This window comes from Conger conger, chromosome 11, assembly GCF_963514075.1.
Source record: "Conger conger chromosome 11, fConCon1.1, whole genome shotgun sequence".
Lineage (NCBI taxonomy): Eukaryota > Metazoa > Chordata > Actinopteri > Anguilliformes > Congridae > Conger > Conger conger.
In genome coordinates, this window is record NC_083770.1 from 36,715,540 (window position 1) to 36,774,723 (window position 59,184).

The 59,184-nt window shown below is 45.2% G+C and overlaps 2 protein-coding genes across 6 annotated transcripts; one reads left to right on the top strand and one right to left on the bottom strand.

Annotated features, from left to right (window-relative positions):
- Positions 1-9,164: 9,164 nt before the first annotated feature.
- nf2a (NF2, moesin-ezrin-radixin like (MERLIN) tumor suppressor a) lies at positions 9,165-45,547 on the bottom strand. Of its 3 annotated transcripts, XM_061260243.1 has the most exons (16): positions 44,134-45,538; positions 35,206-35,331; positions 34,277-34,399; positions 28,786-28,869; positions 25,087-25,155; positions 24,765-24,847; positions 23,405-23,480; positions 22,667-22,801; positions 22,484-22,558; positions 21,245-21,358; positions 19,537-19,659; positions 18,495-18,712; positions 16,892-16,997; positions 15,925-16,052; positions 14,772-14,931; positions 9,165-10,022 (listed from the first exon to the last, which is right to left on the bottom strand). In XM_061260243.1, the coding sequence occupies exons 1-16, from the start codon at positions 44,245-44,247 to the stop codon at positions 9,972-9,974; spliced, it is 1,785 nt and encodes a 594-aa protein (XP_061116227.1). In that variant the 5' UTR covers positions 44,248-45,538; the 3' UTR covers positions 9,165-9,971. The 3 variants fall into 3 exon arrangements, with proteins under 3 accessions (XP_061116227.1, XP_061116228.1, XP_061116229.1); XM_061260244.1 differs by lacking the exon at positions 9,165-10,022 and having other exon boundaries at positions 14,793-14,931; positions 16,860-16,997; positions 44,134-45,545; XM_061260245.1 differs by lacking the exons at positions 9,165-10,022; positions 14,772-14,931 and adding an exon at positions 15,035-15,055 and having other exon boundaries at positions 16,860-16,997; positions 44,134-45,547.
- Positions 45,548-45,777: 230 nt separating this feature from the next.
- Positions 45,778-57,011, top strand: fbxo21 (F-box protein 21). Of its 3 annotated transcripts, none has more exons than XM_061261889.1 (12): positions 45,778-46,186; positions 47,087-47,222; positions 48,349-48,458; positions 48,846-48,967; positions 49,416-49,562; positions 49,646-49,782; positions 50,174-50,310; positions 51,165-51,344; positions 51,703-51,829; positions 52,221-52,411; positions 54,015-54,172; positions 56,534-57,011. In XM_061261889.1, the coding sequence occupies exons 1-12, from the start codon at positions 45,963-45,965 to the stop codon at positions 56,767-56,769; spliced, it is 1,905 nt and encodes a 634-aa protein (XP_061117873.1). In that variant the 5' UTR covers positions 45,778-45,962; the 3' UTR covers positions 56,770-57,011. The 3 variants fall into 3 exon arrangements, with proteins under 3 accessions (XP_061117873.1, XP_061117876.1, XP_061117874.1); XM_061261892.1 differs by having other exon boundaries at positions 45,779-46,186; positions 48,364-48,458; XM_061261890.1 differs by having other exon boundaries at positions 45,780-46,186; positions 51,706-51,829.
- Positions 57,012-59,184: the final 2,173 nt, after the last annotated feature.

Consider the following 59,184-nt stretch of genomic DNA (forward strand, 5'->3'; position numbering starts at 1 on the left):
TTATTATTACAAAGACATGGGATTGGTTCTTTGTGAGCCACTGTGGTATTCAGTATCCATGGCTTCATTCAAGCTTGAATCAGGAATAATGTTTCTGTTCCCATCTGTCCGTGACGGTGCTTCACACAACAATTAATGCATGAAAGGAGCATCTGCAGAAGGTCTGGGCCCACAGTCGACCCCCTCAACGGCAGGTTGTAACCCGGGGATATTTCACAGCGCAGAATAAAAAGGCCAGTAAATGCTAGCCTGCTGCTATAAAAGCTCATCATGCCGGACAAAAAGACAGTTATTAGCAAATAGAGAAGCCAGGTAGTGTGTCCCTCCCACGGAATATTAACTCCGATAAAAACTCTCCTTAATATTCAACGGCAAAGCTCCGGAAGCAGATATAATATTGCAAAACATGCTTTGCTTCAGGGCCCTTTTCCAGTGGGGCTGTCATGTTATGACAGGAATACTCCCAAACAAACAAGCCAGGCAGTAATTAGAGAAGCACTGTAGGCTGGCCCGCTAGATCCGGGCTGGGGATAGGAATGCCTCATGGCCAACATTAAAATGAATTTGGAGGTGTGAGATTGTTCAACTTTTGTGTGCGCGTGTGTATGGCTGTGTGGTGTGTATCTGTGCAAGTGTGTGTGTGTGCATGTGTGTGTGTGTGTGTATGTATGGGGGTGTGGTGAATGTGGTTGTGTGTGTGTGTGTGTGTCTGTGTGAGTGTTTAGCTCTGCTAAATTAATACGCAATATAATGTAATCTAAGCATCTTTCTTATTGTACTGTACCTGACAACCAAATTAAAGATTCTACTCATCGGTGATGTCTGACAGGGGAGTCAGCTGAGCTCTCGAAGTCTTCAGCAGACCCCATTTCACCTCTCAAACAACTCCACCTCCACATATGCCAAAAAGGAAAGATCATGATAATATGCAGAAACTTTCAGAGCTTGTTGAGCAGTACATCAGAGTGAGGAATGGCACATTCCCCCAAACCAGTACCAAGTTTCCCCCAAGGGCTACCTAGCAGCGGGGCACTGCCAGCACACACATCTGTCCGGGTGGAAAGGCAAGGATGTATTTCCCAATTAAGCTGCTGGATGATTAGATTTCCAGATTGAGCCAGGAGGAGGCCAGGACACCGGGGATCGCCATTAATATTTATGATGATTCCCTGGGAATCTGAAATGACTACTGTGAGACAGGACCTCTGTTTCAACAGTGGACTCTCCTGAAGATGGCATCAACTACAGGTGTCAAATTCGGCCTCCTGAGCCACTGCTTTGTGATCTGGTTCGGATAGAGACCTGTCCTTTCCGTAGCCGTGAAGTCTTTGAACAGCAATCTCGATTTCCGCGGTTTCCGGTGAGAGCCATCAGGCTCTCCTCTTTGTAGATTCTGCCGCTCAACAAGACAAGGCTACACAGTGTTATCTTCCTCGTACACTCACTGCCAAAAGGCATCTATGCCTTGTTAAAATTAAGGTCTATTTGTACCGAGAGCACCATCCTTTCCCGTATTTCTTGGCATCTCTCCACGCACTTTGAACAGGTACGTGTATGGATGTATACTGAGAAGTGCCCTGTGAGTTCTTAAAGAATGAAATACTATCCCTAGTTCTATAGTCTTCAACAAATCAAGTATCTTGGGGTCGAGCAAAGTGGTGTGCACCTCAAAACAAAATTCAACAAAGAGCTTTCTCTGGGTTTCATCATCTGCGACTTGAGAATACTGATAATTGTGAGGTTAATTTTATTTATTTAATTTATTCCTGAATTGAACAGCCCTAGTCCAATCTTTCTTCCAACAAAATGGAGGATGGGACTGATTGACTGTAAGAGCAGGGCCTGACTGCTACCTGCGTGACTCTTCAAGCACCATGTGACAGGATACAATTCATCTATCAGTGTTACGTAATCTCATTTGCTTTTATGCGCTAATTAAATTTTAACCAGAAAAAAATGTTTTTTAATGAACAGAAACAGACCTCTAAGTAATAAGCCAGGGACCCAGTTCTTGCATCTGTTAGGGTAAGTGCTGTTTGAAACTGCACTTAGTATTCCGCACACTCCAATCTGTCTCAACACTCTACAGGGACCCTAAAGAGGAAGAGAAGAAAAAAATAAAAAAATAAAAAATAAATACAGGGCGCTATGCTACCTTTGCATTTGGAGGCTCTTCCGAAACGATCTACGGGCAGACGAGGTGAATGGGCGGATCAGCCGCAGCTGAATGAATGACATCGGCCGACGGCCCCGCCATGGTAAACTGAGAGACGAGTTAATGAACTCCCTCTGGCATCAGCGAGCTGTCAGCCAGGCAGGAAGAGTGCTCTACAGGGCCTCCCTCTCCATGGCATCACGTGGAGGAGAACCGGAGAACCTTCTACCTTCTAGGAAACTGGCCTAGGAGACTGAACCGGGCGGTGAAAGCAGGCCAGATAAGGTAGAGGAAGAGAGGGAAGAAGAGAGGGGAGATGCGTAGAGCTCTTCCTTTTTTTCTCTGTGGATGAAAGCATGTGTGCACAGTGTGACAGCTTTTTATCTCCTAAAAATAGTCAGGAGGAGAAAATGAAAGGGGACGGGCTAAATCCGATCCCTTCTTCCGTTGGGTGGCTGAAGGAAAGAAAGGCACCCGGCACAGAGGTGTGTGTGGACTGAAGGTTGGGCAGGGGGTGGAGGGTGTGTGTGTGTGTGTGTGTGTGGGGGGGGGGGGGTTATTGGGCTATAATCCTAAGAGGGACAGTATTTCACGGTCAGCATGCTGCAGTCAGAACTTCCTTATCAACAGATGAGGTTAGCTGCCCTCAGAGGAGGCTGTTGCTGGTGTGCAGTGCATTTCTATGACTGTGAAGATCTGGCAACCCCCACCCCCACCCCCAACTCCTGCACAGCCCACAGAAGATCTGTGAAGATCTGGCAACCCCCAACACAGCCCACAAAGCTCTGCCCCCTAACGACCATGCAGGCCCGAGAGCCGACGGCATTTCAAAATGGCTGCTTCACGCTGAAAAGCAATGGAAGCCTAACGGAGCTGGTTACTGTAAACAGAGAAACACCCCACACCATTAGAGGGTCTGCCTACAGTGTTACGCTCACACACAGAAGGGACCTGTAACAGTGAGGTGCTTTCAGGAGTCCCATGGCGGCCGCTGACAGCGTATCGCCATTGGAGACAGGCTGAAGGGGCACTCCTGACAACACGTTCTTCTCCTCTGCTCACCTCCCCAACCAGCACCACTCACACCTTTCTGCCCTGACTGCCTTCTGAACGATCGATAGCCAGAGCTGCACACCACTCAGTCCCCACACAGAAGATTACCTCTCCAGATCCCACTCTCACCGTGTCATGTATTCATCGACCGAACCCATTGTTTATTTCCAGGTGGTACGCTATGCTGGCCCTACTTAACTGTTTGGCATATTCTGCGCTACCTTGGCAACTGAGGAACCAAATGTGAATGAACCCCCCTCCCCCAAACCTCACGTGTCCGCCATTCCTCTCCCTCCTCTCAATGACTTCTGACTTCTGCAGTAGGTGAGGAACAATAAATTGGGTCACGCAAAAAAAACCGCAGAGAAAACATTCTCTTTTCGAGATCTAATGAATTCCCCAGCACCAAGTTTGAGAGATTCGCAATTTCAATTACTGGGTTAAAACACAGCGGAAAAAACGAGAATCTCCCAGCCGCCACCTGCAGAGTCGTTAGTCTGGCAGGCAGACGTCGTAAAAACAGAGCCAATTTATCACCCCCGTGCCGGGAAGATTACTGTAAGAGAGGCCCTGGGAAACTAATCTCCCTCTACGAGGTAGACGCAAATATGTGACGGGTGGTGGGAAGGGTGTATCTGGGGGGCGGGGGGGGAGCGATAGAAATTATTTGCAACAGGCGGTGGCATGGAAAGAGAGAGAGTGGGAGATTAATATGGCAAATCCGAGAAAAGAGCGGAATTTTCATGAGGAGCTTTCCTAATGGTTTCGATTCATCAAACTGCGCCTGATCGCTGGTCGAGTGATACATCATCCCCCCTCTCATTACCTCAAACAATGTCAGGGCATAATTAACAAGGCCACATGCTGTGCATACCCACACAGATAAACATGGGACGTTGACATTGGTAAGCGTCAGGCTAGGGTGCTGTGGAAGAGCATTTGGTCTTAAAGGTCCGCTGCTCTTTTGTGACAGGAGGAAAACAACGACCACTGGTAGATATATCACAAGTGGGAACTATATAATAGTGTTCGATGTGGAGATGTGGGGCACGGCTATGCCATCCTTCCTCAGTGGTTTGAGAGAAGGAGCGTGAGAGGGGGGAGCGATGGGCACTCTGAAAATTGGTATTCTGGGGCAGCACTGCCCCCCCCTTCAATACAGAGGCCTCACACTCCATTCCTGGGATTGCAGTTTGAAACAGAATGGCAGAATGAGGCGTAGAACGCAATTAGAGGGGGGAAAAAACGAAATAAGAAAAACAACACTCTTGGCAAGGCTTGGCAGGGAGAGGGAGGTGAAGGTGGGGGGGGAAGAGATGCCTGCCAGTGTCTTCAGACAGACGGAAAAGAGAGGGAAAGGGAGCAAGAACTCACGTGTGTTAGACACACACACACACACACACACACACAGACACACACACATACACACGTGTCTGAGCCGGTGGTGTGGGTTTCATCCCTTTAGCAACGCCCCTTATACTTAATATGACAGATGCAGTGTAACATCACAAAAATACCCCAGCAACTCCCAGCTCGGGTTCAGGGGAGCATCGTAATGAACACGACTCTTTCCGGAGCCTTCTTGGACATTTTTTCTCAGCTCCTTGACATCTGCGTACACTTCCACGAAAGTACACACCCTAATTAGTCTGCGCCCCGCGCGCGGATTCACCTGAAACTCCGGACGGAGAGGACTGCACGCGCAAGTCGTGTCGAGCCTCCCGCAGCACGTCACGCTAATAAAAGGTGTCTCCGTTGACAGGTGAAAGGAATAATTGGCTTGTGGGGATTTCAATAAGCTTTGAGGAGGATCCCCCGGGAGGATTCTGCCCGATGCTTTTCCATTACCAAACCACAGGCGATTCTGAGCGCCGGCAAACCAGTATGTCAGAGGTGCTTCTGTCCTGTAGGGCTTCAGCCAGGAAGCTGAGATAAGTACAAACAATGACACAGCAGACACACTCTGATGCCGCACGGCAGATTACATTTCGGTGCAGTTCTGCGGGTGAAAATGTTGCTTATAAAAAGTTTATCAGCCAGACAATGGACTGACCCATTTTGCAGCTTGAATTGATAGCTGTACTGTACTGCACTAATAGCTGTTGCAGAGGTTTTCAGAATTATGTTTTTCTCTGGTTATCTCTAGCAAGGGGAGTGAGAAAATTGGAGCCCACTCTCCTTCCTGAATGTTCCCTGCAGGGGGGTGGCATATTGATGAGTGATTTCCTTTATAAAGGCTGCGATTAAAATAAAAAGGCCATCGGCACGTTGCCGTTTGCCGAAGGGGAAATAGCATGGGAACATCCCCTTAGTGGGGATGTTACCCATCCCTAATTACCTCTGCACTCTGCAGTAGAGGTGTCTGTCGTCATCACGGCAGGACAGCCAAATATCATCTCCATCATTCACGACCTGGGACACTGCACGCGGCTTAGCCGCGAGTCAGAGGCATCATGGGTAACGGCAGGGTTCCGTCTGGGAACCTGAAGACATACTTCTCATCTGTCAGTCCCCTGCCCCTCCCCCCATCTGTCCTCCTTTGCTGTGATTGGCCAGAAAGAGACAGGCTTCCACTGCAGTGCTGTTGCACAGGCGAGGCAGACGCTAAAACTGGTCGATTCACTTTTTTTACCCGCAAAGCAGAGACAATGTCAGGGCGACAACGGTTCTGGTGGAAATCTGGTGAAACGCCAGACCACCATCACCTCTCCAATGAACGTGCTCAAACTCGCCCCTTCTAGAGACATTTCCTCACACCAAAACTGAAGGGCTAAGTAAAATCAGAAGGCTTTTAAACTTTTCCATGGGTGAGATGACATACAACACCAGGTCTGAACTCACTCATCAATCTTCGGTTGAGTTTGACCATTCATTTAAACAAGTCTCCAGCACCGTTTGTTTTCCACACACCCAGATTCTAGGATTGTGTTTTTACAGCCAGTCCACAGCGGGCTAAAAGGTCCATGCTGATGGATGGCATCCAATCACAGGCACATAAAACACGCCCTTTGAGTGCCGTGCCTTCCGGTCTGTTTCCTGTAGACCTCAGCACACCAGAGCTTGCTGTAGGCCGTACCCCACTGGCAGGGCAGACTACCAGCTATGGCGTCACTCAGGGAGCAAGGGGCTATCCCATCATGCTGCACTCCACGGGCCCCCCCAGCACCCACTGCGCGTGGAGAGCGAGGTACTCCTCCAGCAGCCCAGCCCGCGTGGGTCAGCTGGTGCACCGCAGGCTGAGGAGAAGTGCTGGTGGGGTATGCTTTGGCAGTCTCCCCTCTCTGGATGGAGGATGCTGCATTGCCGGGACGGGCCTTGAAATACAAGCATTAGCTCCACATTGAAAGCCCTGGATAAATAGGAGTTACTGTTGTCTGTTTTTTGTTTGTGGGATACAATTTAGTTGAGGCTAGGCCCTCTTACATTTCACATGCACCTGGGGATTGTATTTGTCTCACACACTAGTTTACTGGCAGCTGCCACCCACTGTATTTTTGTTTTATGCCTTTTAGTGTAGGTGGCTGATTTATTTCAGTCATAAAGTAGTTAGTATTCTATATTTTGTTAGCCGTGTTTTTGTTTTGCCATTTTCTTTTCTCTGGCAGTGTCTTAGCGACCTTTTTGTTCCCCCTCCCCGGTGTGTGTGGTGTGTGCAAAAAAGAAATATATACACACTTGCAAACAGTTCTGTTTCCCTGGTTATTTCTTCCCTGCTCTATTCCTCTAAATCCAGCCGATCGTCATCTGGACGTAACAATAGGGGATAAAATCAGGTTAAGGATGCACTCTTTGTCTGTCTAGTTCTCGGTCCTATCCCATTCCTTCTGACCGCACGGGCGTGAACACAACTCAGCCAGAGGGTGCACTGAATTTAACACATTTATGCCACTGCATTACGGTCCTTTTTGGGGCTGGCGATACAGAGAAAAAGAACAAAAGCAATAAAAACGTACAGAGTGCGATAAGCACAAGTCATGAGAAATATGAAGAGATGTGGTGTGAACGCTGCAGGTTCCTCGCAAGCCACCACTGCGGTCTGGGTATCCATCTTAGCTCTATCTTCCCAAAATGTCAGAACAAAACACTTCCTTTGCTAGAAATGCTCAGATTTGGCATTGGCCTGCCCTTGTTGATAACTCCTAGAGTATCCCCTAAAAAATGCCTTCTGGCAATGACATCCAACTTCTTTGTGAAAGTATATTCCTCCCCTGACACCACCTCCAGCAGGCATCACTATATTCACCCCTCATCTCCACACAGAGATGATTGGACGAGTCCCAAACCAATCTGCAATTGGACGATTCCCAAGTCAATCTGCAACCGGTTTCACGGCATGAAAGGCTGCATCTGTCTTCTCTTGGTTTTTAGCAGTGCCTACGTTTGCCCAACACATCTAATTCTTCCCATGTAAAGAAAAACTAACAAATATAAACAAATAAATGATTTTTTTTTTTAAAACCATCGCTGATTGACTTGCGCTATAAGGCACTAATTTCCCCATTCAAACTTTCGCCGATTTTACAAGAGATGTGTTCAAACACTGTTCCGCGTCTCAGGGAAACAATAATTGTGTATAAAGGGTCGTTATGACTGGCAATTCAACAGACGTTAACCCACCTGTGGCCAGGACAGGTTGCCCAGGAGAACCTTCTGCCCTATGGGGCCGTCAATCAGAGCGCATCGTTATGGCAACTCCACCAGTCAGGCACCCCCCCCCAAATCCTGCCTACTCCACCGTCACCCCCTCAGACAGTTCTACGGGCGGTCAAAGAAAAGCTAAATCCAGCAGCATACCGCTGTAATCGTTACAATCATTTACCTTTATTGAAATTCCACTCTCACTTTATGCTGACAGAATGCTGTTCGATCGGAGCTTTTGTAAAAATCTGTGCAGTAAGAGCCTGAAATTACAGTGAAATAGCCAGTCAATCCTGAGGGTTTTTTTGTCACCATTGTTTCAGATTGGAAAAAAGGGAAAAGGAAGGCTGTCGTATTAAGACAGAAGAAAAGCTCTTTCTGGCTAAAAGAAGTGAAGAATTCTATTCAGTGAAAGATGTAGTGGCTGAATGCGTTTGGCAGGGCAGGGTTCTCATTATGGGGCAGAGAGAGAGAGAGAGAGAGGCTCTACACAGGGCTACCCTGCTCAACAGCCATAGATTAATGAAGCCACAGCCCCAGCCAAACAGAGTCACTGGGGCTCACAGCCTGAGAAAACAGAGGAAAGGCAGTGTCACTTCCACAGGCGCCCAGGATAGGGCGGAGAAGGCCCGGATGGAGCCTCACTGTGTGCCGTCCGGGAGACGCAGTCCAGCCGCATCAGTGTGCAGTGGCTCTGTTTACCTCATTCTAAGTGTTCGCTGAGAGTGGTTCAGACTCTTCACACGCACAAAAACACACTTGCTCTCAGTGTCAAGAAAGGGTTTGTTTTGAGGGGGGGAAAAAGATATGACTCACCCTGCAGCTAATAAGTTCTCTAATATTATATTGTAATGTATTTTAATAGCAACATATTCTTATATGTCACGAGGAGCCCTCTTGAAAATACATATTATACATAAATACACACAGCCTGTATCTATTAGAGTGTAATAAACCTGATGGTTATGTTGGTGCCTTTGATCAACTGAAATAATTCCTTTCCTTGTCTGTTCAGTACCTTTCATGGGTTCTGGCAGTCCTGAGAGATTAAAGCCCTTCCTAAAACCAGCCTTGTTTGAGTATTCGCTTAGAATTTTTAATGCGCCAGTACTGTAATTTCCCCCAACAATGAAATGGATAGTAATGAACCCAACACAGGAGTCCATCAGCATTTCATATGGCAGGTTAAATTGCGCCCCCTATTGGTTTCACAAATCGAAAAACATTTGTGAATTTATTAGTGACAGTAAATGTAATGTATTCTGAATGTCTTCATGTCTTAGTCAATGGGAACTTCAATTAAAAACAACAAATAATAATCTTTTGACTATTTAATGCAAACATCAAGGCAATTTATTTCTGAATACTCTTCACATTGATCACTTTCAAAGAAAAAGATAGACAAGTTCAGTAAACCTTCACATCACCAGAAATAAAAAATAACTGCATTTTTAATAATAATAATAATAAAACGTTGTTTCACCCACAGCAGCCTAACGAAAGACGCAGTGCAGGAAAGTAAAAACTGCTCCTTCATGTCAGTACCGGTCCAGAGACCCACTCTCAGTCCTGAAGGGCTTAATGCACTGCCTGTTTGTAGCAGAATGTTACACTCCATTGCTAAAAGAGTTGAACACCTTTTAAGGGTAGCACTCCAGAAATCTTGAGAGATTGTAACAGGGTCCTTCAATCTGAATGTAAACTTTACACTTGACAGCGTTCACCTCCAGTGGCGAGTGTCCATATTTTCCCAGAAGACCAGTAGAGTTCAGTCCAGGCTTCTTGTAAGCAATGTTCTTCAGTCAGTCATACACAAATGTGCACACTCACTCACTCACTCACACGCACGCATGCACATACACAGACAGACAGACAGACAGAGAGACAGACAGACAGACACTCGCACGCTCGCTCTCTCTCACACACACACACTATCTTTCTTGTTCTCTCTCTCTCACACACACACACACACTATCTTTCTTGCTCTCTCTTTCTCTCTCTCTCTCTCTCTCTCTCACACACACACACACACACACACACACACTCGTGCTCACTCTCACACACACACACACACCCACGCTCACACACACACACACACACACACACACACGTCTCTTTCAGGTGTTCACAGCTCCTCGAAGAAAGCCACCCTGGATTTGGCGCTCTGTAGGGTCAGCTGTGAAAACAAACAAACAAACAAACAAACAAACAAACAAATAAAAAAGGTATTGGACATGAAAACCCAAGAGGAGACAGCCCTATAACAAGCCCCCCTGGAAACACAAAGCGCCAGAGGCACCAGCCCAGAACAGGCTAAACGCTCCCTCCCACAGTGTGGATATCCCCCCTCCATCTCAGCTCCTCACTAGCCTTGTTTTAAAAGAGTATTTGCTGTGGAAGGCTGATAAAATATTGACAGTCGTCTCCTTTTCATCCACTGACAGCAGAAACTTCCGGAAGGGTAGAGCAGGATCTGCTGACTTTGAGCACAAATTAGCAAAGGGTTATTCTCCCTGTACCTGTCAGCCCGAAAAAGAGGTCTCGCATCGCTGATGAAAGCTGTCTTTTGATCTGTTACACAGCTACCTGGGGATTAATAAACAGCGATGTTAGGAGGGCCATCCCATTTTCTCTAAGCTGCAACATCAATATTGAACAGAACGACTCAATCGGCTTTGATTCAGGGGAACCCCACACCCGGCATGCCCACCGCTTGGTGTTCAATAACCCCGGCCGGATTCGACTGGCTGTCTGATGGTCGAAATGGGAGTTATGTGAGGCGGAGGGGAAGAGTCCAGGTTTTTTACTGAATGACAAAGATACTACTTTGGTTTTGGGCGAGAAAGGTGTGGGTTGTATCTCGGTCCTCCGTGCCGGTGGGCACTTCCACGCGGCTAAGGCGCGTGCCGTCTCTCCGTCGTGGGAAAACCTGATAACTTTCTGAAAACGCGCTCGCGGAAAAGGGAAAACGGGCCGGCGGCGCGGTGAAAAAAAAATGGAAGAGCAAACAAAGAAAAATGGAAAACAAAATTATTTGCAGTAAATCAATTGCGAGCTTCGCAGGGCTGAGAGCCCCAGGGCTAATCAAAACACCCCGTGCAGGGGGAGAGGGAGAGATGGGATCTCTGAAGCTGCTGTTCACCAATCTTCTTCAATTTCATGCTCGACAGGAAGCCAGAACCTGGGTGTGCAGGGCGTGGGGCGTGGGGTGGGGGGGGGGGGGGGGGTAGTGGAGGTTTGGGGGGTGTATGTAGGGGGGCTCAGGGGGTTGCTGTAGTGATACCCACCCTAGGAGCAGAAACTGGGTTCCCAGGCACTTACAGATAATCGCCTGCAGTTCTGCAGTTCACCAAACTGACAGGTATCACAGGTTTTTGTTTCTATGTTCAGTTTTTCACCAAATCCCTTTATTGGTTAAAGAAGAGAACAAACATGTCCGGTGGATCAATCAGTAGCCAGAAAATCAGCTCTGTGGACAGTGTGCCATCCTCAGACAGAGGAGGAAATTTAAAGTCCTAACATTTGCTGTGGGTCTCTCAGCAATCCACACCATTTCACTTTCAATTTAGTGAGACAAACACAGCAACCTGGGCAGAACTCTCCCCTTTGCTGGCCGAGCCCATGGCAAACAGCGCCAGGCATGGATGGGCTTTCCTCAGCAGTCCTTGGTAGACTCTCCGTTAGGGAAGTGAGTTAGGAGCCAAAAGGGCAGGTAAATATGTAGCTTTCTTCAGTCCTATCCTCTTATGTTTACAATTATGTTATTGTATTTGTATTATCTGCAATCTCTGCTACGCGTCTGAGTGAACCCCACTGCTGATTCAGGAGTGCCGACCTCATCGGTTCACCTCCAGGCCGGCTGCCTGGTCACACCTCAAGACTACATCTACAGGAGGAGGGCCTTTCCTACACAGCTTTCACACGTAGTCCATGGGTGCGCCATCGACCAACGGCGACTGCTGAAGAGCTATGAAGCAAGGATGCCAAACAGACCGGAGCCTCTCATTCCCTGGGCGACAAAACCCCAATTACACATTTCCCCATGGAGCTGCCAGCCAGGCTGGATTCCCAATCGAAGGAAAACTGTGGAGCTCATCCACGCTCCACAGCGTGGTGCCTTAATCCAATCAGCTACCCAGCAGCCCCCTGGTTTATCCTACTTATTCACCATTTTACCACTAAAGCTCCATTCCACTGCCAGCACACACGAGGTGTGTGAGGGGGAGGGGGAGGGTAGGTTTGGGCAGGGACATGTTGGTGGTGTAGGTGTAGTTGGGGGAGTGATGTGGGTGTAGGTATGGGGGTGGGTGTGGGCATAAGTGGGTGTAGGTACGAGTGTTGGTGTGGTTGTGCGTGTAGGTTTGGGTTGGTGAAGGTGTGTTGATGCGGGTTTGGGTGGGCGTAGGTGCCTTGGTGTGGGTGTGGGTTTGGGGTGGGTGTCGTTGTGAGTGTAGGTGTGGGTGTGAGTTTAAGAATTAAAGTCTTTGACATGGTTCCTCCCCGCTCTGTAAGGGAAAGTCTTTGACATGGTTCCTCCCGGCTCTGTAAGGGAAAGTCTATCAGGCTGAAGGACCCCTGGCTTACTGCTCAAGCACCAGTGGACTCCTGCACTCCTGCCATTAATCTTCCCTGAGGCATGGCCTGAGAAGCCACAATTACCTTTCCAGCCCCCCGGCTCCCCCCCCCTTATGGACACAGCTGGCCCCGAAACGCCCCGTCTGACAGGTGAGGGGCGGAGCTCCCGTCCTGTTCTCCTCTGACAGCCAATCAATCGTCCCGCCCACACCCCTCCCTCTTCCCCTTCCGTCCAATTAAACAAACACATTTACTCGGCCTGCCCGAAGACGTTTAAGCGCTCCTATCCATTCAAATGACGAATGTCTGGATGAAATCAATTAGCGCTATTCCAACAAGGGCATTTCACACACGGTGGAGGCGCTGACATGATTTATGCAGCGCCGCCATTGGGCGGAGATTTACAAAAGCCTTCCGTTTATGACATGAGTAAAACGGGCCGGTTGTGGTGGGGCGAGAGCACGGGAAGGAGAGTAAAATTAGCTAATTTGTCTGGAGAAAAACAAAAGGAAAATAAACTATGCTGCCTCGTCGACTGGAACCAATCGATCTGCGAATGTTAAACAAAGACCTGTGGAGCCTTCGGCTTTCCACCGGCTCTGTGGGATCCTCACATTCTTCAGCTCACCCTGCGATTTGACTTCTTTTGATAAATATTCAAAATACTTTTTCCAAGTTTACACGGCTGCCATTTTGTTTTAAAGCGACACTCATTTTGATTGTACAATTTGACCTTTCTCAACACCGTTCAGTCAAAACAATGACAACCATCCCATTTGAATGGCTTGAGATTCATGTTGAGAAGGATTCATTACCGAGCGCTGCATTAATTACATGTCCGTGACCTACGGCGATTCACTGCTCTGCATTCATCCATTGTCTGCCATCGATATCGGCATTAGCATACATGCGCCTGGGCTGTGTGCTAATGTTTCAGCAAACAGACCACCTCGAGTTCGGCTGTATGGTCGACTTGACTTAACAAGCAGAGAACAGGAAATCAAAGCAGGGCTCCACCTTGACAAACAGTCATTCTGCTCGTTGCGTGTACTCTTGGTAAAGTGAGTGTACGCTACTGTCGTCTGCTCGGACTGGAATAGAGTTACACAGGGGGAGGAGACGCGCAGAGCCGCTGCCTCGCTGCCACCAGCGCTTCCTCCAGGATTCGTCTCGGCCGAGTCGCCGGTCCCCTCCGCGTCTGCGCTCGTAAGAGGGGCCACCGCCGCCGCCCGCGGTCTGGTCGCGCGAGCTCCAACAGAAGCTCTCGAAGGCAGCCGTTTAACTTCATAAAGCTCCCTGAGCCTGTGGCTATACAGCAATGCTCTACAGGCTGCCATTAGGAGAAAAAAAAACATATCTAGCCAAAGATGAGAAAGGCAGCTGGAGGACTATAGAGCCAAGGCCTGATCATTAGGAGTTTCACAGGGATAAGATGGAGGGATGAGAGAAAAGCACCCAATGTACCGTGCTGGGGACAATTTCTGCTGTTGGACAACAACACATAAGCCAAGGGGGGGGACAACAGCGTGTCCCATGAACAAAGCCAAGGTAGCTGTAAACCGTCAGTGTACAGGTATAGATAATCTAAATCCTCTGGTTTTAGCCCAGGAAATAATCTACTTTTGGAAAACAAGCCGAAAAGACTGGTATGTGTAATTGAGAGAAACATCATTACTATTTGACATTTTGAATATAAATACAGAGAGATCGACCCCCTCCATTAGACATTGACATTTAACAGATTATCTACAACCCAATATTAGCACAATAGAATCGGAGATACTGAGAAACCTCAGAATAATAGCCAGGCCAGTTACCTGAACGGGTATGAAATCAGAGCTAATATGTATAATTATGCCCAATCAAGCTTTCATTTTCACTTATGTGCAAATTAGAGTGTTAAATAATAATGAGTAACACCATGGAAAAAATAAAATAAAATGCAGTGAAAGTTAAAGAAAGAGGCCTGGCTTAGAAAACAGTGAAGTGGGTATCAGGTTCAAGAGAACAAAACGGATTTGCAGAAATCAAAGATAGCCGGTCACTGAAAAAGAGATGTATTTTTCAAAAAGCATTTAAAAATTAGGCTGCTCTAATTCTCCTGCTATAATCCTTCATTTTAAAATATAAGGTACCCATGACACAATAAAGCATTCCAGTAAATAAAGGATTTTAAAATGTGGATTTTCGTGTCTCTTTGAAAGCTGCAAACATTTCACATTTCTGAGCAGCCTCCATTTGGAGTGTTTGTGCAGCATAAACAAACGCACAACGCGCGTCAGTGTCACTCTCGGTTACACTTCTGTGATCTCATAACCCAGAGCATTCTGGGTGAAAAAAGCCGGGGCACCTTTTTGAAGTTGCTCTGCTTGCTGGTGCCCTTCTCCGTGTTCTCGTTGTGCAGGACGTCCAGAGGCGTCTCGCGCTCCCGCAGTTTGAGTGACTCGATCTCCGTCTTCAGCTCGTTCAGCTGCTCCTGCAGGTGCTTACTCTTCTCCATGTACTCCACTCTGTGCAGGCGAGAGGCCCCCACGGTCAGAACCACAGAACAAGAACTACTACAACGCTTCCTACTTTCTAAAGACAACAGCCTACAGTTAGCATGGGCAAGGCCTCTTCTCCATGTACTCCACTCTGTGCAGGCGAGAGGCCCCACACGGTCAGAACCACAGAACAAGAACTACTACAACGCTTCCTACTTTCTAAAGACAACAGCCTACAATTAGCATGGGCAAGGTGGCCATATAAATGGGAACGAAAACGTGGTCAATCCATTATATGACTGTAATATGTCGGTCAGAACCACATAACAAGAACTACTACAACAGTTCCTACATGATAAACACAATGTACTCCACTATGTGCACGTAAGAGACCACAACACGGGCAGAACCAGAGAAGAAGAATTACAACGGAAGTGGGAATGAATCGACAAGAAATTTAAAATGGAGGCAGTTGTGCACCCATGCACTACTTTCAGGTCTGGAATAAACCATTCCTGTGCCAATATAAACAGTTAAATCAAAGGAGTTCTTGTAGAGGGGAAGCATTGTAGAGTGCACTATCATTCAAGAATAGAGTATCTTGGAATCTAATCTCCAAATTCTTGATCTTACTCTGAATGTCAAATGTAATTCTTTATTTTACTCTGAATGTCAAATGTAGTACTTTATCTTACTCTGAATCTCAAATGTAATTCTTTATCCGCTGTTAACTGTACACAGATTCCTGACAGCAAGGCAGAGTCTTTTTTCCTTGAGAACGACCTCCATAGGTCTACTATATTTTGTCAATAATAAAAGCCGCCTCCCCTAAGCAATATGAAAACATGCTGTCCTTCCCCGACTCTCACTCAGAACTTGAGGGAATAGTATATTGCAGGTCCTTCACCTCATATGCCAGACTGTGTGGTGGGTCGAGAAACCAGAGGATTCAATCATTTACGTGTTGGCTTTCTACCGAGAGGACTAAACCCTGGAGCTAAAGGCTCTCCCGAAACGTACTTCTCTTTCTCGATCTCCATGGAGAGCCTCTTCATGTCCGTGTCTTTGAAGTCGAAGGAGAGGTTCTCCGTACTGAAGCTGAAGTTGGGCACGTCGGGGGGCATGGCATTGGCTGATAAATTTGTCGGCTGTCGAAACAACGGGACACAAACCGTTTGGAATCAGTGCTGAGGGTTGCCAGCAGAAGGGGAACAAAATGGCCTCCTTCCAAAAGTCCTACCAGGCTGTGCGTTTCTACGGAAGCTAGCGCATTAAATCAAGCCAACTGCAACCCTGCCTGAAATAAGTTCTCTTGAAACACATTTTCAAATTACTTCTTGCAGCTTCAACCTTACATTACCTCAATTAGTATTAGTTTAGACACCGAAAGATGCTTTGTCTCGCCATGGTATAATACACATTTACAGAAACTTTATTTTCCCCCATCCTTGTTTTTATTCTGAGTGTCCTTATTTTGATTTATTTATGGTACAAAAACATGGTCATAAAGCTGTACAACAGCGTGCTGTCATGATTTGCAGCGTGTCTAGGTATTGATATCCACATTTTTATCTGCTTTTATTAATCTTCAGAAAGATCCCTTTCTTTGCGTTGAGTCAACCAGTGGAGCTAGCCAGGTCTTACGTAGCTCACAGCACAGAGACCACGCCTGAGGTCACAATAATAATAATAATAATAAAAATAAAAATAAAAATAAAAATAAAAATAAAAATAAAAATAAAAATAAAAATAAAAATAAAAATAATAATAATAAATAACGATTATAATAATTTGTTATTTGGCTGACGCTTTTATCCAAAGCAACTTACAGTTGGTTAGGCTAAGCAGGGGACAATGCCCCCTTGAGCTAAGGGCCCAACAGCTGTGTGGATCGTATCGTGGCTACCCCGGGGCTTGAACCACCAACCTTCCGGATCCCAGTCATGTACCTGTACCTGCTGCCCCTGTACGTGGTCGCCATGGTTACCGTGTAGGCGGACTTGCTGGTGATCTCCAGGAGCTTGCTCTTGGCCCGGCGCTCCGACTCTCGTGCCTCCTGCAGGTCCTGCTTCAGCTGCTCCGCCTCCTTCGCCCTGCAGAGAAACACAGCGTGACATCATCAGCCAGGGGGAGGGGCCTCGCTGCCGGAGGAAGAAGTTTGGGATGACTCACGGAAGCCCACAGAGGAAAAACCGTCGGCCATTTTCCCCTCCTTCCCTGCATGGTGCTGGCTAACCACACTGCTTCTCCAGGCATGTAAACATGAGGTACAAAAGCTTCACACACGAGTTTCCAGTACAATAATTATTCATTTTAAAAACAAAAACAAAAGCAATTCCATTGCTAGAAAATAGTTATATTCCATATCAGGACCCTTAGGGTAAGCTGAAGTTTATGAAACACACGTGCGCACGCACACACAGAAATAAACCAGTAAAATGTCCCAGTAAAATGTTACTATACCTATTCATTTCATCTAATTTCACCGACATGTTTTCACATCACAATATTTGCCAAACATTACTGGTATTATATATTCTTGATTTATAATGAAAATACTCTTTTTGTCACGGTTAATTGATGCAATTATCAATAAACGTCTATAAGTTAAAAGCTTTACTTAAGAACTGCTTGATATAAGCTACTGACATGCAAAGCGATGCATAAATCCTGCGTCTTAATTGGCTAGCCATTTCTGATACTCTGCAGGGGGAGAATAAAGAGGCAATTGGGTAAATGCAGTTGAGACCCCATTGTGGGGTAATTACTCAACACTAAATTAATTAAGATTCAAATTCACCCGATCCCGTCAGACAATGCAGTCTGTTGTCTGATAGCAATATTCAAAAAGGCTAATGCCATTAAAAACATAAATAATGCAGTAGGATAGACAGTAGGATTAGCTTTCATTTGCATGTTCCTATTGCCTGGCTTTATTCTAAGACAAGGCTGAGAAAGATTTAATTGGTTGTAATATGGCTTACTCATTGAAATTCTTCCCTGACTTGTCGTCTATGTATCATATTAGAATGCACCAGAAAAACATAACATCGCACTATTTACAGAGAGAAATAGTTCACCGGGGGTTTGTGTTTTACACTGCGTAAGCATACTGCTGAATATTAGCAGAGGCAGAGAGGACATTTTGGCTCAAGTACCTTGGCTCACAGTATGATAGTAGAACCCTCATCCACCCCATACTGAGATTGAAGCCTACAACCTTCTGACGTAGGATGTTGAAAAATTATAGCTTTCATTGACAAACAGCAGGAGGCTGGAGCATTCTTTACACTCAGCAGATACTGAGATCTAAGTATACATTGGCCTGTATACTTAAGTTTAGTATCCCTATGGCTGATACCAATGGCTGATCAAAATATTCCAATTGCCCAGTATTTAAGGGACGAGACCAAATGCAATACAACAGACGTTCTGCACAGCAGCATAGCACCAGGACGGAGGTGAGTTAAGAAGCAGAGAGGAAGGATGAAAGACAGAGGTGAGTATCTTGAGCAGAGGAAGGATGAAAGACAGAGGTGAGTATCTTGAGCAGCTACAGTATCTGCAGCGGAAGGCCTCCTTCCCGCTACCTCCTCTCGGACTCCTCGGCCATCTTGAGGGCCAGCATCTCGGCTTCCAGAACCTTCTGCTCCATCAGCCGCCTCTCCTCCTCGCTGCGGATGGCGGTGACCTTGATGCGCTGCATCTCCTGCTCCGCCTCCGCTGCCTTCTGGGCCAGGAGCTTGGCCTCCTCCTCGGCGATCTGGGCCTTCTCCGCCAACAGGTCGGCCGTCTCCTCCGAGCGCATCTGTGTGTGTGTGTGTGTGTGTGTGTGTGTGTGTGTGTGTGTGTGTGTGTGTGTGTGTGTGTGTGTGTGGTGGGGGGCGGGTCAAGGGACATATTTATTTTAGCAGCCGGGTCAAAGGTCAAAAGCATAGCACGTGACGGAGCCTCACTCCCGAGAAAACATAGGGATGATAATATTTAACGAAACACAGGGAGTACAGCCACGTCCAAAAACACTCACAGGTGCTGAACTGAAAAACAGACTGAGTAAAGACTAAGTCCACACACTATTAATGCCCCCAAATAATATTTACCAAAAGTTACAGACCATACAGACCCCTACACCCCTGCCTCATCCAGCGGCCAATACCAAATACCCGGTTGTCCCTCCTGATGGCAGCCGTTTCCTATCATGGACTTCTAACTGGTCTTCCAAAATGCTACACTGAATGGCTACCACAAACATTGGACAAGAAATGCTGACATTCATTACTGAAATGTTGAAGTTTGTTTAAAATATGTTTTCCTATTTTTTCTTGCCAATTGCAGCCTGTGTTTATGGAGTCACAGTTGTGCTGCCAGCAGCCACCACAGGGGGCAGTGTAGCTGGAGGGTGTATGCACTCCAGAAACACCTGCGAGCTGGTGCTTTTACGCTCAACCAGCCTCACAAGACTGCAGAGGAGAGGGGTTCAGTTTTTTGTCATGGCGGCACACATTAGCCGGTAACAGCAGGGCAGGTAACAGTAGGGCAGGTAACAGCAGGGCAGGTAACAGCAGGGCAGGTAACAGGGAAAGGGGGCAGGTAACAGCAGGGCAGGTAACAGGGAAAGGGGGCAGGGCTGACCAGGGCATCGTTGGCCATCTGAGCCTCATCCTGCAGCTGCATCAACCTCCTCTCCAGCTCATCCCTCGCTCTCTCTGCATCCTCACGCAGGTGCTTCTCCCGTACCAAACGCTGCCTCTCCACCTGAGAAAGGGAGGGGGGAGAGAGAGGGAGAGATTGAGATAGCAGAGGGAGAGCGAGAGAGAGGGAGGGAGGGAAAGAGAGAAAAATTGAAAGATAGAGAGAATAGGACAGAGAGGACACAGAGGAAGACAGACAGAGAGAGGGTAATTTGAGAGACATCAAGAGAAAGAGAGGTTAGAGAAAGACAAATGGAGGGTAATTGAGAGAGACACCAACAGAAAGAGGACAGAGAAAGACAGACGGAGGGTAATTGAGAGAGACACCAACAGGCAGAGAGGAGGAGAAAGACAAAAAGATGGTGGGAGAAGATTGAGAGGATTGAGAGAGACGGACAGTGAAAGTGAAAAGTACAGAGCGAAAGGGAGATAAACAGAGAGATAGATAAACAGAGAGAGGCAGGTCAAGGAAATAAGGGCTTCAGCTCAGCTTCAGATGTGACTTCTGAACATTCACTTCCTCCCCGTCTGCCAAATACCCCCCGAAAAACAAGCCTGCAGTAGAATATTTCTCACTGTCTGCAAATCACTGTCACCGCACTGTTGAGACGCTCACAACACAAAGAATATAGAGCCATCCCTTCCCCAGACTGTCTGGGAAAAAAAAGAGCTTCACACAGCCCCGGCAAGACTGCAGGTGATAAATGTGTAGGTGTTTGTCACCTCCAATTCTGTCTTCCAGAGGTCAATAACGGAAAGGGAAGCCAGGATGATTGTCACATACTCCGTGTTCCCACCAGAGTTAACAAAACAAAATGTGGGTTATCAAGTTTTTCAAGGACACCGCTCGTTTCACACAGCTCTCCCTTCCAGCTTCAGACCAATAAAGTTTATTTTTCAATAAAGTTTATATGATAAAAGTGGCAAATAAAATTCATAAATGTCCTGTGATGATGGATGACTGGTATATTGTAAATAAACACATGGAACACAGCAGTTGTGTTCCATGTGGAGTGTACCATGCTCAAGGGTGTAGTGTAGCTTGCTCAAGGGCATAACAGCGACCCGGCTAGGAATTCAACCCGCAACCTTCCAGCTGAAAGCACTGACATTCCCCCAGAAGCTTGCAAGCTCCAGTGGTTACCGGAGGTATTGCATCTTATTACGCCTCTGGAGCAAAACATTTCCCCACTGAAGTCCACTCAAAATCTTTACTCTGGCGAAATTATGCTCTTTGGACAGCATTTCTAAATTCAAGTACTTTTAAGCTATTTAAATTTTCAGACTGAACTAATGACTCTCCAGGGGCCGATTTCTTTTCTGACCCACACTGAATAGGATTTTTTTTCATTCCTATTTGTTACTTCCCATTTAGATATCCAGTGTATATACTCTAGGGCCAAAAACAGCCCCTGTGTACATACTCTAGGGCCAAAAACAGCTCCAGTGTGCATGCTCTAGGGCCAAAAACAGCCCCATAGTCAAACATGGCAGCCTCCATGAACTGGCTTCTCGTACCATTGGGCAGCTCCCATAGATGCTGGTAAGCAGAAGCTGTCTCCATGGTTCTCCAGTGCTGGCAGCACAGTCCCCAGGCCGCTATGCGGCTGGGCCCCGTCCCCTTAGCGGCTGGGCCCCGTCCCCCTCACCTGCTTGCGGGCCTTCTCCTCACGGGCCTGGGACTTCATCTGCTGCACCTCCAGGGAGTCCACCCTGCGCCTCCTCATGAATAGGTCATGGTTCCCGATGCACAGCTGGAGAATCTGCAGGAGAGCGGGGAAGAGGCTTGGGGTGTCAATGTGGGGGGGCACACGCACATACAGACATGTACACACACACGCACGCGCGCACGCACACACACACGCGCACACGCGCACACACACACACACACACACACACACACACACACACACACACACACACACACTCTCTCCCTCACACATGCACATAGACATGTACACACACACACACACATGCATAGATACATATATGCACGCATGAAAGCGTGGACATACATGTACACACACACGCTCACAGACATACACCGACATGTACACATGCACTCTCACACAAACACACATTCTCTCTCACTCAGACACACACACGCACACACACACGTTCACACCCACACTCTCGCTCACACATGCAAACAGACACGTACACACTCTCTCCCTCACACACACTCTCTCTCACACACACACACACACACACACACACACACACACACACACACACACACTCCATCACACACTCTCTCTTTGCTGCCACAGATAGCTGCACCGGCCCTCTCCGGTTTACTGAATTTAATTACCCAGCATTCTGCACTAGCCCGGTGGCGAGCCGTCTGTGGTGCCTGTGACAAAGCGCAGTGTTCACGGGGCTCAGACTCCATTCACACCGTCCACAAGAACGCTCCATTATTAACTCGAAATATTTGTCAACGAGTCCATTAAGCCAGTGGTCTCCTCCCCAAGCCCAGTTCTGGGGCTGCAGTCCAGCCTGTGTTTGAGTTTGGCTTTTCACCGCCTGACATTCTTGGCCAGCACTCCCGTGTAATTATCACTTTTAATTACACACTAAACTCGCGTACTGTGTATTCATAAAGTGTTTCAAAGTAGAAGCGCTGATTTAAGACCCTGCTGCCCTTGTCCCTATCCACTGCTACAATCTAAAAGGCAAAAGCTTTTGCAAAGCGGCTCAAAGTACGAGAGCTGATCCAGGATCTGGATTCCACTACTCATGTCCTAATCTTATCCATTATGAGCTGAAAGCAATAAGCTGATCCTAGATCAGTGGTCAGAGACACTACGAATATGGACTTTGACCTCTTCTCCTTCATTGAACTGTATCTTCTAACCAGGCACACTATGAGGCAACACTATACTCACCAGCTTGTTGACTCTTAGTTTTGAGGAGTTAAACTTGAAAACATCTGTCTTTTTGTCCAGTGGCTTGATGGCAAACTGTCAGGGGAGCAAAAAATGTATGGACCAATCAGTGTTGGCGTTCTGCTGACTGACAGACCAAATCAGCAGGATATTTGGGGGTGCTCGGACACGTTGCAGGCGTACCTCTTTGTCACTGTAGGAGATGTTGCGGATTTCGTTCCAGGGGAAGGAGATTTTGGGGGTGAGCCTGTTCTCAGGCTCGTATATGTGCAGGCCCAAGGCATCCACCCCGAGCAGGAGGTCCGTCCCTTTTTTGTTCTGGGCGGGAATAATTGAGTGACAGGTGAGATGACAGTTAGTCTACGACATGGGAGAGGCCAGGAAACTGCCACAGCTTTGAGCCCGGCATGCTTTCTGCTTGCCAAAACAATTCATTGTGTGCACTTAACAAGAGAACTGGCAACTCAGCCTTCACCACAGAAGGCAGAGCAGTACATTTAGCACCTGCCAAGTTACATCAACACAATATAAATCATAAAAGTAATCTAATCTCTGGTACTTTAATGCACAATAAAAATACATCACCGCGATAGCTTCCTTTATGCATATGCCGTACTCGGTATTAAACCAAAAACGGCATCAGCTGACACGGTAGCTGACTTAAGTTATAGGCTTAGGAGATATAATAAAGCAATGTCGCCTGGAAGGAGGGAGACAGCATGAAGGACACGGACATTTTAGCAAGCAGCAAAACTGGCTTTTAGTGAGAGTAATGGTGCAGTGTGGCGCATTAACATGACATTTCTCCCACGGTGGCCGTTTCTAGAGAAATGTCCCAGCCTCCCCTTTCCCATAACTCCATCCAGACAGTGATGAGAAATCCCGCTCTGCTTTCGCCTGGGCCTAGCACTAGTCCCTTACCCGAATGAAAAAGTAGTTAATGCCATACATCTCCAGGTCCTGGGCTATCTTTAAGTACTCCGTCTCCGCCTCGTCCCTGATAAGAAAGGAGAGTTAAACGGAGAGAGAAAGAGGGAGAAGGGGCTGTGAGTAAGGTTTCACCCTCACTTAACGGCTCATTTGCAAACAATTGAATTTCGCACGTAGCAGAGCTTGACGCTCTCCGCGGCGCGTTAAATTCCTGCCGACGTAACTTTCACAGGTCAAGCGCTTAACAACGGTAGAAAACAGATTTGGACTGTTAAATTCCACCGACAGAAAAACACTTTCCTCATCGCTGAGGCTAATCAAGTGCGCTAATGTTCCCCTCGAAGCGAGCGTTCTCTGGCATTAAGTATGGAGGTCATGAAAGTTAAGAGACGTGTATTAAACAAAAGTCTTGCCTACTTGTTTTCCCTCTCACACTGCCACTTTGACGCAAAGAGGCCGATGGATAAGATGTGGGCTGCTTTCAAATGAAATATTAACGGTTATTTGTTGCTTCATTGCCAAACTCGCTCCCGAAACTCCCCGAGCTCACATTAAACTTTAAAAAAGGAAAAACAAACACGATAAAGTCAAACTGCTCATCCGTGATCGCAGAATCTAGTCTGCTGTTTGTAAAACAAGACCATCGCTATCGATTGTTGCTTTGGACTTCACCGCTGCTAGGAGCTCTAGATAACGGACACAGATTTTCAGTCTGATATCAGTGAGGCTACTTGGACAGGCCCTGTCGCTTTGTCTTACGCTGCACAGCCTGCAGAAGGTCCTTATCGGCGTGGACGTCCATCTCATGTCTGAGGTTATCACGGCAGAGAAGTTAAGCGCTTTCTCTCCGAGAACTGAACCGCAGAGCCTCAGGCCATTAACTCAGTGCGTCCCTGTCAACTGGGGGTCAACCGAGATTAAACTAAAATGGCCACAGGATGTGGCATGGCTATTTTTCATTTAAAATGGCCATACATCTATGCATACATCCATGAGTAAAACTTTCATTTTCAACATTTCAAAATGCAAGGTGCTTAACCCTTTAAAAGTGTAAGGACATAAATATGTGATTATACTGTTCTGACTGTAATTGAACATTCTAATGCAGATGCAGCCATCACTATTGATAAGTCGGTATAGAACAGCCCGCTTCACATTGGGTGTCCAGGTTTGCCATTGTGTCGAATCTTAATAATATTAAAGGCATAGTGAGGGCATGAAAACGCCATTGTACACATCACCCATGATGCCTTGCTCTCCCACCTCGGGAGGGGGCAGAGTCAAACGCGTAGGTTCTTTAAACTGTGACCTGCTGTCGCCATGGCAGCACAGAGTAGTAGGAGGCCTCTACCTCATCCTCCCCCTGTGTTCTGCGTAGCAGGCTGTTATTCTCTCCTCCCACATCTCCGCAGTCATCTGGTACAGGTGTATCACCTGCAAACAGACACACACTGCCGTCATCCCAGACCAATGAGCCAGGACCAGCACTACGCCTTCTCCCTGCTGCACCTTTCAGCACTCACCGGCTGAGAAAGAAACACACCTTACTGGGGCGAACTAAACAGGATGCGGTTCAGCTATCTCAGGATGAAAATAGATCTTCTACTTCAGCCAAAGAAGACCTATTGACTCCAGTAGTTTTTGAAAGGAGGAATACTGCAAGGATCACTCACTCTCTTCGGTAGCAGTTCCTCCTGAGCCAGAAAGCCTGGCTTATGGACATTGTGGTCATAGTCTCCATACTGCAAAAGAAGAAACAGGAAATGGAAAATGAGTCAGCTTGGAAGTTTGCCTTACATGATACATGAATTTTGGAGCAGCTAGGAGTGCCATCAGGAGCGTAAAGTACCAATAAAAAAATATTTATTTGGGGTTTGAAAGATTTAGTTTTTCAGGACAAAACCAATAAGCGTTTAAAGATTAACCCCACACAACCATCTGAACAAATAACATATCTGTATTCTATTCTTTCAGAGATCCCCTAAGTAGCTAGCAGTGTATTAGGACGGGTGATCAATTATTCCACATTGGTTTGGCCTTAAAATGGGGTGGAAACCACAATTTAATATGTTGGGTCTGACCTTTAAAATCATTGGTATTCATAATTCTGACTTACGTTTCCGGAATCAAACCAGATATTTCAGGACAAAGCTCTGTCCTCAATCTACCCATGACTCCTGCAGGCAAAACTGTACCTTTTTAATGTTCAATAAATCATCTGGATGACTATCCTTAGATTCTGTGCCTAATCTCAGATGTCAGTCCATCCACATGCAATATGGATCGGTGGACGAGCACACGTCCTTTCCCAGAAAGAGAGAACATATGTTTCAGTTCTGGAGCAGTGGCTTCAGTTCAGATAGAATGAGAGAAGGTAAGCCACGTGCTGAGAAAAGGGTAACAGAAAACGTATGCAATGCCATGTTTTTCTGTTCAGTTCTCCGTAAAGATGAATGTGAAATGTGTTTCTAATTTTTTCATTTTTTTTTGTAGTCACAACAACAGTTCTTCTTTCTTTCATGTTCAAAAATCTGCAAAAATGTTCAGACAAAAACAGCAACGGCATCGTAAAGTCAGTAAAATAAGTATTACACATTAATAATCATGTAGAGGAAAGGTTTGTTTATTGATTTAATCCAAGATGAGCCCATGGTATCTGATAATGTGGATCCATCTAGGTCAGGGGTGTCAAACTCCAGTCCTGGAGGGCCGCAATGTCTGCTGGTTTTTAATAAAAGTTTCAATTCTGAACTCTTGTCTCGTGTGCATTTTTATTCAATGCAAATGTATTCAATGTATTGCTAAAACAAAGGAATTGGCCTTGCTGTTCCAATACTTTTGGAGTGGACTGTATGTGAAGGGTGTGTTAGCTAAAGATAACGGGATGTATTGAGCACATTGGAGAACAGCAGAAGAAAGCAGCTCAGAGATGTTTGAGCACATAATAAGCCTGCAATGGTATCATTTACAATAGGCCTTGCGAATATGTACCCAAACCATCAAGGAGATTCAGTAATCAACAACACAATTATTTGCTCATCACATGATGTGTGTTTGGAATACCCGTGACAAGACGCAAACATGAAAATCAAACTGAATTCATCTTTTAATTGCAGCCCTTAAAATTCTCTTCACGAGCACCTTTGCGTTTGAGAAAATCTTCATCGGCTGTTGACGGTTCTGCTCCAGAACTTCAAAAGAAAAAACTATTTCTTCTGTCAATATTGTGTGTGTATGTTGCCTGTGTGGTGTGTGTGTGTGTGTGTGTGTGTGTGAGGCATGTGTGTCTGGTGTGTCTGTGTGGTGTGGTGTTGTGTGTGTGTGTGTGTGTGTGTGTGGTGTGTGTGTTTCTGGTATGGTTTTTTGTGTGGGTGTGTGTATGTGGTGTGAATGTGTTTGTTTGTTTCTGTGGATCAGCTATGAGTTTGGGAGTTGAGAGAATAATAAGCAGAACAGATTCTTGTGGGGAACTGGCGGGATGCTGGAAGCGGTTTGGGCGGGGAGAGAGCGCCCGCTGGTAACCGTCCCTGGGTGCGACTGATCCGGGAGGCTTAGCGCGGCCCTCCTTTCTCAACACCAAAGGCTCGGAGCTGGCAGCGCACCAGCTCTTTCAAACGACCGGCGCTTTCCATTCTCAGGCTTAACAACTTGACAAACAGACCGAGGACCTCCCAAACACACTTTATGGGGCAGTGCCAAGGACAAAGGCAAAGTCACTGACAAAAGAGACCAAAGTCCACATGCAGTTACCAGGAGACCAGTACTCCAAAAATGTATCGTATCTTCATTCAGCCAAAATTCATGTAATTGTTATTTTCTAAAACAATACTTGGAAGCAGAGAGAGGTTTTAGATTAGTTATGTGGTGTTTGGTGGAGGTGCCAGAACACTTTGTCTGAAGCAGGGGGCTTGTGGAGAGACCACCATAGACCCTATAGCCAGTGTGGAACCTGTGCAGCCTGTATTACTGTTTGATCAAGGCTTTCAAATGAGACACGCTTAACGATCAAAATGTGTTTGATCATTAATGTTTATAGAAACCCAACATACACGCTCAGACACAGACACACACACACACACACACACACACACACACACACAGAAATATACACACATGCACACACACGCTCTCACAAGCACACACAAGTACTGCTATCATTGCCAACAGCCATTCGATTATACTTAAGGCTAATATCCTGTACATTCATATTTAGCGGACTTGTAATTTCTCTCACGTCTGTACACCCTCTCCCCCCCGCTGTCCCTCTCCCTCTGTCCCCAGGAGGAGTGGCCATCCCAGACTCTTCTACCTTCACCCACAGGAGGTGTACTTCAGCAGCTGCTGTCTGAGGTTCCTGTCAGCTGCTTCCAGGAGAAAAGGCCTTCTGCATGCAAAGCAGACGTGATGTTCAAGGTGCCTGTTCCTCGGTCTCTGCCCTTCTCCTGTGCCTGCATCTCTCCTGTCTCTGTCTCTCCCTCCTTCTCCCTCTCTACCCCTCCTTCTCTCACTCTGTAGACTCTTTCCCCAGATTTTTCCTTTCTTTTCTCCAATCCAATAAACAGTTACCCATCATCTTTAAGGTTCTCTAGCTCTCGAGTCCACACACACAACCTCTCCATCTCTTGCACCCACACTCTATCCCTCTCTCGCTCACTCTCACACACACACATCACTACACACCTCTTTTTCTTTCTGGCCCTCTTATACACCTCCTCTCTACCCCTTATGAGGGAACACACGGTCTCTTCACTCACAAAGCCGAGGCAGACGGTAGCATTCTTCTGAAGCCCTGGGCCAATACACACAAGCCGGCTGACAGAGAGGGCTCAACAGCCCCACGCTATACTGCCATTTGTGGAGAGAGTGCCAATCGATTCAGATGAAAAGCCTCCTGCTCTGACTGTGGCCGGGCCCTGCTCCACGGTATCTGGCCAGGCCGGATCGAAGCGAGGGGAGCCCAGAGTGATTAGCGTCTAGGCAGAGGAAGCCTACTGCAGCGCACAGGCCTGTAAACGGGCGCTCGGCGAGGCCGGACCGTCAGCTGGGGCCCGGAGATAATCAGCGGATTTTCGGGCCTGGCTGTCAATCACACGGGCATCGGCTTTTGGGGAAAAAACTCCTGGATCCGTGTCAGAATCGCAGATCTGTGAGCCAGACCGCTCGGGCGTTAAATAAGCACAGCACTAAACGTGAAACGAGTCTCTCCAAATGGCAGATTCGAGAGGCCCCTCTTCCCCACACAAGCCCCTGTGCGCTGATCTGACGTCATAAAAAGTATAATAAATCTTTATTTTTTTTTATGTACTTATCCAACAAAAGCAGTTCCAAGCTGCTTGCAAACTGCTTCACAGAGAAAACCTTTCAAAACAAACCTTAGCCTGCACGGCGTAGGAAGCTAGCAGGACGGAAGCCTCGGGGGGACAGTAGATCTCTTCTTCCAGAATCTTCTTTTTCACCTTTAGGAGAAAGGACAGGGGAGAGGACAGTGTTACTCCAGCAGCGTCGCTCCTATACCGTGAGGCAGAGCCTGGAGCTGCTCAGTATTCCCCCAGAGTTCCACTCCCACATTCAAGCCTCGGTGGGCTTCACAGGCCAGCACAAATCTCATTTTGTGCCAGGGTGTAAATTTTAGGAAAGTCACCCCCACGAGCGGGGCCGCTCCATGCAAGACCTTCCAGGAAACCAGAGAAGAAGGGGAGGAGATGACGAGCTCAGAAGGCACAGAGAAAGCCCTTAGTAATCAGAGCACGGTTCCCCACGCATTGCGCAACTTTCTTCACACAGCCCTGACAACCCGGAGAAGAATGATGAACAAGCGGTGAGCTGATTAAACTGCAGGCCCGTGGCTCCATGGCTCCATGGCACCTGCGGCAATCGGGAATGCGTTTCCCAATGATCCCGATTCATTCCCGGGTTCATTCCGTCACAGCGCTCCTGAATTGCGGTCGCTGGACACTGATGGAGTGTGTAGGCCACAAAGGTACGTGCGTGGAAAACGTATTCCGCTGCTGATCGCGGGGAGACCTGAATCAGCCTGGGGTACAGGGCCGGCCTGTTGTCCAATTCATCACTGGTCCCCAACACACTCTTAATGGACGGACTGAAATAAAGTATATAATAGACGAAGTGTCGGTCGCAAAGGCTAGGCATTATACGGACTCAGTCTCCGCAAAGACATTAGGAAGTATTTTTTCCACACAGAGTGGTCACTGTGTGGAGTAGCCTGCCAGATCATGTAGTAGAGGCAGAAACTCTGGGGCTTTTCCCAAACCAGGCTTGATATGGTGCTAGACACTATTTAGCTTTTAGGCAAACTAAGCTTTAGCTACACTTTAGTAGTAGGAAAAGGCAAGCATTGCTGAACTGAATGGCCTGTTCTCATCATTATGTAGTTATGTTATGGTGCACAAGTGCCCCCCCTGGAGGAGATATGGTTGGCATTTATACTGCGATTGGCTGCCATGCAAGGCACTAACCAGCTCATCAGGAGCATTTGGGAGTTAGGTGTCTTGCCCAGAGACACTTCGACACACCCAGGGTGGGATCAAACCAGCAACCCTCCGACTGCCAGACAAGCGCTCATACCGCCTGAGCCAATGTCGCCCCGATATCAGTTCACTCCGCTCACTCGACCTGTCATTCTTTCAACTGCAGAGCTTTGGAAGGCCAGGCTCATAGGGTTCATCGCAAAATGTATCCTCCTTTCCTCCACTCATCTAGTGGGTGACTATGGAAAACGGATTTCTGCAAACCGAAACGATACGGTATAACTGCGTCAAACGGACCAAACCGCCGGAGGGCCAGTCCAGCGCCATGACAACGCGAATGCCACGGCGTGCCGAGCACACCCAGCCACATCTGCAACTGCGACCCTGGCAACCAGGCTTTGAGTAAGTAACCAAGGGCTCAAAATGGAGTCCCAAAACATGCAGGGAGCTCGCCAAATCAGCCATCTGCACTCCACCACTTTTACTGCTGAGGGGCTTAATAATGAAAACCTTGACAGACCCATTTAAGAACTAAAAAGTCGGTAGTGAATACAGATGTGCAACAGGGGGTTCTCTATGGTTAAAAATGCCACTGTTGGAGGTAAAATTGCCACTTTAATTAAAGCTTTCTGAAATTGCAAAGACCAAAGGCAACACATTGTTATTCTACTCATAGGAAATACTTCAAGCTGAAATGAAGTAGCACCGTGAAAAAAGCTGTTACTGAGCGAGTATGTTTGAGCGTGACCATATATGGGCGGGTGAGAGTGAGTCAAAGGGGTAAATGGTAACTAAACAGAAAAATTAATTAGAAGATAAAAACCTATTTGCACCAACAAAAGTAAGTGATATACATTAATTTCAATTTCATAAGAGATCGATTGTAAGCCTTGCTGAAGACCTACAGGACCGAATCATTTAATTTCCATGGTTCACCTATGTGGTCTTTACTGCAACCCAGCAATAATAATTATATTAATGTGTAAGAATCCATTTTTGCTGAATAATTACACATTTACACAGCAATATATATGCATACATTTTACCACTATAAAAAAATAAGATCTAGCTAAACCAGACATCCACAAAGGACTAGCCCCTTCGTCTTTAAGGTCATTTAAAAAGGACACCACAAAATGTACGGCATGCGTACATCGGCAAAGACGCATTACAGACAAACGCACAGCAGTGAAGTGCTCCCAATAAACTGGAGAGTGAGCGCATCGGGGGATGCTTTCCTAGTCACGGAGATTAGCCACAAACAAAGGAGCCATCTAAAATGGCTGAGCAAGTCAGGCCGATCTGCTTGGTTTAGAAATATGTCTGTATTGCTGAGAAAAGCCTCACAAAGACACTGCACTATAGCGATTTCAGAAGTGCTTAGAATCCGCGAACACAGGCTCATTACACAGTCTGAACGGATAAACAGTACACCACCTTCCGTCTATTGAGAAGGCATTAATTACAATGCCACTCCGGAGCCGGACAATATTTTGGATAATTTCTGTCGTAATTATGAAGTCATTACGCCGATGACCCTATCCTCAGCCATTTTCTACATTTGACAGCAATACATAATTGATGACAAAAACAGATAAAAAGCATAATTAGCCTCATAGTAAGGCAATCCCAGTGACAGAAAGGTCTACTTATCATTATGCTGCAGCCACAGAGACCAAATATAACCTTAACTTAAAAAAATGGGTTAGACGAAAAAAAGAGAGAAAAATACCACCTTCCATTTTGAAACGGAGATAATTAAATATCTGCTGTGCAGGCAACCTGTCCTCTGGTTTTTGTTCATGTGTGCAAGAAGGTATAATTACATTTTTAATTTCATCTTTAAAATAGTTATGGTCCACAAACCAGTGTGAGAGAGAAACCCTCACAGATTCCTAATTGGTGAGAGAACCCCTCCACAGTGTGTGGATACACCTCTCATTAACCCCCCAATGGTAAAATATTCAGTAAAAATGAGTCTCATGCCTGCACTTGAGGCTATGGGAATGGCTGCCATCTTACTTTAATGCTTGTATCACGTCAATCGAAGGACGAGACAAAATACAGAAAAGAGATGGTTGCAGTTCGAACCTTAAACAACAGCAGACACAATAAACCTGGAATGTAAATGGTAAATGGTTGGCATTTATATAGCGCCTTTATCCAAAGCGCTGTACAATTGATGCTTCTCATTCACCCATTCATACACACACTCACACACTGACGGCGATTGGCTGCCATGGAAGGCACCGACCAGCTCGTCAGGAGCATTTGGGGTTAGGTGTCTTGCTCAGGGACACTTCGACACAGCCCGGGCAGGGGATCGAACCAGCAACCCTCTGACTGCCAGACGACTGCTCTAACTGCCTGAGCCATGTCGCCCCCCACATTAAACAAATGTGGCCATTTAATTCAGATTCTGCTACGCCTTTTTGCTCGTTTTGGAAAACGTGAAGTAAAAACAGATCTAATTTTGAGAGCCTTTTGGTTAATCTCCCTTCAAGGGGCGAGCAAATGTAATCTGAATACATGAATAACTGTACAGGGAGACGCATATGCTTGGGACTGTGTGAGAGTTCAAGGACTGGTTGATGAAGGGACAAACTGCGTTCATGTTGTCTTATTTATATTTTTCTTAATGATCCCATCTTTCCAGCACTGGTTGGGAAAAACACACTTCATTTTGAAAAATAAAATAAAAAATACCAACAAGCACATACACGTGTATATATAAACACTGGAATGAAAACTGAAACTTTCAATGAATAAGTCTGGTGTTGCCTGTAGGCCTATCCATAAAAGAGACTTTACAAGGATTCATTAAATAAATATCTCTGAAATCATAATGATAATCATAATCATAACGATAGTTGGAGATGTGGATAGCTTTTTTCAAGTAAAGGTCTTTAATTTAATTGAGGATGAAAGTAATATGCAAGAAAATCCAAACAGGCGCTGGATAAGGAAAAATAAACGCAGAGAAGAAAAAACCCATTTACTAGTAGATCAAAACTGGATCTTCATTCGGTCCTTGTAACTTAATTACAGACTCCGCAGGGCTCAACGCTAACATTTGTTAACAAGTTGATAGATTCAGGAGCACACTAATGCATCCCAATTAGCAGAAGCGCTCCTAAATTATTTTTCCTGTTAGCACACATCAATTTCCAGGAGCAATTGCTCCTAAAATGGGAGCACTGTCATGTTTTTATTCATGCCCAGCGGAGCAGCTTTGTGACAACATCCAACCCGCAACTAGCTTCCAGCCAACAAAGAACGTCTGTAGAAAGTCTGTACAAAGAAACATTCGTAGGAGAAGGCAATTCCCCTCATTCGTTCCATCATGCCGCCTCGGCCCCACGGAGAGGGCTAGCGATGCAGCGCTGCGCCGGGCTCCGCTCTCAAGAATAGCCTGTTAGGGAACAGCCACCCACGACAGGTCTTCAGAGCAGTCTGTGGTGGGAATGAGAAAATAATGGACTCGTTTGTGAAGTCGCGCAGCTGTAGGGTGACCGGACGTTTTCCCTGGGACAGCCACGTATTTCAGACCCTTTTTCCCCTGTATCCCACTTCTCAGTCGTACAACATTTCAATGGGTTTTCTGAACGTAATTGCCATTATCATAGGTTTTCATTTGATTATTCACACAGTCTTCCGTGGAATTTGGTCAGGCTATACATAGGTGAATGTAGCACAAAGGTCTGGCAGTTTTCAGTGAAGACCATTCTAGACAGTATATATAAAATGACAAGTAAAGACAGTAGACATTTTCCCTTCTCATTAACAAACTTCATACTTCTTGATCAAGCCCTGAGGTAAGCACTGATGAAAACTGGTTGAGATCGATAAATCTCGCAACAGACCCAATAATAGAAACAGAGTGAAGAGTCCCTGCACTCGTCGCAGTTAGGATCGAGTGACTGCAGTTTGAAGGAACAGGGATAAACCCACCCTGTCACAACGCCTCAGCTTTTGAGTACCGAGTGTTGCAGTGTGACGGATTTGGGGAAGCGAGCCAGGGAAACACATTTTCAGCCTTGTGAGACTGGTAATGATCTAATAAGATTCTGCATTTACAAACTCAAGTCCAAATCATTATGCCACATTAGATATGGTCTTTGGATTCATTTTGCAACATTGTTAACAAGGCACAATAAGAAAACTGGCAATAAAAGATGCAAATGTAGATTGACCACCAACACGTGCACAGATATCCTAAACACAAATATAAAGAAATGAATGCCTTTGGAAATAGTCATGAAACTCCACATTAAACACACATGTAATTAAAGTATACATTCTCATTAAATTCAGCGGACACACACACACACACACACACACACCTCACGTGCGCAGAGACCGAGGCCCCTCTCACCTGCAGGAAGAACAGGTGCAGAGTTATATCCTGTACCAGCTCCTCCTCCGCATTCTCAGGGTAGAACTTGGCCAGGAAGTGCAAGGTTATGGGCTCCTCTTTAGGGATGTCGTGTTGCAAGACCTGAAGACAAACCCAACGCTTTCTGGTTATGAAGTAAAACATTCCTCACTACAGTAACGCTGATCTCCGATCAGGAGAGCGAGGGCGGAGGATGCATGGCCTGCTGAGCTCTAGAGCATAAAACTGACCTCAGATCAGGATGTTAAGGCCAGTTAATAGCACGATAGTGTCGCTCGACTGAAATCGCAGAACGTTCAAGAATGTTCTATTGTCGCTCAACCTGGACTGTGGCTGTTGTCCTTAGTAACAAGTATAAATGCACTCCAGTCGCCCAGAGTATAAATCAAAAGTCTCTGCGACCAGCCACACCCATTTCCCACTGTCGGTCGCAGTGACTGGTCTATAAACTGGCCCTTACTGAGGGGCTGTATGGAACACAACCAATGCAATTTACCATGCAGACAGTTTGTGTGTTGAGTTATAATAGGGGGTGACTGCCTGTCAGGAAGTCGTCAAAGCAGGTTATTATAAAGTGAATATTCATGCTCTTTATGCCTGGAAGAGAAGCAAGCAACACAGAGCACTCCTCACACCCCACATCCCTATTGAGCCAATGCATGTCTCCTCAGCAGCAGAAGGGCAGGGTAAGTGACTTAGCAGTCCATATTTTAAAAAAACAAAATGTCTACTTTCAAGTGACAATGCTGGCAGCTGTGGCTCAGCTTCAAATTATTTTTAAAATAGCGCCTTGTCGCTCACAGGAAATATGGAACGAGGAGATGTGAGGACTGACTGGAGGTCACGTGACACACCTCTTTCGGGTGGGCTGATGTTTGTGTTCCCAAAACAGCCGGGAGAACCCCTACCTTCTTGTCCATCTTCAACCAGGCCACAGTGTCCTCCACGTTGTACAGGAGGCCGAAGAACCAGGTCTCTCTGAGGCCCACAGTCCGACAGACTAGGTCGAAGAGGTCCTTCCCTTTCCATTTGTTCTGAAGAAAGACACAGGCAGGTTAGGGTCTGTATGCGTATGAACGCTGTACGTTCATGCCACACCTATGACATGACAGTGGAGCAGCTGCAATTCCTGTATAGATTCCCTCCAGTATTGCTTTCAGAACTCCAGATCCTGAGGGCCACAGTGTCTGCAGGTATTCATTCCAGCCACATACTACACCACCTGATTTCACTAATTGGCTCACTTCCTGAACCTAGGAGGTAAAATAATTTGTAAAAACAGGTGGTGTACTGCACGGTAGGAGCACATACCTGCAGACACTGCAGCCCAGAGTTGAGTAACCCTGCTTTTAGATCAAATGAGAGAGCGTGAGCGTTACGCCACGTCAATAAACATTCAGATCTTCCTTATTCCTCACTACAGGCGAGAGTAGATTTTGGAACCTTGTGCAGTCTGTTTGCCAGAACACTACTGCATGAGAGAAGCTTTCACTTCTCTTCCTTATATGCAGCAAAGCCTGTTATAGCATCAACCCGCTTCTATATAACGAGCTAATATTTACAAAACATTGCAGTATGGCCGTCAGCCATTCTTATGACACAACTGGCACAGTATGCAAATGATTTAACAGCTTTAGCAGCAATGTGTAAATGTGTGCACTGAAACTGTCGCAGCCAATCTCCCGCAGATGCCTCACTGACTAACGTCGCCGCTGAAATGATCGTAACACGGCTCCTTCAAGCTGCAGTTTAAATGCAGTCAAATGGATACGATGCGAATTGGAGAGCATCACCGTCATGCACAGCGTGTGCCCAGAACATCGGTGATGGAGATGCAGAACAGGCGACTCGCACAGCCCGTGTATCATTCGATTTCTTAATCGGGCTGGTTCAAAGTGGGAGGTGAGAGGTGCGTGTCTGTCTTCTGAACACGCGGCTGGATTTTCAAAGGCACGTTTTCAATTATGGTTTGATCAGTGCTGGATTGAAATGAAAGAGTACGGCCTATTTAAAGAATGAGAATGAAGAATTTCAAGCGCTAGCCTAATAAGGCGAAGGACGTTATGTAACGGTGCGTTACTGAGGGCACATTGGAACAGCGTTGATAGCATCAGCCGTCTGTGAAGTGCGAATCAGGGAAATGGTGCAGCCGAGGTGAAATCAATTTAGGGAGGAAAAACCTCAAGTAATAAGAATACAAAAATGGTTACGGTTGCTATATTAAGAGTTTTCTCAATACAAAATGGCATCTTGGACAGAAGGTAACCCACAAAATACTCGGCGAGGGAACCAAATCCTGTTGCCCTAAGTGCCCGTGACATTTTCCTGGTAATTTGGCTGTCGTCATTTGATCACAGCTGTCAAGCTGCGGCTGGCACCTAAATCGAGAGTTCAGTCACTGATGCCCGTGTCTGACTTGACAGTGAGGAGTCTCCAGCCGTTGCATGCCTCTGCAAATCGCTCACCGTGTCCTGATGGCAAGGGAGATGATCCAGGGGACTTTCAATGAAGACTGATCGCAATACAGAAGAGTTCAGAGTGACACGGGATCAAGGCAAAGGTCATGCGGCTTTGGGTATCATAACACGTCCCAGTGCCGATCCCTGAACAGGCGTGAGCCGTGGTCCTGATCGTGCTCGCACCAACAAAGCGTTGTGGTGGCGCCAGGATGAATTATTCCCTTTCAATATATTTTTAATACCGCCGGATATTTCCCACGGGGAAATTAAGCATGCTTTTTGAAGACGAAAGATGCGATTCCGACCAAACTACCGCAATTACAAAATGTGCTGAGAATAGATGCTGAACATGCGTGCTATTTCTAGATTATTGCCATGGGATTGACTCACTATGATGCAGTTAAAATTAGAGCTTCAGACACAATGAACGGAGACCGATGCAAAAACAGGCAATTCTTAATGCTTGCTGCCACCTTGTGGTGACTAAAGGGTACAAGCAAAATACTGCTTTCAACATGTGGCGGGTCTGAAATGGTCATTAAAATGCTGCATTGTGGGTCATCCTCATCAAAAATGTACACGTCCCCATGTACAAGTACACTACAACGATAAAATGGAAAAAAAGACACAAAGCATGTTTTCCTGAAGTGATTTAAAACTAGAAAACCCTTATTGTTACAGTAGGTCATCTGTTTAATGCAACATGTACAACTAAAATGGAGACATTTAGGTCCATAAGCCTGACACTACCAGCATATAATTGACTGCATTGTATGCTATATTAATTGTAACATTTATTCTGGGCTTTGCATGACACCCAGACAAGTTCTGGATTCCCTAATATTAGACACAGATTAGAACATCTACCTAAACTGTTTAGTGTGATACACTTCAGCCACAAGACCCAAATAAATGTAAATGCCTCTATCTTTCCTGTTGGAAATGGGAGAACTGATAAATGTCAGGCTCATTTCAAAGATAACAAAATGCAGCACTTCTAGCCTAGCTATCCTGTAATTCTAAGACCAAAGTATTATCATGCCCTCCCAGCTCACAACACATTCTTCAAGTCCCCCCCACACACACATGTGGATGGGGCCCAGTTGTGGGAGGAACCCCTTCCCTAAAACCCACCATTTCCTCTGAGGACCATTCACACTGGCAGACTTTGCAATCACCTGATGAGGAGAGGCATTGAAAGTCAGTCTGTCCACGGTCCCTGGGGGCAGAAGTCCCCCCAGGAGCAAGCACAGCAGACAGGGGTGACCTCTCCCAGGCAGCTGTGGGGCTTCATTTGGGAGGTGGTGAGACCGATACCAGACTCTGTTATGATCCAGTTTGAATTGCCATGGGGGGAAGGTTTCCCTGAATTCCCTGCACTGCAGGTTTCAGCGGTGATGGGGAGCCTCCTGTGCTTTGCCACTGCACACTCTGTACTTTGGTAGGTTCTGGGGGGTTCAGGTGGAAGGTGCTGTATAAGCCCCCATTCCCTACAAGGTCTGGGGACCTGCAGTGGAGAATAGTTAACACACATGTTCATGTAGCTACCATGTACATGTTGAGGCCGGGGTCACAAATCAATGTTCATACTGTATACATGTGAGAGTGGTGTGTTTTTTCTTCTTCAAAATGTTGCTGATGTTTGGTCTTCCTTGCATGTAAATATGTGCCAGGTTGGGTGACATCTTCATTTTGGGTCCTGTGTACACTATAGAGTGAAATGTAGTTGGTTGAATTAATTTTTGGGTTGGCCAAAGAGGCAATATGGCTGGTGTGCAGGAAGACACTGAGGGTTGCTGAGGCTTCTGACCATGTTCTGAGGCTGAGATAGATGGTTTCCACCCCTCGGGGTTAAGTTTGTTTATTTTATGATTAGGAATGATGTGAAGGGGTCTTTTGAGAATGTCAATTTAAATTCAGCCCATCTCAATACAAAACTCTTGTAGAGACATTTTTATATTCACATCACAGACGTGCTTACAGATAACCTCCACTAATTAAATGTGACATCTTCAGGGCCTTCTACCCTTCAGGACATGATTAAATACAGGCCCTGTCCTTCAGTTCCCCTTCCCAATGACAGAGCGTATGGAGAGGAGAGGCGAGGGCAGGAGATGTGTCCGGCTCGTGATGTGGGAGGGAGCAGGCAAGGTAACGCATCGAGAGAAACCTCCCCTGGCCTCTGCGTCCATTCAGAGAAAGCCATCGAGCATTTCGCGCCATCTGGTTTCTGTTAATTCCGAAACATTCCTCGGTCATGAGCCACTCATTTCCTGTTATCCTCGGAGTGGAGAAAAGAAAACGGCTTCGCTGGAACTACCGTAGCTGGAGGGCTTCTCCTCTGCTGCTTTTAATTGGAAAAAGTCTAAATATAGAGAATCCACAAAGCGCCGGTTTGAAGATACAACCAAGTCAGATGAAGAAAACTGAACAGTCAGGTCTTGGAGTAAGGGGGATAATATGGTGCCAACTCATTTTAAGAATGATTAAAAATGGGTATAATCTCTCTGTAAACATGCACTCAATTAACTTTCCACTGGATCTCAGAACAAAGCGGCTTATCGCTCGGTTTCAGGAGAATAAGAATATCACTATGCCTCCAAAATGGGCTTTCTCTTGGCGAACAGCCTACTTCACAATGATGATGTGTGTGGGCGCAAGTTATGATTTCTGTGAACAAAACAAAATATTGGAGTGGAAAGTGAGTGTACAACAGGACATAACTCTCTGTCTTAAGTGTCCTTTCAAGAATTCTTTATATACTGTAATCCTAATGTGAAGTAGCATTCGAAGACAGAGCTAGGTCATACGGATAGCTTCCGATGCTCAAACCATTACTCCTGCTCTGTGTATGGAGAATGTCATCCCCAAAGACACCCCTCTCTGCAGGACAGCTGTGCTCTAAGATCAGGTAAAGATGACATGAGCATTGACATGAAGCAATGACCAATATCAATCTACAGTTTTAAGGGCATGACTTCAGGAAAATATGGGCAACATCATTACGGAATCGCCAGAACCGTTCACTTTTGGAAGGCTATTTGGGTTTCCATTGTTATGTTCACGACCTGCTGGCCACAAAAGAAACTAAACTCCATTTTCCCTAAAGAAATTGTACAAATAAAATAGAATGCTCCCAAAACTACAACGAGCAACAGTAGACATTTTCATCTGAATGTGCTGTTTTTATGAAGAAGGAAGACAACTATTCAAACCCAGGCATTTGGCATCATGAGAATCCTTTGTCAGCTTCAACTTGATGACAGAAGGAAGTTAAATGGGGTCTTCCAAAGTTCATTCACTTCTCAGGAGACTTTTGACAGTTTTGCCTTTCCTGACGGCTTTGTTGATTCCTGCTTGAAATTTTCTTTCCTGAGTTTTAAACTCTAAAGATTCTCTTAGATCTATTTCTGGAGATGACAGTATGCTTGTTTTTTTTCCCTTTAAACATTGTTATGCTACTTTGATTATTATCAATATGTAATGTCCTTTTTTAACCAAGTCAGAGACTCATCACTGAAGGCATTTTTTGAGCCAAAAATGTCTGGGCGAACACCTGAAATCATCTTGCTCTCAATTCTGACGGTGATGCCAGGGGCAGGAAAAAAAATGATGTTTATAAAAATAAACAAATAAATAAATAAAACTGCAGCCAACATCAAAGATGTTTTTGAGGCATACATATTCCCAGACACTCCCTTCAGTTTGCGTTCTAAAGCACTCACAGCATGTGGTAGTAAATGCTTATTTACAGTGAGACTGGCATGTTCAGCTTTTTTGTATGTGTATCGCCAGTTTACAGATAGCTGTCCAACTTTAAACATTTTTTTATAATAATAGTGTTTCAAACTACCCATTTCCACGGTCAGAAACATTATTAGAAAATGGAAGATAAATGGAACAGTTGAAGACAAGGCAGGGTCTGGAAGTCCAAGAAAGATTTCAGATAGAATGGCCTGGTGAGAGGTGCCCAGGGGGCTTCACTGCGAAAGAGCTGCAAAAAAGAGTAGCAAACACAGGTCTTCACAAGACAACAATAAAACAGAATTTAAACAACACATGGCAGAGTTGCCAGAAAGATCAACCGCAACACAAAATTAAGCGTCTGAAGTATGCAACAGAAAACCTTGAGAAGCCTGAAGCCTTTTGGAACAATGTGCTTTGGACTGACAAAACCAAAATGGAACTTTTTGGCCACCACCAAAGAAGGCATGTTTGGGGAAAAAATGGTGAAGCCTTTGTAGAGAACAACTTTGAAGCATGGAGGTGGATCCATTATGCTCTGGGGTTGTGTGGCAGCTGGGGGCACAAGAAATATTGTGCGAGTGGAAGTAAGAATGGATTGCACCAAATATCAAGAAATTCTAGAGGCTAATGTTCAAAGGTCAGCTCAGACACTGAAGTTGAAAAGAGGTTGGCTATTCCAGCAAGACAATGATCCAAAGCATACCTCGAAAACAACCATGAAATACCGCCAGGAAAGACAAATGAAAGCTTTGGAATGGCCACCACAGTCCCCAGACTTGAATATTATTGAAAATCTCAAACATGCCGTACATGCAAGGGGGGCAAAGAACATTTCTGAGCTAGAGGTGTTCTGCCAGGAAGAATGGGGAAAAATTCCAAAAGCAAGACTAAAATTGAAAGGATAAAAACAGCGTTTACAAGTTGTTATTGATGCTCAAGGAGGAGTTACAAAGTACTAACTGACAGGGTGAGAATGTAAATAAAAAGTAATCTTGCTTTAAAATTTTAAGAAATGTGTCATGTTTAACGTACCATTTAGAGGTCTGGTTCGCTTCTGTTCACTTAGATATTAATTGTAAAAGGCTTTTTGACCAGGGGTGCCCAGATTGTTGCACATTACAATGTTCCTACCATTCCCATTCTCCAACAGAAAGGTCAAGGGACAGAAGATCAACAATTCAAAAACATTTGAAAGGTTTTTTAACAAATGCTCTCTTAATTAAACAAGATGTGTACACTGTCCAGACAAGCTATATAATAGGACTAAATTAGCAGAATCCCCTCTTGAAAACTCAATTTAACAACATATAAAATACCTCAGTTGAGCTGACCAGTGGCTGTTGCTCATCTGGGATGAGAAATAATTAACAGGGTTTCCTTGAAAACAACAAAAGTCAATTGCAAAAGTCAGCACCTCCCAAGGCTAGCAAGAAAATGTACAATTATCTAGGATTCCAGCTGCAACACACTTCAATAATCTGCTAATTAAAATTCAATTCAGACTTTTTCCCAACATATCAGCAAACCCAGATTTTCCCACCATTTAATTTGAATAATACATTCTTCAGTATCCACACAATGATCCACTACTGCCCCAACACATCTGCTCACTCCCACTTTCGCCAATACAGCCGTTACAGAAATGTCACATACTGAAATATGTTTTCATTATTGCCAATTCCAGATACTGCAACATATTCTTTAAAATACGCTACTGGGAGAAATGCTGTATGTAGGCTATCATTATATTGTACATTCGTTTTTCAATACACTGCAGTTTACATGATGTCTTATGAATTTACTGCCCTCACCCCAGTGGTTTGCGACATTTCTGATTTACTAGAAAGTTTGCAAGTACCAATCAACAAGGTCGTTGCATGTCAATCTTGGAAACAAGAAGATGGATGAACATGTGTTGGCCCAAATTTAAGTGTCGCATTTGTGCATCAATAGTACCTGCCCCTGCTTCTGATGGTTCCTTTTACCAATCAATTTACCAGACCGCATGGACTACATTATTTATTTGGCTAGCCAGCACCCTTATTAGGGTTCTATGGTGCTCTCATTTTGCACCTGAAAACTGAGGTGTGCTAACTGGAGAAATTATTTAGGAGCACATCTACTAACTGGGATACATTAGTGTGTTCCTAATTTTCTCTACTTGGGAGCACATGTGCACCTTGGAAAAATGTTTTTGCATAGAAGAGCCCTGACCTTTATAAAAGATTTAGAGTTGCGATGGTGTAGATTAGAATAAGGACTTGGAAAGGGCGTGTAGGAGGGAGGACCTCACAGTTGAGCCACATTCTCCTCCACATTAAGAGGAGTCAGTTGAGGTGGCTAGGGCACTTAATATGGAAGCCCCCTGGGCACCTCCCTTTGGAGGTGTTCCAAGCAGGTCCACCTGGGAGGAGGCCCAGGGGCAGACCTAGCACACACTGGTGGGATTATATCTCCTGGAAGGCCTGGGATCTCCTGGGATGTGTTGGAGGAAGTTCTGCACTCTCAGAAATAGTGACAGTGGAGGTTCCTCTTTCTTTTTTTTTCTTCAAAAATCTAATTTCTAAATGTACGCAGAAAGCTACAATTTTACATACCTATAAAGTACTGTGCCAGCGACAAGCATTTCTACCTAGTGAGAGTGTGGGGAGAGGAACATCTGGACTGTTCTGCATCCCCTGTTGCCACAGCATCCCTGACCCTGACCTGGATTAAGCAGCTAGAAAAATGAATGGATGGGATGAAAGAGTACAACGGCGACCTACGACTGCGAGGGTGCAGATTTCACACCCTGGTGGGGCACTGCTGCAAGGTACTTAACCTGAACTGCCTCAGAAAAGATGTCCAGTATAATTGAAGTTCATGCAATATTAATGCAAGCTGTGTAATTTACCCTTAATAAGAGCATCTGCTAAATGCCAAAAATGCTGCTGTAAGACAAGAAAGACTGACATGGAGTTAGTTTGCCATATCGTTCAACAGCTGGGATGCAGGTTCAGACTACTGGCAGTGCCAGTCTATCTTTGTAATGTTCAGAATCACCCAGACGCAAAGATTATCCAGTGAATAAGACAACAGAGCACAGGCCAGGATCCTGAATAAGAGACTCAAACGGAAAAGAACAAAAACTATTTTACCATTTTAAATAATAAAGTGAAGAACATAAGAAAATCTCTTCTTCGTTTTACACCTTAGGTGACCCGACAGTCCGTCAGGAGCACTACAAACAAAATTCTGGGGAACAATGTAGACTATATTTCAATTTAGAAGGAATTCTGTATGATGCTGTCAAATATGAATTCATGGGCTGCATCAAACAGAAAACACCTTTCAATGAGATACACTATGATGTCAGTTGTAAGAACAAGCTGACGTTGTGCATACATTACTTGTTGGGAAAATATTTACGCCTTTTAAAATGTTTTCATTTAAGTCAACATTTCAAACCACAAATAAAAGACCAAGGTAGACATACAGCAAATACCTAGCAAAGTGTGCCACGCAGAGGAGCCACGTAAGAACTACACAAAATACCAAAATAGGAAAATGCCAGAAAGAGAGTGAGCATTCTTTACTGAATTACCACCAATCAAAGCAGAGAAGATGAAACAAAGGACGTGGATCACTTACCTCACAATTGAATTCCATTTCTGCATCCATTGTAACGATTTTTACGTTGAACGACTTTGCTTGTTTTCTCCTCCAAGAATTAAGACCCATTCTTGAGGCAAGGGCACTTGCCATGATGTGGGTCAATGTATTGGTTTTTTCTTCCAAAATGTAATTAGTGCACGTAGACCGAAACAGTCAGAGAGGTGTAATAATATTACTTCCGAAATTCCCCGGATGCCTCGGTTAAGTTACACCGATCACTCATTTCAAGAATAAAAAAATGGAATCAGAAGCACCAGTTTCTGTAATTCATCTCCCAAAAAATACTGCCTTAAAATATGCTCACGTACATTACAAGAACAGTAACACTACTGCTCATCCCATGAATCAATATACAATATCTTAATAACTATTATCTTCCATTCCAACGGGAAACGTATCCCATCCTCTCCATTCAGGTGTTAAAGTTTTAATTTTAGAATAGTTAGCCCTGGCTAACAATAGTTCGCTTTTCAAAATAGGGCAAGGTTTTACCCGCCGACATACTAAAAACACTCAACTAGTAAAGTTTCCTTTTGCAGTAACGTTATTCAACAAGTGTGTGCGTTCGCTATCCGCACCTCGAATGTAACAATTAGTGTAGGCTAGGCTATTTATACCACTGTTGTGGTATAACGTTAGTTTGTAGCTTTCAACAAACTTTTTAAAATGTTTTATTTATTATTTTATTATTCACTATACGGTTTCTTTTGCCGTCATCTCGGATGGTTACACTCAAGGCTCCTCGTTTGTCCACTGGAATACGCAAAATTCGGTCCACCTGGATTACTTCCCAGTCGCTGTGCGTAGGTAGCAAGTTAAGTGTTCCTTTGTAAATATATCCACATTGGCTGGCTCGATAGCTACCCACAGCTTGATATCTATCCAACAACGGGAACTACCATCGTATCGTACTCCTAATTTAAGGCTTCAGTACAATGCAAATTTTAATAAAAACTATGACAAAGTTGCGAGAGCATACAAAGCTGCAACATCAGCAGCAAACCACCAAAATGCATAGAGGCGGCGGCATGACGACAATGCCGCAAAGGGATTGGCTCATTTTCTTTGGTGCAACACATAACAAAAAGAAGTTAGATTGTCGGCCGTGCGGTATGCGATAGGCACCGGTAAATGCTATAGGCTGGGCCTATATCCGAGTGTGCTTGGGTAATTTGCTCGCAGTTAACATTTAAAACGTTAAACTTGCCATGTGTTAGTTTGATTTGTGTTTACACGATAGGTATTATCTTGACAAACCCCACTATAACATTGTTCCATTTGTGTCTTCGAGTTCGAAAAAGTGCCGGAACAGGTCTGTCATAGGTACAGGTGATTTTTCGTTGACTAAAGTACAATTGTTATTGTACTGAAAGGTTCCTCCCCCTTTACTGATCAAGTTGAGTTGCAGAGACACAACCAATACAGTTCAATGGACACAACCAATCAAAGCGATTGCCCACTCCATCACATATTAAACAAACGAAATACTATATTGCGCTCAATTCGCTTCACCTGTTAAACAACACTGCAACAAATAATTAAAGATTCTAAAATAAGTAATTGAGAACGACGTAAAAAGTCGCCTTGTTCAACTTCATGTTTCACTTTGATTTCACTAGAGAAGTAGGCCCCTACCCCGTATTTTTTAAAATGTTTAAATAATGAACAATGAGCTTGCTCATACGGAAAAGGCTAACGTAATCATGAACTTGCGCATACTCGCTTGTGCTTTTATAGATCTCAAAGTTCGGCCCCCTGCGCCAGAAAGGGGCGGTCTTATGATGTAATCGGAGTAAACAGTAAAGATGGCTTCGTCGGGATCAGAGGACGGGTGTTCTGAAGTTAACGGGGTTCTACATGAAACTAGCAAGAAGATACTAACTGATTTACCAGCTGAATTGCTTGAATACATCTTGTGCTTCCCTATCCTGAACAACATTGACATTTCCAACGTGTCCTGCAGTTGCAAGCGATTACATGATGTGTGCCACGGCAGAGGGAAGGTTTGGGGACATCAGTACAAACTCAGGTAAAATAGCTTAGCTAACGTTCGTGGTAACGTCGTCAATGACAGTTCGTGTTTAAATGTCGTTAGGGGATTTCTTCACTTAAGGCAAAGGTTTCTGTTAATTTTGTGTGAGCATCTCTTGAAAAGTAACTGTACAGTGTAGCTAATTAGCTGTAACCCAGCGTTGACATTTAACTGGTGCGTCAAATTCATGGATGGAACGAGCAAGCTAACGTTTTTGTAACACCCAAAACTGTTAGCTACGTAACTGACTGAACTTGAACAAACGGGGGTTTCACAACGGTTAGGTAACGTGGCATTGACTCTTGGCTAATTCCGTTCGTGGATTAAATGTAGATAGCAGTTACCCGAAGTTAGTTTATTAGCCTACTTATTTCTATGTGAACTCATCAAGCTAACCTGCTGACTTGTTTCTTCCGTTTGAATGTTTCGAAAACCTTGACGCATTTTACCTAGCTAACTACGTTAGAGATGTTAGCTAACATTAATGATTAATTACCAGACAGGCTAGCTTGCCAAGTTAAATCAATGTTCAGTTATATGCATATTTTGAGCTTTTTGGAATATCCGAGTTGCTCAAGTCAACGTTAACTTGGCTACTGTATTTTAATGTAACTTCGCTAATGGCATTACATGAAATGAACTATGTTGTGCTCGGCCTACATGTGGCTATACATTCGATTATGGACCGTCTGTCAACCGTTGTTTCCGTTAAGTCCCTTGGTAGTTTAGAATTCTGCGTTACCCGGGTGCTTAAGTGCAGTATTAATACAAGGTTTTAGTAAGTATTTACTAATATTATCGCATCTCTGTCTAGAGGCAATTCCGTTTGTTTTTTGAAGGTTTGGCACACGCTTTCAACAGTAGCGTTGTGAGGTGTGACTGCACGTTTATTCTTAGGTGGCCTAGACTGCTGAAGAATTACCGGCAGAACGAGCCTTGTGATTGGCTTAACGAGTACAGAAGACGACATGTGGTCGGCCTCCAAGTCCGAAGAACAGTGGAGTCCGTTTCCAGGAGGTTCTTTACAGAAGTTGTAAGTGTCTACAGCTCTGTGACTCCCAAACTTGGTCCTGGGGCACCCCAGTGTATGCTGTTTTTCCATCAGTTGTAATCTCATTTAAACAAGTTGTTTAATTATTTCGATATTTTAAATGTTATTTCTTATAATGTGGCTTAAGAGGGTACAACATCCCTCTAAACATGGAAAGCACCAAATAAAGAAAAATGAATAGTTTGCTAAAATACTGCGATTGCAATCGTGGATTGAGCAAAAACCACCATACACAGTGGTGTCCCGGGAGCTGGTTTGGGAACCACTGGTCTAGCTGACAAATGGTGTTGATCTTTTGCAATCTATACAAATATGAATTTGGAATATTGCATTATAATAAATCAATGTTTTATTTGATTGGTTTATGTCTATGAAATGTATTTATCATTGAGTGAGCTTTTATTTTCTGCTTTCTTAAGACCATATCATGTAAGCATTAAAGAGAACAGCTTGTGGGTGATATCAGTGAGTCACTGCTTTGCTCGAAGGCTGTCCTCCACTGTGGGATACTTTGTGATATTCTGGCATGAATTCTGTGGTAACCACTTTGCATGGGTGAAGAGTCTTACTCCCAACTTCTGTGAGCGAGACCAACTTGTGGACTGCGGAGCAGTTAGTTGGTCGACACATACGTCAAACAGAGGAGGGCACATTCTTGTCTGCACCAAAAAGCATAGAAAATGTATATGCAGCACACCAATCTCAAGGTAGGATTACTCCTTGGATAGGCATTAAGCCTGATTTATACTCGTTGCATTATTTTTAACTGAAAAAGGTGTAGTATGAGCATTTTTCTCAGTGTCGTTCACCTGTAGAATTTTGTTATGTCGCGGACACGGTCATACTTTGTAGCACAGCATTGATTGGACAGTCAGATAGTGTACGCCAGGCTCTGCTGTGTTTTCAAAAATGGATATATCAGCTGTTATCTGGTTACCATAGGGACAACAGAACCGTCACCAGAACGTCACCAAAGTATAAATACAAAGCGTTGTACGATGCTTTAACTTTTGACATGCGAGTAACAAGTGTAAATCAGGCTTTAGCTGGATGGGGTGGTGGGTCTGCAGCTTGCCTGGTGGTGCTAACCCAGAGATCTGTAACGCAGCCTTGCGTTGGTCAGGTGCTGGGGGACAGCTTTGCAGAGATTGAGTCCCTTGGAGCCCCAGAGCACTTCTGTGAAGATGAACTCCTCTCCATTCTGTATTCTGACCGGAGGTGAGTCTCCGTGGTTTGTGATGTCACTTTCTTTTCCTTCCCATCCCGAGGACTGCCCTTACCTCCATCAAACCGCAATTTAGAAATGAATGAAACAATCGTCTCCAATTTCTCTGAATCACTTCACATGAATTGATCAGTGAGCTTGTGAAATTAGCTGTGCTAAGCATTCTAAAGATTTGTTTTGGATGATTGTGGGTAATTTTATTAAAATGGTCCATCAATTAAATAACCATTTTGTGACCATTCACAAGACTATTTAATTCCATACAGAGGCATCCCTACATTCAATTAAATGGCTCTGATGCAGTGTCTTGTTGAGGCCATCTGCCTTTCTCTCCTAAGACTCTCCTCCTCTCTCTCCCCTGGTTTTCCTCTGGTTGGCAGGAAGAGCCTGACTTTGAAGTACTATGCAAAGAAAATCCTTTACTTTCTCCGGCAGCAGATCATCTTGAGGAGCTTGAAGGTGTTCCTGGACCAACCTTCAGAGGAGCAGTCTGCGCTTGAGGGTGAGTGTTGTACAGCAGCTCCATGCGGTGTTGTGCCCTCAACAGCACCCTGGGGGCAGATGGCTGTGTTTTGCTTGACTACCATTGCAAACTCCGTTCTACCCTTTAAACTGAGTTGCTCTAATGGAAGCGACAATAGAAAATTGGGGGGGTCCCTAACAGGATTAGGATGTATGGCTATATGGGAGGGGGGGTCCTATCACCAAAGTGGGGCCTGATCAGAAAGGTTTGGGAACCACTTTTCTGATCGGGCAAAATTGTGTGAAAAATATGTGGCATTGCGATTCAGATTAGCAGGAATCATCACCTTGCCTTGCACAGGTAAAATTAATCCACTCCACCATTTTGGGTTGTGTGGTCCAGCTGGATTTCTGGACAAGCTTGTTGAACGTTTAAGTTTAGTGCCCTCTTCACCGTTGCCTTGTTCATTTTGCCGGGCTGCATTTAGGTGCCGTGCTGGTAGACCAGTACTGTAACCCCCTGGCAGGCTTTTCCCTGCACAGCATCTCCACCCAGCTCCAGGAGATCGCAGACAAGGTCAAGAAGACGCTGCGCATAAAAAACTCTTCCCATCCTAGCCTCAGGGCCAATCAAGGTCAGTCCCAACCCTCTTGATCAAACGCATCTAGAGGCAGCCTAGCCTCAGTCTGAGACCTTCCTCCCTATGGCTTGTTTCAGATGACTGCTTTGTGGTGGAAGACTTGGAGCTCCAGAGACAGGTGGTTTGTGTCCTCAACTCCGTCCTGTACGAGCAGCTTGAGTACAAGGGCAACGAGTGTGACTATTACAACCCTCTCAACTCCTACATCCACCAGGTGCAGTGCTGCTGTTCTTAACCCTTGGAAGAGTAGTTTTTTTTTTTTTGGAATGTTTTTTTTCCCTCTAATTTTCAGTGAGTGTTCTAGAACTCCATCACTTTCTATTAGGGTGAATTCAAGTAATTTGGGACACTTCTTTGATAAGACTGGTGATGAGGGCAGACTCAGAAACAGAAGGGTCCCAAATTACCTGACCTCAACCTATCAGAAGTTATTGTTACCTCAGCATTAGAATGTTCTGTTAAGTAAGGGTTAATACAGATCTTTGGTAGATTTGTGATCTTATGCCGTAAGGGTTAATACAGAGCTTTGGTAGTGCTTGGCTAACGCTTCTGTTTGTCTCTATGTTTTTGACGACTCCCACCTTTGTTCTTCCTTTCCATGTCAGGTGCTACTCCAACGGACGGGCATTCCCATCAGCCTCTCTGTTCTCTACATGACCTTAGCCAGGAAGTTGGGTGTCCAGCTGGAGCCAGTCAACTTTCCCAATCACTTCCTATTGCGTTGGTGCCAGCAAAGAAGAGGGTGAGATGAAAAAAGAAATTTTGTAAAGGTTTTACCGTACAAATAATTGTTAGGGATTTCATAAAATATCGATATATTAAACATCGATCGGTATGTTATTTTGAGAAATTTCTCAGGCATTTATCTATTAAAATTACTGCAAAATCTATTCAAGATTCAAGAATGTTTATTGCCACACAGCTAGGTTGGTGGTATTTGTATTTAGTACAGCATGGTAGCTCTGACAGGAAAATGGAAAGGGAACACAACACCCATAATAAACGTAAACGTTCAGTAGTTCAGTAGTGTACCAGCGTTATTAGACTGTTGGTGTTAGAGGCTTTGGGCGGGGGTGGAGTAGGTGGGGGGCCTCACCCAACCAGTTCTGGAGTTCTGTTTTTCATTTCATTTGCTTTTTATGTGTAATACCAAGGCCGACCACACGGAGGCAACATAGCACTCTTCCGCTGCCTCTACCCCAGTCAGTTGGACAGAATTTGATAGATGCAATGCTGTAGTCTGATTAGACCAGGCTGTGAATATTATTATTCTTAATATTATTAAGTGGCAGTGGGCCTAACAATAGTTGTATCTTGATCAAAGTGCTTTCTAAGAACAGATTTATTACCTTGTGACACTTATGAGAGAGGTTGAATGCAACATAAATGTCATGTTTATTCTTTTATATGCGTAAGTTGCGAGAACAATTGTTCAAGTTCAGGTCTACTGCCAGTATTTTTCTTTGAAATTTGCCAATATAATCATTGTGAAATTTTCCCACTTGTTGAAGGGTTGGCTGCCTGGTCCTGTTGGGTGCCTGCGCAGTAAGCACAATGCCCGGTCTTTCTGAGCGTTTGAGTGTTTTCCCTCTGCAGGAGTGCAGATATCTATGACTACATCTACATCGACGCCTTTGGGAAAGGAAAGCAGCTGACGGCCAAGGAGTGCGAGTACCTGATTGGTCACCAGGTGACGGCGGACTACTACAGCGCTATCAGCACCACCGAGGTGCTGCTGAGGATGGTGGGGAATCTGCTCAACATCGGCAAGCGCGGGTGAGCCTGGCCACGGTCCAATCAGAACCATCTAAATGCAGTGTACTTAAAATCCCAGGATAATGCACTTATTTCAGTATTCTGGGGTATCGTATCCAGTAAGTAAACTCCACTTCAAAAACTAGGCAACATGACAAACGAGCATGGCCATGCAACACTTCCACAGTACGGTTGGAGGAGGATAGGATACTATTTTAGCGTACTGCCCATTACAAACTAAACCGTATGGAGTATGCTTTGTGGACAGTACATACTTTGAGAACACAGTAGTAGGATTATAGCCATTGTGACGACCTTCCATAAGATCCGTTTCCCAACGCCCAACGTGACTCTCCTTTCTGTTCTGGACTCTGTCTAGCAGAGAGGGGAACTACCAGCTCCTGAGGGACTCTCTGGATCTCTACCTCACCATCAACCCAGACAACGTGCAGTACCTGCTGCTGCAGGCCAGACTCTACTTCCACCTGGGCATCTGGCCTGAGAAGGTCTGTCCCATACCTCCTGATGACACGGCTGAAACTTTTTATATTCCTTAAAACAGGAAAAATTGCACTGTCTGTGCCATCTTCCCAGCCTGTAATTTTAGCTGAATGCAGGTCTCACTATTATTATTAATTTGATATTTAACTGACATTTGATTACATTAGATTACAGCTGATTAGACTAAGCCGTGGACAATCCCCCAGGGAGCAATGCAGGGCTAAGGGCCTTGCTCAAGGGCCCAACAGCTGTGCAGATCTTATCATGACCACCAACCTTCCGTGTCCCAGTCATGCGCCTTAGCCTCTAGGCTACCGGCTGCCCCACTAAAGTGAATGGCAGCCCTTACGGAGAGAGCAGTGGGAAGCTAACGTGGCCTCTCCCGGATGCTCTCAGGTCCTGGACATCCTGCAGCACATCCAGGCTCTGGACCCGTCTCAGCACGGAGCGGTGGGGTACCTGGTGCAGCACACCCTGGAGCACATCCAGCACAAGAAGCACCCCATCGAACCCTGCGCCAAGAAGCGCAGCGCTCCCGAACACCAGGAGGTGCACTTCTCCGTGGGGCTAATCATGAAGCACAAGAGGTGGGTGCGCTGCCCCTCTGGGCATGGTGCTGGGGTGGGGGCGGGGGCTATACCTCATGGCCTGGTCAAGGTAAATGGTAAATGGACTGCATTTATATAGCGCTTTTTTTCCAAAGCTATTTTTTGCCAGAGCAATTGGTGGTTAGGTCACAGTGTCTTGCTCAGGGACACTCTCTGACTGCCAGAAGACCGCTCTTACCTCCTGAGCTAATGTCGTAAAGGCATGAATGTTGACTAGGGTTGAGCACTGAAAACCTGGTACCACTATTGTTTCCATACGACCAGTACCCACCAAACCAAATCTCAATCTTATTTGTAATGCACAAACCCCAATTTCCACTCGCGAGTGAATTTTTGGGTGCCGTCCACCCATTATTTAAGAGCAAATATCTCTAGAATGACAAACCCAATGAGGCTAATGTTTTGAATGTTCTATACTGAATATATAAAGAACATTTACACAAAGTTTGAGCCAAATTGGAGCGGTAAACTCACATGGTCATGAAATTGGTTGATATTTCACAGAATGACCCAAAAGCAAATCTACCATACCAGTTATAAGTTATAAGTATGAATTTAAACTGTGAAATAAAATTATTGAATTGTTCAGTTTCTTTGCCAAAAAAAGAAAGTTCTTAAATGTCGTCGTTTGATTTTCTTTAAAAAAAAAGCCATTTTAAAGGCAACGGTGCTATTTTAAATACAAAAAATTTTTTAGCACCGGTATTGGCTAAATGTAAACGATGGCTGTCCCCAGTGTTGACAAGGTGCAGTCACACCTGAGGGCCAAGTCAGAGGAGGAGTGGGCCAAAGTGCAGTCACACCTCATTATCTGGTCTGGGAGAGGCGCTCAGTCCATGTCTGTGTTGCTTAACTGACCTGCCATGGCGCAGTAAAAATAGCTCCATTGTGTGACTCCTCATGTGCGATGTGTGGATTTGTTTATGGCTATGAGTCGGTAGGAATTCCAGCCAGGCTGAGATCGGGGCCTTGCACAAGTGTTTAGACTAGATTAGACCATAAACTAAAGAGCAGTCTGCAGTCCTGTTCCAGAGATATCATCACATGCAGATGAGAGGAACAGAACTGCCCAGTCTAGCACCCAGGGAATGGCAGCTGCCTGGTCCTGTTTATTTTAAGACGAAGCTACGCAGATCCACTTCGGCTAAGGGTAAACCCTGTACTGTACTGTATGTCCATTGACTGCAGGGCACCGCTTAAAATATATTCAGATTCCACATTATGATCGACCTAAATTAGTTGAATCGGGTGTCTTGGCGCTGGACTGAAACAAAAACCTGAACCCACACTAACCCTTTTTGGATAAGACAGGACACCCTTGCTCCAATGCATCTCTCTTCACTGCAAATAAACAAATAATCAATCTCAACAAGTATTTTAGTCTTATATTTAGACTTCTAAAATATCTCATATTTGTTTGCTAAATAAGACAATAACACCAATGGGGTGAGAGTTTTACTTCTCAAGCAAACTGTATAACAAGAGAACAAGCTGATATTTTCTACCCAAGAAAAAAAATATGATTATAAGACCAATTTTGTGCAGAGACTGTTTGTACATTGTTTGACTCTCCCCTCCCCAGGTCGGGCTATAACTGTGTGATCTACGGCTGGGACCCAAAGTGCACCATGTGCCAGGAGTGGATCACCACCATGAGAGTTCACCAGCTGTCCTACGGAGTCAACCAGCCCTTCTACAACGTCCTGGTGCAGGACGGCACGTGTCGCTACGCAGCCCAGGGTACGCTGCGCGCACACACGCACACACACGCACGCACGCACGCACGCACGGCGCACACACACACACATGCAAGGAGTCAACCAGCCCTTCTACAACGTCCTGGTGCAGGACGGCACGTGTCGCTACGCAGCCCAGGGTACGCTGCACGCACACGCACACGCACACACACACACACACACACACGCACACACACATGCAAGGAGACAACCAGCCCTTCTACAACGTCCTGGTGCAGGACGGCACGTGTCGCTACGCAGCCCAGGGTACGCTGCGCGCACACACACACACACACACACACGCACACACACACACATGCAAGGAGACAACCAGCCCTTCTACAACGTCCGGCACGTGTCGCTACGCGGCCCAGGGTACGCTGCACACGCACACACACACACATACACGCACGCACACACACACACGCACACACGCACACGCACACACACATACACACACGCGCACTTTAGCACTCTCCCCTCCCATCTTTTTATAACAGTAGAGGAAAAGGTCAGGTTTAAGGTTGCTGTCGTCACACAGCCTGCATTCCCCTACAGACACTGAGCCATTTGATTGTGCACTGCTCTGTGTGTACTACAGTAAAACCACTGATTAGCCCATGTTATCACCACGGTCCTGTCTCAGCACAACCCACTGTGCACTACTGATCAATTACAGTGAGCTGGTCATTTATGCCTTTGAGCAAGAATGGATTTTATGGTGATCTTTACCATGGTTTTGGGTGTGTAAGAAACCCCCCAAATACACCAAAAGGCGGAAGTATCTGAGAGGTGAAGGAAACGCGTGGAGTCTGACCAATGCGACTGGAACAGGGTTAATTTAATGTTGTTCTCTGCTCCTTCAACTGCTCCTCTGTTCTAAGAGTTCAACAAAAGGAACTGCAAATGTCCGCCAATAGTGTGTCTCTATATGACCGCTATCTATTTGTATAGACACGGACGTGCCTGTGGCCTGTATAGCCTACAATGATACACAAAGTATGTATCTTGTGACGGCACTGGTGTATAGGTGAGTGACTACGGGGTGCAGGTATCCTAGGTTGTGTATGTGAGTTAGGACTCTAAACTGCAAGTGTATAGTGGTTCCATGTCACAAGATGGCGGTAACAACAATGGCCCTGCTGATGTTATCTCTGTATGTCCAACAAATCTGGTTAACCTTTGTAGCATAGCTGGATGCTGACTCACAGGTAACTTGCATTACCTGTGGTTTATTTCTTCAAGATCGTTATTCATCTAAAGACACCAAACACTGTATGTGGAAAACCCATGATCTATACAGTACTATTTCACCTCAACAGTTCTGGGAGCATTCCACTGAGGTGGCAGAATTGCGCAGAGGCAGCACAATGATGGGAGCAATAGTCCTGTATTGACGAGCACTGTCTTTTCATCAAACCTTGCTCACCCTGTGTCAACATGGTCAACAGTCTGTTTCCTTTTGGGGGTCTGCAGAGAGGCACACTTATGTAAAATGCCCTACAGTTTCCCCCCTCTGGTCCCCTGAAACACTGATGTTCAGGGGTCCAACTGCAACAGAAGTGTCCAAAGCCAAGCGCAGGGAAGCAAGGAGAGTCTGAAATAGCAGCCCTGGATGAATCTGATATTGAAGACAAGCAGACTGGCTATGACCTACCCTCTGTAGACTCAATCCCACCAGGTGTAGGCGTTCTGGACTGAGCGTGTAGAGGCGCTTGTAGTCCCCTTGTGAAGTCCTCTGTCACCTCTAGGTAGAACGAGTGGTTTGCGGCACAGGTCAGGCCCCCATAACTGAAAATTTCACTGATGACGCACCACTGAGAGTGCGACACCTGGACAGCATCAGCAAAACCATGGAGAGTTTATACATTTATCAATTTGGTGTCATTGATAGATATAGGTTGCAGTACATACAAACAACAAAGAAAGCAGTTTCCCGGTGTTATTACCTTTAACTGCCGTGACTGATCAGGGTATATCAAGGGTCAGTGGAATGGAAATCAATCCTCAAACCTTGCTGACCCTGTGTCATGGTCACCTGACATGTTCAACACAGTCGGTTTCCTTTTGGGGGTCTGCAGAGAGGCACACTTATGTAAAATGCCCTAAAAGTGTTTCTTTTAATGTATCCCTTAATTAAAATTGTGGGAGTGGGGTAATGATACCAAACTTCCCAGCTAAGACAACCTTCTCACAATGATGCTGCAATGTAGTGGCAATGTTAAAACTTTGACAAAACAGTCCAGTACCCTTGTGAGAACATTTTCTATTAGCCGGAAATTACAGTAGCCCTGCGAAAAGTGAGAATGTTCAACGCTGCTAATTGAATTTGCAGGACAAAAACCCTGTGCTTTGCCTTCCACAGAGAACCTGGAGCCTCATTCGGCCCCCCGGGAGATCGCACACCCCGAGGTGGGCCGCTACTTCTCCGAATTCTGCGAGACCCACTACACGGCCAACGAGGAGCTGCAGGCCCTGTACCCGGAGGACACGCCCGAGACGCTACGCACTGTCCAGGAGCTTTACCCCAGTCCGGACGCAAGCTTGGAGCCCCCCGACCCCCCGGGCACACCGCCGGCCCAAAACGCCACAGGAGTGTGACTCGCCACCTCCCCCACGGGCAGGAACGCTCGACCGTCACCCGCCAACCGCAGTCAGATCCACGGCCTTGGCCCTCCCCAGCCACGCACACCTATCCACATCACGGAATGAATCACTTCAACGTCACTCTGCCACACTCACCTCGTAGTGTCCATGCACTTATGGAGTATGACTCCCCACCTCTGAAATGGTCATCTATTTCTTTTTCTGTACATTTACAAGTAAAAAAATGTAGTAAGTAACCAATAGACTCATGGTGTTTGTCAGTTCAGTGTACAGTGTAAATGCATAAATTACAATTAGACTAGAAACTACTTTAATTGTTACTGGTAATATTATTTACTAGTGAACGAGGTAAAACGACAATATAAATAGAATCCATATCACTAACATACAGACTGGTAATGACAGGTAACAATTGCAGCTAATTATGCTTAACATATATTCATTTACCTTGCATTTACTTAAAAAGAAAAAGAAAAAGACTAATCACGTGAAAACATTTTTCTCAGATGTCTCCACAAGCATGGCAACATTTTAAAATGTGTTCTAGATGCACAGTGTATTCAATATAACTGTTTATGACATTACATTTCACAGTGAGGAAATTCTCCATCATATAATGGAAAACCCTGAGGAATAAACTACTGCCCTACAATCATGGGTAACCAGTGCATCAACGTTTAAAGGCATACTCCAGATCAGCACTCATTTTGATGCATTTCAGAATGCACTGGTGAGCAATATGAAAGCGTATGTAGGCGTAAATGTGTCAAGACTACACCATCAAAACCTCGGAGGGTTCACCACAAGGTGCACACCACTGAATAACAGAACTGCCAGGTTAGAGTTCACTAAAGGTGCATTAAAAAAATACAGTATTTTGGACAGATGAGATTAATATTAACCTGTATCAAAGTGAAGTTATGGAAAGAGGAAAGTGTGGAGAACGAATGTCTCCCCTGCAACGTCTGACCGCAGCAGCACGATGAAATCTGAAGTGCAGAGTAACATCAGCTCAGATCAAACCAAATGCCTCAATACTCACTGGATGGTGTTTCACCTTGCAGCAGGACAATCACCTGCTAAGCACACTGCTAAAGTAAACAATGACTTTTTCAGTGCCAAACAGTGTAATGATCTTGACTGGCCAAATAAATCATCTATCCTGAATCAAACTAATCAAACTGTCGCTTGACAAGATGGAAGGCCACCCCAGAAACAAACAGACAGCTGCAGTACAGGCCTGGCAAAGCATCTGTAGACGGTAAACCCAATGTCTGGTGATGTCTTTGGGCGAATGACTTCAGCCAGTCATCAAATGCAAAGGATTTGTAATTACTTTTGCACCCATAAAAACTCCTTCATCAATCACCTGACACGGATGTAAATACCAAAAATTTAGGCTGACCATGCACTTCACCCTCATATTTAATGTTTCATTTAAAATCCAATGTGCTGGAGTAAAGAGCCATGACCACGCACATTGTGTCACTGTTCCAATACATTTGCATTTAAATGTATATAAGGGAATATGCCCTAGAGCAGGGATCATCAAATCACAGTCCTCGTGACAGCCGAGACCTGCTGGTTTTCCATTCTCCCTTTACCTGGGAGGTGTGAAGACAGTCTGGCCAATCAGCGTCACTAAGTGTTCAGTTAATTACCTGGAAGAAAAGAAAAACAGGCTGGGTTTGGATTTGAGGGCCAGATTTGATGATCCCTGCCCTAGACCCCATCCACATTAAGATATAAATGACTCAATTACAACTTAATATGAATATTAAATTCTCTATAATAAGAAAGACATGGCCGGTAGTACTGCTTTGATCAAATGTGCAGACAAGCTAAAAATAAACAGTCACCTTGAAATCCCATCTCAGAAGAGTTATAGTAATAAATTAACTGGAGACAGAAGGGAAATTATAGTCCAGAGTACATAACTGATCTTATTATCTGTCTATATTCCCAATTATTTTATATAGTTATACTTTCCAATACATTTTTACAGAGGTGCCATTTCCCATGTACTGGGAAGCAGCAGCAGAGGTTTAATTGTGTTGTATGTGTATAGCACATCTACATCAAGAACCGCAAATCAAATTACACAAATGACCACAATTGTTTTCTTTAATACAAAGTGTGTACAAAATCTGTGTCAGATTTTAAGCATTACGAAAAGAACATAATGACTGGGATAATTTCAGTCCAGGGCTTCCTGATTTCCTTTATTATTGCATATTTGAGCTTTGAATGAGACCAAAATCTGTCCACAAGACATTTGCAGCCATGTGAGAATTGTTTGAATACAAATATACATTTGTGGAGTACAGCACCAAATCAATGTCCCAAACGTTATGGAGCCTACTAAAGCTATAGCTACTGTATATACGCTCGTATCTAGGTAGTACCCTG

Excerpts from the sequence above, each read along its gene's own strand:
- fbxo21 (XM_061261889.1), top strand. The coding sequence starts at position 45,963 with ATGGCTTCGTCGGGATCAGAGGACGGGTGTTCTGAAGTTAACGGGGTT. Across the intron at positions 47,223-48,348 it reads GGAGGTTCTTTACAGAAGTT|CCTTGCGTTGGTCAGGTGCT; the intron begins GTAAGTGTCTAC and ends TCTGTAACGCAG. Across the intron at positions 51,830-52,220 it reads TGGGCATCTGGCCTGAGAAG|GTCCTGGACATCCTGCAGCA; the intron begins GTCTGTCCCATA and ends GGATGCTCTCAG.
- nf2a (XM_061260243.1), bottom strand. The coding sequence starts at position 44,247 with ATGGCAAGTGCCCTTGCCTCAAGAATGGGTCTTAATTCTTGGAGGAGA. Across the intron at positions 34,400-35,205 it reads GGTTGAAGATGGACAAGAAG|GTCTTGCAACACGACATCCC; the intron begins GTAGGGGTTCTC and ends GTTTGTCTTCAG. Across the intron at positions 19,660-21,244 it reads AGGAGAAGGCCCGCAAGCAG|GTGGAGAGGCAGCGTTTGGT; the intron begins GTGAGGGGGACG and ends TCCCTTTCTCAG.